The sequence below is a fragment of the Anguilla anguilla genome, chromosome 3 (genome assembly GCF_013347855.1).
Source record: "Anguilla anguilla isolate fAngAng1 chromosome 3, fAngAng1.pri, whole genome shotgun sequence".
Lineage (NCBI taxonomy): Eukaryota > Metazoa > Chordata > Actinopteri > Anguilliformes > Anguillidae > Anguilla > Anguilla anguilla.
This window is the reverse complement of record NC_049203.1, coordinates 12,072,221-12,144,110: the sequence shown is the minus strand read 5'-3', so window position 1 is coordinate 12,144,110 and position 71,890 is coordinate 12,072,221. Positions and strand designations below refer to the sequence as shown.

The 71,890-nt window shown below is 42.3% G+C and overlaps 4 protein-coding genes and 1 long non-coding RNA gene across 8 annotated transcripts in view; 3 read left to right on the top strand and 2 right to left on the bottom strand.

Annotated features, from left to right (window-relative positions):
* Window positions 1-3,465, top strand: part of ch25hl1.1 (cholesterol 25-hydroxylase like 1, tandem duplicate 1) — a 5,072-nt gene extending 1,607 nt beyond the window's left edge. The window contains exon 2 of the mRNA XM_035408734.1: window positions 1,817-3,465. Within this exon, the coding sequence (XP_035264625.1) occupies window positions 1,872-2,795 (924 nt within the window). The 5' untranslated portion in view covers window positions 1,817-1,871 and the 3' untranslated portion in view covers window positions 2,796-3,465. The remainder of the gene's footprint in view (window positions 1-1,816) is intronic.
* Window positions 3,466-15,000: 11,535 nt separating this feature from the next.
* Window positions 15,001-24,643, top strand: LOC118222750 (pinopsin-like). Its single transcript, XM_035408547.1, has 4 exons — window positions 15,001-15,379; window positions 18,459-18,787; window positions 22,198-22,431; window positions 24,194-24,643. Exons 1-4 carry the CDS (start codon window positions 15,001-15,003, stop codon window positions 24,431-24,433), a joined length of 1,182 nt encoding a protein of 393 aa, XP_035264438.1. The 3' UTR covers window positions 24,434-24,643.
* Window positions 24,644-27,262: 2,619 nt separating this feature from the next.
* LOC118224260 lies at window positions 27,263-34,976 on the bottom strand. Its single transcript, XR_004764610.1, has 2 exons — window positions 34,118-34,976; window positions 27,263-31,764 (listed from the first exon to the last, which is right to left on the bottom strand). It is a non-coding gene; the product is annotated as an uncharacterized LOC118224260 (long non-coding RNA).
* Window positions 31,585-37,241, top strand: LOC118224259 (CD40 ligand-like). Its single transcript, XM_035411588.1, has 5 exons — window positions 31,585-31,785; window positions 33,210-33,353; window positions 33,639-33,666; window positions 34,266-34,346; window positions 35,625-37,241. Exons 1-5 carry the CDS (start codon window positions 31,609-31,611, stop codon window positions 35,993-35,995), a joined length of 801 nt encoding a protein of 266 aa, XP_035267479.1. The 5' UTR covers window positions 31,585-31,608; the 3' UTR covers window positions 35,996-37,241.
* A 5,110-nt stretch (window positions 37,242-42,351) lies between these two features.
* LOC118223187 (rho guanine nucleotide exchange factor 6-like) lies at window positions 42,352-71,615 on the bottom strand. 4 transcript variants are annotated; one of them, XM_035409427.1, is made up of 21 exons: window positions 70,867-71,615; window positions 66,520-66,604; window positions 63,227-63,348; window positions 62,623-62,830; window positions 61,975-62,045; window positions 60,738-60,832; window positions 59,904-59,999; window positions 59,003-59,125; window positions 57,093-57,231; window positions 56,745-56,804; window positions 53,131-53,277; window positions 51,722-51,808; window positions 51,408-51,489; window positions 50,630-50,745; window positions 49,623-49,796; window positions 48,177-48,197; window positions 46,228-46,321; window positions 45,197-45,283; window positions 43,069-43,168; window positions 42,721-42,775; window positions 42,352-42,588 (listed from the first exon to the last, which is right to left on the bottom strand). In XM_035409427.1, exons 3-21 carry the CDS (start codon window positions 63,275-63,277, stop codon window positions 42,466-42,468), a joined length of 1,929 nt encoding a protein of 642 aa, XP_035265318.1. In that variant the 5' UTR covers window positions 63,278-63,348; window positions 66,520-66,604; window positions 70,867-71,615; the 3' UTR covers window positions 42,352-42,465. The 4 variants fall into 4 exon arrangements, with proteins under 4 accessions (XP_035265318.1, XP_035265321.1, XP_035265319.1 ...); XM_035409430.1 differs by lacking the exon at window positions 48,177-48,197; XM_035409428.1 differs by lacking the exon at window positions 66,520-66,604.
* Between the last annotated feature and the right edge of the window lie 275 nt (window positions 71,616-71,890).

Sequence of the window (71,890 nt, the reverse complement as noted above, 5' to 3'; positions counted from 1 at the left end):
TGGAGTAAAATTTTGGCTTAAAATAAAAAAGATATCAATATCACAGTGGACATTTATACACTTCAACATAGGTTTCCAAGATTGAATTCTGAGCTGATGTACTTTTACGGACCAAAATTTTGAACGTAATATTCAAAACACAATATTAATAAACGATGCAAGATATTTAACACCTAAATTGTATGGTGTGCTTAAATTTTAAGTTAAGTAAGCGTTAGAAGTCTAAAAATGTGACTACTTGTATTTTTTTCCACATGAAATGTAAATAGACGTTCAGCTTGTGACCCATTCTGGAATGTGAGTGCCTGAAATGTTCTGGAAACCGCTATAAGTAAGACGGAATGTTTTAAATATAAGGAATGGTCGCGATTTCCTGAAAACAGAGTGTGGCATTCAGCCAGTAATTCTGAAGCATTCTTCATCTTCATTTAGTAAGAGGATAAACTAGGGTCAGGGATATAAAACGGACTTAGCCTGGCTTAGACTAACGACCTTTCCTGTTTCCATTAAGTACTAATTTATGGAAGTTTCCCAAAAGCGTATATTGAGCACAGATTGCAACTTGAAATTATTGTTCTCAGTCCCAATGCATCCTTGTCATATTCCAGGAAAGAAGCCACATTAAAAAAAAAAAAAATTAAGTGCCTTATGTGGCCCTCTAATTAAATTCAGTTTTCTTTGCCCACAAATATGTCAGACATATGCTTTGGGAATCCCATTGCGTAGTTCTCTTGCCAGACTTTTTAGGTCACCCCTTGACTGATGGTAGGACAGGGAGTTAAATAAGGGTCCCAACCTTTTTTGTTCTCAGAACATTCTGGAAAACTTTGAAAGGCATTCACTCAACATGCAGAGTTGCCCCGTTTCCTGGATGTCCCTTTAAAGCAGTTTTTAATGCCAAAAGAACATTGGAGGAACAGTCTAGGAACATTATTAATATTTTTGTTATTCAAGTTCATCAGTGCATGCTAGTTTTTGCTCTTATACAGACCCTGTTGTGCAGTATAGCAGAGGATCTGGCCAAAATTGAGGTATGATCCCTTGTTTGGTCATGCCCAAGAGGGACACTTGCAAGCAGCATAAACAGTGCCCCCTGCTGTCATAACATGTAAATGCACCTGGATCGGACCATGTACATCCCTGGCAGTCTGTACAGGATCCACGCATGTCATTGCAAAAGTGATTCACTTTTCAAAAAAGTGATCTCTTTTCAAACTGCCTTGATGATTTTTTTTTTTTTTTAAAGGTTCTGCCCCCAAACATTTTTTTTATTTTTTATAAATGAGGTTACCACAAATCCAAACTATCCATTACATAATAGTACATCAGGACATAATGTGATGCAATAATGCAACATTAAAAAAATAATTTACATTGTGATTGTTTAGAAAATTGCAGTAGGGACTACTGAATAAATGTAAGAATCAAATTGATCTGGTTCATTTTCAATTCCAGCTGAATTTTTGGGGGTTCATACAGTTTTCTAACATTTTCAGCAGTTAAATAAATTCCCTGGTTAATAAGGATTTGCTCAGACAAATGCAGTTATTGTCTAAAAAGGATGCACAAGATCCTCTCATATATGAATGTCTAATTATTTCCAAGTGCAGCTGAAAAGCCTTTTTTTGCAAAATGTGAAAAGTAATTTTGCTAAAGTTAATACAATTAACAAATGCAGAATTTCATTGCACACCTACCACAATTCTTGCAAACTATCTCAATGAAATTGAAGATATAAAAATCACAGGAATCCATAACCATGACCTGAAAACTGGAATATGCAGTACCTGTCTTGAGTCCCCGTTTCTGGATTTAGGTACTGTTGGGAGGAGGAATGGAATGAGACTTCAGATTTTATAGCTCCAGGTCACATGCACTGCTTCATAAGAGCTGCCCGACCTCCTAGCACAGCAGTGGCTAGCCAGGCTGCGCAAGGGGAAGCAAGGATGTGGAACTCCACCTCAAGCTTACTGCCCCCTCCGGAGTCCCGGGACCTGTTCCTGCAGCCCCTCTGGGACCACATCCTCCTCCACCACCGTGCCCTGGTGTCTTCCCCCTTCCTGCCCGTCTTGCTGGCCTTCTCCAGCTACGTCCTCTTCAGTCTGCCCTTTGCAGTGCTGGACCTCCTGGGCGAGAGGGCGCCCGTGTTCCACCGCCACAAGATCCAGAAGGGGCGGCGGCCCACACCGCGGATGATGGCGGCCAGTTTCGGCCGGGCGGCCTACAACCACCTGGTGTTCGTGGTGCCCGCCGCCCTCGTCGGCGGCCTCGTGGTGCCTCCGCCCACCCTGCCTGACTCCGCCCCCACAGTCAGGGAGCTGCTTGCCGGTCTGCTCGCGACCCTGTTGGTCTTCGACACCCAGTATTACATCTGGCACGTGGTGCACCACAGGAACCGTCACCTGTACAGGTGGGTGCACGCCCTCCACCACGACTACGTCGCGCCTTTCTCCTGGGCCGCCGAGCACCTGAGCGCGGTGGAGCTCATGACTCTGGGATTCTGGGGCAACCTGGACCCCATCCTGCTCCACTGCCACCCCTTGACCATCTGGGTGACCACCGTCGTCAGCATCTGGCTGTCCGTGGAGGACCACATTGGCTATGACCTGCCATGGACCCTCAACCGGCTGGTGCCCCTGGGCCTGTTTGGGGGTGCACCAGCCCACGACATGCACCACCAGAAGCCCAACAGCAACTTTGCACCCTTCTTTTGCCACTGGGACAGGATCTTTGGTACGGCTGCCAGCTTAGAGACAGAGACTGACAAAATCCTCTGCAGAAAAGAAAACTTCTAACCACCAACACAAATCAGATTCACCGTTTTCATCTTTTTTCTCTTTTTGATGGGTTTCAGGGTTTAAGAAGCTTTAAATACGAATATTTGATTTATTATGCTTTTCATTAAATGTATTATCTTGTTTTGCTGCTTGTTCCTAAGATATGTTTTTGATATGTATTAAAAGAAAGTTCCTCTGAATGTGGTACGTTGTTCGCCCAACTCAAGATCTTAAGGCAGCCAGGTTACTCGTTATTTTAAGTAGAGCCACCTTGAAATTATTTTACAGTGCTATCAGCCAAATGAACCCTTTCATCTTCGGGCAATGCTAGAGTCAACTGTGCCGTGCCCTGGGTGGCTTCAGGGCACAGTCAGCCCTGGCACGATCTGGAGTTGTTACCAGGCTGTGGGGTCCATCCATGCACTAGAACAGTGCCTGAACAGGAGGATCCACCCAGCAGTCCCCAGCGTTTATTTATTGGTCAGGCTTTGGGGTGTGCAGTAGGCCTTGGACAGAGTATAAGAGTTAATTGCTCTTGGCATATGGGGTCAGCAACTATGAATTAAATTCAGAGGCTGCACCATTTACCACCTTATATGACATTAACGTGTTGTGTTATATGTACTGCGGGGATTCTGACCTGTTGAAGTAGAACAGCCTCAAGTCCTATCACGGCAGTGATTCTGCATTAGTTATTCATGGTTTCGGTGGACTTGCCTAATATCAGGCAAAGGTCCACCGGTTTAACACGCCGAGGTGCTCCGGAGAACATGCACACTCAGCCTTTTCTCTGACACACAAAAGCTCCTTCAGCGCAGGAGGTTTGTGAGGTCTTAGTTTTCCACTTGGGTCCATTAATGAGCCTCCAGGGACTTAACTTCCCACACGCCGCACTGCACACCACGGCTCTCCCCGAAGTCCACTAAGTCACAAAAGCTGCCTTCACAGGACACCGGCTCCGTGTTACACTTGTACTTTTTCCAGCGCCATTGTGTGTGTGTGTGTGTGTGTGTGTACACTATTTTTGAAACAATTAATTGGAAACGCCTTTTAGCATTCATAGTTCTCATTTGGCTTAGCCGTTACTGCTTCATAAGTTAACCGAAATATTCAGAGAGCATCAGGATCAACCTGAATAGTGAATAATTATTTGTATGTTTGGAGACGTTTTTCCTACTTGTCTGGCTACTTAATCAGAGGTACTTTCACACTGCGAATATGAGTGTGTTTGTGTATGAACATGTGTGTGTATGTGTGCCTGTGTGCTTGTATCTGTGTCTCCACACCACCCAGCTTATGTTCAGGCACCTGAAATCAAACTCTCAAATGGAGCATTCTAGATAAACTTCATGAGAAGATATATCTGTGTGAGACTCATTCATTTAAGAGAACTAGGTTATGTAAAACTTACTGGGGTGAATTTATGATATGAAATATGAAAAAATAACAAGCGTTTGTCTTGTAGCAGAGTTGGGATCAATTCCATGCCAAATCAGTCAATACAAGAAGTGAATTTGTCATATTTATGAATGATGGAATTAATGACTGTAATTTTACTGAACTGAATGACCTTCACATTAAAATGGGCCCAGTTAGTAAAAACATACTTCAGAATAACATGGAAATGTGTGGGAGACACACCGAGAGCCGACTGCCCTTACTGATGGACAGATTTCACTGCAAGGACACAGTTGACCTAGCTGGTTTGCTCAAATAAAAGAAAAATGAAGATATCGTAACAGACCAACCAAAACAAAGGGAAACGTTTATATGAAAATTTATTGAAAATCAAAGTGGTCATATTTATGTGTCCAGACATACAATTAGGGCACCGCAGTAAAATATCAGTAGTTTCAGATCTCTCGTTGTTTTTCATATATTTGGCTGTGAATGCTGATGTTGTATCTTTTGCATTTTGTAATGAGCTGGGGTCCCGAAGGATCGGTTTTGGGCTAATAAATGGTGAAACTGAGGGGTAGTCCCAACAGACAAATTCCTACTACAAAATTAATTAGCAAATAAATCGGGAATAACACTGGAACTCCTTATTTAATTAGGTTTTAAACTCAGTTGTGGAATGTGAATACATTCTTAATAGAACTGTCACTATTTTGGCATCAAAACCTAATTTATTGCTGAAAAGCCTTAGAACGCAATGCTATGAATAGTCCATTAATTGAAATGCCAAGCTCATGAAATTATTTTAAGTTGAATGATTAATTGCACTTACTTGGCTGATAACTCTCAAAATTTAACCACTATTAAGAATGTTAAGAATTAAGAATTCAGTAACACTTATCAGCAGTTTCCCAAATATTGTCGAATGAAGGTGTGTTTGCGCAGTACTGACGCATGTTAGTGGAAATATGATAAATGTGTTCCTTTCCAGCTTGTGATTCAATGCAGACCTTGACCTAGCTGTGTTCTGAACCTTGAAAATACTTGATTTGCTTTGTTATATGAATAAGAACAGCAGCACAGCCAAGGACATTCTGCACATGCTGTAGTGTGGAGACGTCTCTTCACACTCCAACCACCAAGTTTCTCACTGAAGCAACCTTTAATAGTCACCCACGTAGTGTGAAACATCATCTCATTCTCGATGGAAAATGTTTTTTGAGAAATTGCTTGCAGGTCATGAGTGCTATTGCTCACGCTGCAGAAAAGTGTGCTTCACTAAGGCTTTTATCCGAGATGGAACAGGCCTGAATAAATGGTGGAAAGTCGTCTATTTTTCTTTTTTCTCGCCGTGACCATGACGGTGAATGAGTGTGGTTGCCAGCTAACGGTCCCCAGTTGCATTGTCAACTGCCCCATCTCTACAGTACTGTTGTGCACCTTCATAATAGCACCTATTGTACTGCTGAGCTGTGGAGAGAATGCCCTCATTCACAAGGGCATATCACATAATCAAATACAATGGTCTAATACAGCCACTTCTGACTTTGCCATCATAAATGCAGCATGCTGTCAGTCCTCTTTCTCAGTCAACAGTGAATATCTCAATCCTGTATGGCAGAAGCCAAGGATATCTGTGTTTGGTAAGCATTATGCAGAATTTTTTTTGAAAAGTTTTCTCTCTTATTGAAACTCATCTTCTATATTTGGTTGGTTGTGCAGATTATTATTGAAGACAATGAATGTAAGCCTACAGGATGTGGAAAAATATTTTGAGTTCAGGTTTTTGGCAAGCGCACCCTCTTCTGACTAATGAGGAAAATTAAACGTTCTTATAAAATAATTTACACAATATATTTATTGACCAGAAGTAACAACTGCCGTCATATTTAGCATGCTTAAAATGTTCATAAGATCAAAATTTCAGTGCTCATTAAAGTCAATGAAAAAAGTACAAGTTGAGGACAAATTAGGCTATAATAACTTATATTACAGTTGAAACTGATGCAATACAGTATTGGACATGCAGTCTCCAGTGGCCTCCAAAGCAGCCAAACAGCCTATGAAAAAGGATGTACCTGATGTTCATGCATCAGATAGCACGTTTTTACAGTACTTGTCAGCCCTGCAGAATCTGTTGATAACTTGGTGGGAGGAACATGAATGCTGTACTTTTCATTCCAATCAAAGACTGGTCAAATCACATTTGGGAACAAGATATTTCACTTGGTACCTCTCCCTCCTCATTCCCCTCTTGGAACACAGCTTTACATGTTCTCTTCAGACAATGTGAGGGACCCAAAAAACCTGTGTGCAACAGTTGGTGAACCATAAATCAATAAATCATTTATTCATAACTGTTCTGCCTGCCAATGTATTCATTTTTAAATTACATATTGCATTTAGAACCATGTGGCGCTAATGAACTTGCAATATGGCTCTCGGGCTGCTTGTGCAGAAATTCATCATAAATGATTAAATGCTCATTATCTTGCCTAAGCAGCACTGAATAAGCAGAGGGAGTGCAGTGTGACTCATCTTTTATATTTCGCTGGAATGAAGAGGTACCAGGCCAGTTTCACGTGATTAATCAAGTGAAGATATAAACCATGTGATGCAAGTACACAGTTGGCAGAGTAATTATTGCAGGACCTGTTGAATCCATTTGCCCGTGAGAAGCCCTATGAAATGTTGGCTCATAGCTCCTGCTGGGCACTTCATGTAGTGCAGGTAATGATGTCATTCTTTATCACTGTGTGAGTGGATCTTTGATTATGGCTATGCAGGACTGTACCCTTTACCCGAATGGCAGTGTTCAAAGTCACTGGGTTCATTGAGCCGCTGTGTTTCATAAACCTTTCATCACACCACATATATGTTTAAAATTTAAACATAATTTTGCTTCGGTTTAGTTTTGGATGACAGGCAAGCCTTCTGCCTACTCATATTGAGAGCTAGCATTCCTCAAAAAAGGGTCCTCAACCCCAGTCTTGTTGGGGATTTAAGATGAAAACTAATACCAGTAGTGGACATGAATGAGAATGCTGCATGACTGTTGCCCGGACAAAATATACGGTAACCCTATGAGCTAACTGGAGGGGTAATAATTAGTCATGAATTTGTAACCATACTCACGGTGAATGTAAATGCAAAAAGAGAGTCCCAGTCTTTCTTACGCTATAATTGGAAACATGCTACAAAATTGAACCAGTGAAAGGGAACAGGTGGGGTGGAGTGGGGGGTGGAGGGCTTGTATCTGTAACCATGCAGCAAACCCATGTAGCCTCTTTTTTCCTCCTTCATCTGCACCACTTGATTAACATCTTTTTTTTTTCTAATGAGGCCCACAGGTACGCGAGGGGAGAATACATCTTATGACACAGAACACAGAGAGCGAAGGATGGCAGTTAAGCTCTTTTTGAAGAGGTCTCCTGAAAACCCCTAGTCAAGAGGGTTAGTCTGATTAGATGTTTAGCTGTCCGCTGTCTTGTTGTGGAGGTTGGGCGGTCACAGACGGCTATGATGTGGAGTGTGGATTTTTAAAAACACAATTTTTTTTTACCCCCCAAGCTCACGCACCTCATGAAATGAAAATGACATGGCTGGAGAATTGTTGTTGGGAGTGTTTACGCATGCCAGGCACACCTCAGTAATGCCCTTGAACCCTTGAAATGAACTCATTGAGACTCATCACTGAAGGGAGGATGAACCTGACATGCCACAACGGCATGGCTAAACGTGTTCCCGCAAAGCAGGTGTTAATGAATCTGGAAGTGAGAAGAAAAAAGCACAGGGGACAAAAAAAAAAAAAAAAAAAAATATATATATATATATATATTCATCAACAATGCAAGCTGACAGAGCAGGGTCAATGCTGAATGCATTATCCCTTCATGGGCGGGGCATTTGTTCCTGTGGCAACAGTCTACGGCATGTATACGAACCCAGTGGAATTGATGCACAAACGATCATATTTGTGACAATATAACCCCTCGACAAATGTATTTGAACCGCTTTGAAAACGTTTGAAAGAAACGGTAAATGATTCATGAAACCCTGTGAAAAGAGAAAGTAATTCCACCTTTGTATGATAAGAACGGTTCATGAATATCAAAGTAATTTGTCACTTTGTGAGTGAAAATGTCAAGCAAATACATACAATTTCAGGAATTGTGAGGCAGTGACCATTGTTTGCGTCTCCTTTACTGTGAATGCAAAAAATCTTTAATAAATCACATTTCTGTATTTTTCTGTGCACTCTCTTTGTATGGTCAGTAAAGAGCAATTTGATTAACACTGGCGGAAACCAATGCTACGGAAAGGTTATATATGTACATGATACAGATTGCCTTATGAAACTGATAAAAATTCCCTTTCATTAATAAAGTGAAGAGACAAGACCTTGACAGGGTAATTTGAATGTAGATTAGTGATTCATAGAAGCAGTGTGGGCACTCAGGAACAAATCAATGGCATCCCCTACATCTGTATTGGCTACATGCAGTTGATTCCCTTTGGGGGGTGAACGGTCAGGGGCCAGTTTGCATATTATTTTATCAGTGAGAGAGTGAAAGAGAAAGAGAGTGAGAGAGAGAAAGTGATGCATTGTATGTGACAACCTGTCATCAGTACAGAAGGGCAATGACTGTCGTAACCTGCAGGTAATTACATACTGTGTAGCACAAATATGGCAGTATGTTAATTTTGCTGTTTATATCATATGTGCATATAATATGTGTGTATTAGTTTACAGGTTGTAGAGTTGATTTTTATTTTATATTATTATTATTATTATTATTATTGTTTTTTAAATTAAATTAATTAATCTATTTTTGTTATTAATGTTGTGTGTGTGTGTGTGTGTGTGTGTGAGAGAGAGAGAGAGAGAGAGAGAGAGAGAGGAAAACAACATTCTGCACTGCTATAAAATCCAAAGGGCTTGTATGTTTGTATGTATGTATGCCTGTGGAGGCATTGTCTTGGATAGGTGCTGCCTCCTCTGGTCCTGATCACATTTGAGGGTCTCAGCTGCTTCTAATCTCAGGCTACAGATGGATAAAACTGCCTCCTCGAAATGTTTGTGTGTGGACTCTCAGAGCTTGCATCATCATTTCAGGATCCCACATAATCTGCTTCTCCTGGAGCCTCTTTTCAAACCAAACAGAACCAGGCAAACCCAGGCAAGCCATGCCCGCCTCATTTCTCTGCACACTCACACACACACACACACACACACACACATGCGTAAACATGCACCCATGCATGCACGCATGCACGCACACACATATTTTTAACATCTTGTAAAAAGGATAAATTGATCTGAAAACACAGAGGGTCTCCTATTTGCTTTGTTTTTTTCAATGGTTGTCTTATGGGAATAAACCCCACCCAGTGTTTTCTTCCCCTGAAGGAGAAATATAATGGAACCCACCCATTCTTCTTTCAGCATTTAGGCAGCTTGACTGATGCCGGACCCCAGGCTTTTGTCTCCAGGAGCCCATTCCATTAACCCTGAGGGCCTCCGGTTCCTTTGTTTACTCACACTGCATCTTCATTCCAAGAATCCCGTCGATATAACACTGGAGTCACAACGCCCCAAACTAATTTAACAAAAGCCCACGCTAAACTGAGTTATTTTAGCCACTGTAAGTCTGATCGATGATCTATAATCTATAGGAATCTTTCTCTATATCGCTAACCTTTCCAATCTCCTGAACCAGAGACATGCCCCTGACTTGTGCCATCCCCACCTCATTACTCTCCTCCTTTGTTCATTAGCTGCCTCAGCTTCAGTCCTGCTGCAGTATTGCTGTTGGCCGCTAAAGCAAGACTGCCTGTTCACACATGGCATGTCTGTGCCAGACCTACCGTATATTTTTCATACCTCGGTCAAGCTACTGTAGGCCTATTACAATTTTAAAATATAGCAAAGGGGCTGGGGGGTGGGTGGACAGTTTCAAACTTGGCAGACTGCCTTCAAGGACCGGATTCAATCAACATTTGTCACATAACGCAAGACTACATGCTAAAAGTTCAATTGCCCAAAAGAACTCTCAATTGTGTTTGTTGATACAGAATAACACTTGTAGGCTTTTTGTTCAGGAAAAGGTGTAGAGATGTCGAAAGTAATTTTTTGGGGGTACCTGAATTGAAATGAGAAAAACTCACCGTTTCTTTTGTGGCCATCCGTCCCTTGTCCACTGTTCGAAAGGGACCCTGGAAGATCATTGGAGGGAGGGCAGAAGAGTGCATCTGGACTGGGAGTGTCAGACCTAGCGGAGAGGATTCCATAGGCCTGACTCAGTTGATGATCTGCAGAGAGTGGCAGCCCCCAGACATTACCAGCACCGGTCATGTCTGTACTGAACCTTTCTCTGTATTCTGGCTGTTAACGTCAAAATTGGGCAGGTACACGTTTCGTTTGTGCCAGCTGAGAATGACAGAGCTGAGCACAAAACAATCAAACCTTTCTGTCAAAATTTGTTCACACTCTCAAGTAATTAAACATAGTACAGTTGAAGAGATAAAACTAAGTTTTATGACACTTTAATTGGATGACATGTCATAAAGTCTACACAACGCTTCCTTATGATTGACAAAACAGCAGTCAAGATAACATATTACACCTTGTGTGAAATTTATTCTGACATTAATTATCCAGATATATTCGCACTTTCCCTTAAAATCATAATGTGAACTGTCCAACATCCAAAGGGTGAAAGGCATTTTTTACTATGTGTAGGTGCAGTGCAGGTACGCTACACATACAGTACTTATGAAGTTACCGTGTACTTACAGTGCATTCGAGCTCTTATTAGGGTCATTAATGTGCAAGGGGGCACTCAGAACAATAACTCTCAATCACTGCTCACTCTGCCCAGGTAGACCATCTTATTTATATCAATATTTTCTACCTACTAAAGGCATTTTGCATATGTGGCAGAGCTTAAAATGCACAGTTCAAAAAAATCCTGTTCAGTGCATTAAATATCTGCATCGGATGTAGGGAAATTGATGAACCTTCTGTGAAATTGTGTGATTCTTGTTTAAAAGATTCTCTCAGTGTATCTTCAAGGTCTATACCTGTGTCTCCATCTTGCTTTTGCCTGGATTTCCGCCAGCAATTTAGAAGCGGAGAAATTCACGCTAAAATGGTCCCTCGTTAATTGCCTGAACTTTAGTGAGTTCAACGGAATACATAATCAGCCACACTTATGGCATGTCCTCTCATTATTTGCACCCTTAAATGCATGTATTCATATTCATTAAAGAGAGAAAGCACCTTGCGATGACTCACGTAGATGACACGCATACTGAGCTTCCAGCACCGTGTGCCTGTTTGATGCATATGACGCATGTTTCTATGGCAGAATGCATCGTATCTGTGTCTGAAACTGGTCGCAAATGTTTAGTAAATCTGGCCCAAAGTATGCCACAGTATGTACATTCCTCAATGTGATCATCACATAAGGCAAAAGTCTAGACCTTGAAGAAGAACAGTGAGAAATGTGTCAATTCACCTGCACCGAAGTTTCTTAACTTCTTTTTCATGAAGATTATTTAAAAAAAGAATGACAAATTATGCAGATTTTACACAAGCTATTTCTAAAACAAAGCATGAATAAGTTATATGTATAAATGTGTATAAACAACATCAAGGCATTTTTGGAACATTCATAGTTATTAATCATTATTCTGTCACTGGTGAGCATTTCATGGACACTGTGCAGATGCAGATCTTGACATTGTCAAAAGTTTTACATATTTTGAAAATACATTTTATCTGGCATGTTTTCTCGGCGTTCAAAGGGCCAAGAGTGATTCCTTGGAGGGCCGCGCTAGCCCTGAGTGGCCAGTCGAACTGCCCTGCTCAGCTACAAATCTGCAGGGCTGATGGGGCACTGTGGGAGCCTTAGTTATGACAGGCTTTTCTGGACTTGAGCAGATCTGTTCGCTCATCCATCTTTAAAACAGAGGTCACTTCGCCTGGGACTCTGGAAGCAATGATCCTTCTGCTCTTTTGCTGTCACCTGAAAAAGTGTAATGGTACACACAGAAATGCGGAGCACTTGCAGTTTTAGTACTGCACAATAAGCTCTACAGCTTGGACTTGGACACGCATTGAGACAGTGGAGATTTGCATGTCTTGCACTGTTTCAGATCTGGTGTGAAGACACAAGAGACAAATACCTCCAATAACGCATTTAGCTCTAGTAATCATGTGCTGTCCTGTTTAACATGGTACTGTACCTTACACCCCGGTCAATGAATGTGAAACTGGCAGCATAAACCAGACCTTTAAAAATAAGATTTGTCGTAATGGACTACCAGATTTCCACTGAAGAGTGCTTGCTGCCAAACAGTAGTGTACGATGCTGCCACACCAACTGGGCAAAACAGCCGTCTTTTTTTGCAACCTTTTACATACTGTAGCCTAGACAAGTGGCATTTCCTTCATGTCCATCATACTTCCTGGCAGCTAAATTATAACATAAATCAGGCATTATCAACCCCGGTCCATAGAGAGAGCGGCATAGTTGATTGGTTTCTATTATTATGCAGAACATAATTGATCAATTAAAGTGGCTTTAATTGATCAATTACATATTTAACTCGCCTCACCTGGTTTCTTGTTTCGGAACTGAGCTGTGGGCTTTGAGGTGAAAACAATAAACCAGCACACCCGATTGGCCGGCTAGGGGTTGAGGACCCCTTGGCAACAATCATGAAACGGGTGATAAATCATCGCTCCTCCTTTGGAGACAGCCTCGGCTGTGCCCAAGAATCCTGGAGAGATTTCAGGAAGCGATGGTCGGACAGAGAAATGCACGGCCAGCCATCTGGAGTGGCACAGAAGGGACATTCGGGAATGTTTATGGGACTGGGAATACTGAACTGGGAAAGGGAATGCATTCTTTCATTTCCAATCCAGATCATTTAGATGACTTGGCCTTTTGGAAAAGGGGGGGGCGGGGCGGTCATTAATAAATATGGCAGATTTGGGAATGCTCTGTACAGAAGGGGGGTCTGCGTCTGATGGATTGACTGTAGTGGTGGAGATAGCATGCTGTGTAAGTGAAACTCCTTCATTGAGTAGGAGTGGTGGAGAAAGCATGCTGTGTAAGTGAAACTCCGTCATTGAGTAGGAATGGTGGAGAAAGCATGCTGTATAAGTGAAACTTCATTGAGTAGGACATACTTTTAAGTTATCCCCACACCTTAGCTGTAACCCCATTGGAGCAGGTTTCTGGCATGGCTGTCTAAAGCCTGTATAATACCTGTGCAGTTGAATGGTAATTACATTGATTTTCTGGTGCTGCTCATTCACAAAATTTTCATTGATTACAAAGGCTGTGTTCACTTATAATAAATAGCTCCACTAGATGAAAGACTTCTCCTGAGCTGCAATATCTAGCCAGTGGTAAATCTGCATGGAGAAACATTTGAACATCAAAAAGGTTAACACTGATTTTACAATCAGGCATGGTTTTGTAAAGAGGAAAATTGGTTGGTTGACAAGAGAGTGTTCTTGTGCTTTGTCAGGAAATGTAGAATTTGCATCAAACAATTTAGTAAATGCTCTTGAGGAATGCTTCTTACAAACAATTCAATCTAGAAGCACAGTACTAAACATATAAAATTAACTAAGCGACAGAAAACTGTACAAACAAGTGCAAGATCATGTTTTTTAAAATTAATTACTATATGAACATAAAATCTGTTTATTTCTGCTCATGGTGATACTGTTCAAGGTTTTTAGTGGAGTACGATTCTTTCTTTTGAATTTATTTTGAAGAAAATTTTTTTACAAAACAAAGGACAAAGTGAATTCAAATCCAGTGTCAATATACTTGCTCTGACCCCTGACCCTCACTTTTTTTCTGAAAATATGAAAATTTGCCAAATGAAGGGTACATAAAGGGATTCAATTTTGATAAGAGTATAGGGGTCTAATATTTTCCTCAAATACCACCGTACATGAAGAAAACAACTTTTTCTGGTGGATTCTGAAAACTCTGCTGTCAGATTCAAGCTTCTATGAATCAAGTCTACTGAAAACACCTTGTCAAAACGCCACAACGATTCGGGGTAGCCTGCTTCAAGTGTCAACGTAACGAAACATTTATGGCAGTTAAATTGTAAAAAGGTATTCAGTTCTTAAAGACGAGAGAAATAACTGACAGAACATAAAAAGCGAAATACAACTACATGACTTCGTGAATCATGCTAGAATAAATTAGATGGAAATGTCATATCTATAATCATAGACTTGAATGTGTACGTATTGCCGCTGGTCTTAGCTTTTTAAGTTCCACTTATTTCACCTGGTAATCGAAGAGAGAGAGAGAGAGAGAGAGAGAGAGAGAGAGAGAGAGAGAGAGAGAGCTTTTCTCTGGTATCTGTAATGTACGAGCATTAAGGCTAAAACTGCTCAGAAATCAGCCGCAAGGCTAAACAAAATCACAGCAGCTGTCATATATTATGTACTTGAGGCTCGCTTCCCCTTTCAGGAGCCCATCCCCCGTTAAGGGATTAATAAAATCAAGGAGTTTTAAAAAACCAGAAGTAAGGCAGTGGGCCGCGATCGGAGATCGATCGGCTCCTTTGTCCTCCCTGGGGGTTCAAACGTAGTAGCCTAGCCTACGTCCTATTCTCCGAAAAAGGAAGAAGAAAAACTCTTAAGACATGGCCATAAATTGAAGGAGAACGGAAATGCAGACAAGTGAATGACTGAGCTGTACAGCACGCTCGTTTTACTTTTACTGAGTTGGAGCCTTCTGCATTTCGAGTGTAGGTCCTAGCTACTCGTGGTCCAGGGGTTGTCATGGTTATCCACCGCTGGAATGTGAATTTCAGCACTAGTGACAGCTCCCTTTTAAACTTGAGCACAAATATGAGCTTCCTAGAACCCGTGGTGCCACAGCACCCATCCGGTTTGAGTAGGGCTGGCCACACGGTGGTGGCAGTATTCCTTGGACTCATCTTCATTCTCGGAGTCCTGAACAATTTCCTCGTTCTCCTAATTTTCGCGAAGTTTCAGTCGCTCAGGACGCCCATCAACCTGATTCTGTTGAACATCAGCGTGAGCGATATGCTCGTGTGCATATTTGGCACTCCGTTCAGCTTCGCCGCGAGCCTCCACGGACGATGGCTCATAGGACATCAAGGGTGCATGTGGTACGGCTTCGCCAACTCACTTTTCGGTAAGTTTTCCGAAATCGAAAGTTTCTCATGTCGTTATTTAATAAAATACTATTATTATATACTAAAATATATAGTGATCAACCATTGAGTGCACGATAAAATAAATATTATATTTATATTTTTGATTATATTTATGTGCTTTTCGCATTTTGGTGCCATTTCTGTTTTAAGAATTAAATAGTTAATTATGGTAACATAAGCAACACTCACGGACAACGACCGTTTGTCTACGTTGTGCATGGTAGGTATAATTCTTCCATTGTGGAAACTTCTGGAGTACGAATGTTGTTACACTGTTCACCGATTGCACAGAATATTATATGCAGCTTCCAGTTTCGTCCCTCTGGAAGCAGTAGCTTAATACGTATTTAGTGAGCGTGAATTTCCGGGAAACAGCACTCTGTGCGATTTATTCAGAAGCATTCTGAACACATCCTCAAAGGAAAAAGTCTGTTTACCTGGTTAATTGATTTCAAAAAGTTGTAGAATCTATTTGGAATGAAGGACTATATCGCAAACATCTTCCAAGAGGTCCAAAGGGTTAGGCTAAGGCATATAATTTAATTAACTCGGGCGGGATTTGATGATGTTGATTGATGTTTTAAAATGGAATAATAATGTAGTTTAAAGAAGCAGTCAGGTTGCCAGTTATTTAGCAGGACATACCGCAGTCTCTTCAATGAAAACATTTGTGTGTGTGTGTGTGTGTGTGTGTGTGTGATGATTACATCTGAATAAATCAATCAATAAATAAAATGTTATTTAATCTTTGAGAAAAATGCACATTTACATATATTAATTTTGCAGAAACTTTTCCTGGGAAATGCAATGCATATGACTGGACCATATAAACAGGGGTAGCCTACTGTAAGATCACACAAATCATGTAAAATAATGTAAAATAAAATAAAATATTAATATTAACAAATTAAAATAATATAAAACAATAACACAAGAAAATGTGTGATTATACACAAGTCATGTTGTGTGTGTGTGTGTGTGTGTGGGGTGGGGGGGGAGTCAATGGTTTTTTGTTATTATTGTTAAAGGCATACTATGCAGGATTGTTGCCTTGGAAATATTGCAAAATACAAATTACAAATCCACCTTCAGTCATATCTGTTATGCACTAGCAATCTGTCCTTGCGTGCATTCACCAAATCTACGGTCCTCTGTCTGTATTTCTTCTTCTAAAATGTGTTCGGGACATTTCTGGACATGATGCTATTTTCTGTGTGGCAATAAGGTGTGACTACAGAGCTTATGTGGGATCAGGTTTCAGCAGAGCATTTGTAGTCAGCTACTGCAATTGCAGAGTTGGAGAAGCACAAGTACTGTACAGTGAAGTGAAATGAAAAACCAAAAGAGTTTGTTCAAAAACCAGAGTCAACCTTTTTCTTAATGACAGCTGAAGTTCACGAATGGTATGAAAAGTGTAGCAAAGTTGGCATGTTTTCTGTGGGAGCTGTAAGTAACATTATTTCTCGCTATCCAGTTAGCTATGTTAGGTAGTCGGGTAGCCAAAGTCTGGTACTCTGGAGTGAGTGGGCAGGTTTGAAGATGAAGGAGGATATTTATTTCATTGTAAACACATGAATACAGCATGGATAAAAGAAAAACTTCATAGTATGCCTTTATACAGTGGTTTGAAAGGCACCAGGGTATTCTGAAATGTATGGTTCGCTGGTTCAGCCACTGGGGGTCCAAGAATCAAGTAGAGGTGTGACTGAGATTGTCCTTCACAAGTATAAGAGAGGAGCAGAGGTCTTATAAAAGGTCAAGTAAGAGGGGGAAACTTTGTATTCGAACTATGAATGCCTGAGAGTTTTGAATCTAGTGCTAACCATTGGAGGGAGATGAGCAGAGGTGGATTTCTGCGACACTGTATCTATATGCATTCGGAGATGCATGGGGAGGCTAATTTAGGAACTTTTCCATGTCTTAGTGCATCTGTGAATGCATATAGATACAGTGTAGCACAAATTCACCTCTGATATTATATATATATATATATACATACATATTTACATATATTGAGCTTTTCTGCAGAACTACAGTATACTTATGTTATGCTGTGGTATGTGGCAGTCTATATATATCATTAAGGAAATATAATTTGTACAAGCTGCTGTTACTATGAAATGTGATGTTTTATATAAACACAAATGATAACTTGTGGAAACGATGGCTGGAAAGATGTTCTAAAGCTCAGTTTGAGTGGATTGGGGTGGATGTATCTTCTGCAGAAGAAAGGATCATTCCCTGAGGCGTTCCCATTGACAGATGAAAAAGATTGCCATGGCAATGCTCCAGTGGGTTTCATGAGTTAATATTCCTGAAAATGCACTTAGAGCCAGAGCTGTATGGGTTATATCATTCAACATGCTCGCCAATTGTCGGATATTGATAGAATCTAAAGTGCATTCATTACAGATATGTGGGCTTGTCTTTTGTGAATATAGTTAGCTAAATTAAATTCCTTTGAGCTTTGCACCTGTTTTTAACTTAAAGGGCTGGAAGAGGGGTATAATTTTTTTCCACTTTATTCCATTCAACCCACTGATGAGTTAATTTTGTGCTTCAACCAAACGTCCCAATTGCAATATGGCCTTCACAGTTGTAATTTTTATTCCCTTCATGAGAAATGATGTGGAAATTTGCAGGGGAAGGAGAAGATGCTAAATATAAATCTTGTTACCTGTTTGTTGTGGGGGGAGGTGCACACTAGCGCATATGTACTCCAAAATGCCTACATCCAGCCACTGCTACTTTAAATGGTTAACATCACCAAAAAATGTAAATTTTATATTTTATTAATCTTTTATTCAAAATCAATAGACAATACTTTGGCTGTACAATTTACCTCATAAGGACTACATTTCCTAAAACACTGACAAAGACTGATCTGCTGTTTTCATTACTCAGCCATATATATTTTTATTGTTATAATATAATATAATATAATATGCTACATTTCAGCTATGGATTTGGCTGTGAAACGTCTTCTTTAAACTCAACACAGCTGGGGGCACCCTAACCCCTGGGCCCTTCCTCCTCCCCCTCCCTGGTCTCCCTCAGGCATCGTGTCCCTGGTGTCCCTGTCCGTGCTCTCCTACGAGCGCTACACCACGGTGCTGCGCTGCGCCAAGGCGGACGTCTCCGACTACAGGAAGGCCTGGCTGTGCGTGGCGGGGTCCTGGCTCTACGCCCTCCTGTGGACGGTCCCGCCCTTCCTGGGCTGGAGCAGCTACGGGCCCGAGGGCGCGGGCACTTCCTGCTCGGTGCAGTGGCACCGGCGCTCGGCCGGCAGCGTCTCCTACGTGGTCTGCCTGTTCGTCTTCTGCCTGCTGCTCCCCCTGCTGCTCATGGTCTTGTGCTACGGGAGGATCCTCGTCGCTGTTCGGGGGGTAAGTACCTAGCCTCTCTGCGCTGCCCGACCTTCTCCCACCGAGGAAATGGAAGCACCGCTATGTATTTCCAATACATAATAATTTGAGCCCAGTCTGCTGGAGAGGCCAAAGGTGATTATGAACGTTCGATGTCATTTAAAGGAGTACCATGGTGATTTTCACACTTTCTCGGTTTTATGTGCTATTTGCACAAGAGGCATTGAAGAAACACAATGAGCAAAGTATTAAATATGTCCATTCTGTATTTTTTGAGAAATATGCGTTTTAAATTCATCGTCCTATTTTCAACCGGTTGAGAAAGTTGTCATTTTGCTACGTCACGAATACAGTAACCACTCCCATTTCCACGCCCCGTAAAGAAATCTGACAGGACACACCGTCCTGCTGTTCAGACAATGCAAATATTTGACTAACGTTAGGTTCACTTATATTAGAGTGCCTTTAGATTATTTCTGGTTATATTCATTTAGCTAGCTAGCTAACGTTAGCTAGCTAGTAGGTTTGCTTTCATAAGGCAATGTTATCGATAACGTTAGCTTGCTAGTTTGCTTTTATGAGCACGTTATAGTTGTGCTTTTATCTTAACTTGGCTAGCTAGATAGCAAAAAATATAATTGGATATAAGTCAACGTCCTTACCTTAGCTATCTATCGATACCTGATATACTACTAAGCTAGCTAGCTTGTGAAAATTCAGTCTCCCAAAGAGAGAGCGTATCATGGGGGTAGCTATGGTAACGGGGCACGGTCTGTCAATCATAGCTAACTGACGGTTCTCATTACCACGCCCAGACGGTTTGGGTGAATTTTTATAGTGGGAAATTTAGGCTTAGAAAAATACGTTTTAAAGTACATTGAAATGACTGAAGAATAAAAAAATTATGCACATTTGTTTTGTTGTTGCCTGAACACAACTGGGAAGTGTCACGTTCAACCACCATGGTACTCCTTTAAACTCTGCTAATTACTGAACAAATATTGTGAAGTGAACCACAACATGGCTAACACATGACTGGTCCCAACACTCCACCTGTCTCCCTTTCTACCGCACCTTTTCAGAGACATCAAGATGAAATAACAATGTAGGGCATCAGTCACACAAACAAGTGCTTTAAATTAGTGTCTGGGGGGGTCTCATTTCAATATTGGCTCCTCCGTCAACCTCAAATACCCTTTACGTTCTAAAAGTCGATAGTCAGTAAGCTGCCGTGCTAGAGTAATGAAAAAAGCACGGTAAATCCATCGCCATTGAGTGGATTGTTGAATTGTTTGTTTTCTTCACAAATCTGTGAAAAAACCTAAATAGTATTTCAACAACAACAACGAAAAAAAAACACTCAATACCTCATGTCTCAAGCGATCGTTATATTATAACAAAGGGTGCCTGCGGAAGATCCCCCCCCCCCCCCCCCAGGCTGTGTCCTGCGGAACAAGAACAGTGCGATAATGAGGTCCATGCTCCATTTTCCTCTTACAATTTTGCGGCCCATTTTCTCCTTTAGCCCACGATATAATGGCCCCCCACTAATGACCGGGAGCCGGCTCCAGTGGCTGGAGACAGATATCACAGTGCGAGCCCATTTAAAGTTAGCCGCGCTATTTTTATTTATATTTAAAGGCTTTCAGAGTGCCGTTTTCTATTGATTTGTCTTCAGAAAAAACCCCACGAAGACGGTGCAGTGGGGAGTCGGGTTAACTGTCGCACAGGGGTCACTGGCCCACTCGGGTCTGTGAGTCATCCTCGCTGAAGAGGAATTACGTAAGGTGCCATCCGAGCGAGGGAACATGTAATTACCCCCACAACCGGTGGTAAAGCGACTGCATTTGCCAGCCCCCGGTTTTACGAAGGAGCACTTGTTGGTATTTTTAGAATCTTGGGGCTTGTCTGTTACTATTGGCAACCACCTGTTGTGCAACTCAGTTCCTTTCTTCTAGGATTTCTCTGTACATCTGTGAGACTGGGGATTTGTGTTCAATTAAGGCAATGAGTGGCCTCTTTCTGGCCAGGGGCTTTTCGTGGAAAGTGATTACCAACCTGTTTAAAAGCCAACTGAAGTGTCTATAAACACACCAGCCCATGGCATCCTTGTGAATGTAAATGATACAATGGGAATCAGTCAATGCAGTACTTTATAGATCCATGGTCTTGTATGGATTTTGTGCCATCTTTTTTACGGCAACAACTGTCTTGGAATAATATTTTACAGGCCGGTTGTTTAAAACAATCCTCTAACAGCCCTACTTCACAACAAGCCTCCAGCCACAAAGTCAATCAGGCCAAGTATTTCAAATCAATGACCAGTATGATGAATATACTGCAGGGTATGATGCCAAATAAGCGTTGGTACGTCTATTTCACAGACATACTGCTCTCTTCATCATTTGATAATACTAAGGGCAATTATACAATGGCAGGTGAAATTCTGAGAAGAAATGATTTAGAAATTCTATAAATGAGTTATTTTGAAGGCATGTCTTCAATCAGCCACATCCAAATATTCAAAGAATGTTGTTAGAAAATGTTAAGAACATAGCAATACTAAGCAATGTATTTTGGCCTGAATTGCGTTATTGATTTTATAGAACATCAGATATACTCCAGAGTCCTGACATCAGCTGTGCAGCGTTAATACTGTGTAACTTATTCTTTCACCAATTCAAACCACCCTTCTACCACCAAGTGCCTCAATATATCGACCGGCCTGGCTGGCCAATCCACAGCGATTCTGGTCTCCTTCACTTTTCTTCCTCAGCCATGAGTTTAAACATACATGTGATGTGGGGTAAGATAGCAGGAAATTGCACTTGTTACTCCATTGGCAGTGTGCTAGCTCGAGAGGTTGGAAGCGTGGAACGGAGATCACGAGTCAGCCATTATATTATCTATTATTATTATCTATTCAAAAAATCAACTTAATCTTTTAAGAGACATGAGCATCTGCAAAGCAGGCATAATGTTGCCGTGTTGTACTTTTGTAAGGCAGACAGAGGTGGAAAGTCCAGGGGTCAGAAAGTAAAAGACCTGCCACGTTTGTCTTCCACCCGTGAACTCAGACAGCTGACTTCACTAATTAGTTTTACCTGGCTGAAGAATTGTGCAATTTCACAAATCCAGGTGCTGGGAACAGAATACTGAAGAGGACATGTACTTTCTGAACCTGCAGTAGGTACTTGTGTAGCCACAGTGTATACCTTAAGAAATATACAACAACAAAAACAAGTAAAAGGTTTCTTTCAAAAATGCGTCAAAGAATTTATGGCATGTGGGATTTGTACTATGATTGGACCACAACAAGCAATATTATACATATTTATTATAGATTTATTATCCTATATTTATCCTACGTGTGATAGTATGTTTGGCCCGGGACGACTGAGAAGAAGCATGACTCAGAGCACCCCCCACAGGTGACAAAGATCAACCTGACGTCTGCGCAGAGGCGGGAGAACCACATCCTGGTGATGGTGGTGTCCATGGTAACCTGCTACCTGCTGTGCTGGATGCCGTACGGGGTGGTGGCGCTGTTGGCCACCTTCGGAAGGATGGGCCTGATCGACCCCGTCGCCAGCATTGTGCCCTCCATCTTGGCCAAGAGCAGCACGGTGTTCAACCCCATCATTTACGTGCTCCTGAACAACCAGGTGAGCCACTAGGGCAGGCGTGCACAACCCCGGTCCTGGAGAGCCGATCTGTGTGCTGGTTTTTGTTCCAACCGATTGCCGTTTCTTACAGCTCTGTAAACTATGCTGCTTCACTCCTGTACTTGAGCACGGTGAAATCTCGGATAAACCGGCAGACTGTGACTCTAGTTGTTGCTTGTACACGTCAGATCAAGATATGATTGGGCCAATTCAATAAATGTTGGGAAATGTTGGCACAAAATCCTGAAATGGATTGGCCCTTGTTGTGCACCCCTGCACTAGAGGAAGTGATATTGTGATTATTATTGAATTTGTGCGGTGAGCATCGAGCCCCTGCCTCTTGGGCCCTCGGCTTATGGATTTCACTGCAGTGGAGTTCGTGCTCTTTGTCATGTCATTTCTGAGAACACCCTGAGTGCCAGTGTAAGAAAAGCCCCAAATTTAAATAAAATTCTGATTATTATCATTATGATTTTGGTCATGGTTACACAGCATGCAAGATTTTGTTTTCAAAATGTCACACAAGCCAGGGCGTGAAACATAACTTTAGATTAAATATGGACAACAACTAAGAGTACCCAGCATCTGTGCCAGATTGCATAAATCCTTTTTTGTCTAAAATGTGTCAAAGTCATTGCTAAATGGTTTACAACAAAAAAATGAACCTTGGCAAGATGAAGTATGATTTGTATTGTTCAAACAGCCCATTGCTGTGGGGTTAGGGGACTGGGATCGTAATGAGCAGTCAAACTCAAGCACCTGGTTGGACCCAGCTGTGATGTACCATTAGGTGCTCAAACATGTAATTAGTTCAGTGAAATATCCAGCTGTATAAACTGGCAGTTTATAAAAAGCAGGCTTTGTCCAAGATAGTTGTTATCTACAAGGGAGACGTGGATAGCATTGCAAATACAGGGGGCAAGAGAACGTTGTACCATTCAGACAAGGTTTGTAACAGGCTATCATTGCCGAAGGAGGGGTTTGATAAATTTTTTTCAGCTGAATAATATGTCACCATCAGCCAAATAAGCTACCAGCTACTTTAAGCTTTCACAAAAAAAGCAAGGACTTGCATCTGTTGTACTGCTCCTGATTGTATAACAAGGTTTTCTTAAGATGAAGGAGTACTTGATCAGTGTTATCAGTGTTCTAGTTTTATTATAAACCATAAATATATTCAGACATCCTACCTGCCGTAATATAGCTTTACATACATATGTTTAATGGGGCTGTTCCAGATTATTCAGTTTATAAGAGGATTTTTGCAAGGCTGATATGAAATGAATATCTACTGTGAAGTTGTAGAATTACGGTTAATGTTCTGTATGCAATATGGCAGGATCTGTAGGTCAAGGCTATACTTGATTCATCACCCCAATTAATCTACCAATTGCTACATTACATTAAGCTAGTATGTCACTACACGGAGAACTTAAACTTCATCTGGGCATACCCCCTAAGAGCCCCTGCCCCTGTCTTATTACAATGTCTGTTTATTATTAAGCTATGCTACGCATGACAAAAACTACACACAGCACTCCGTTCAGCCAACTGCTCCTAGCTGCTTGCACTCATCCTGGTACGTCATAAAAGTGTTCCGGCCTATTTGATCTTCTTCAGGCACTAATGTAATGACTGTATGCTTTTACTTTGATGTGTGGCTGTGTGTAAGCAAGCAACTAAGTAAGTAAGTAAGTAAGTAAGTAAATGCGGACATTGACAAAGGAAAGTGAATCTCTTTTTTTTTTTTGCGGGCTGCCAGTTTTACAGGTGCTTTGTGGCCTTCGTGAGGTGCCAGGCGGACCCCCTGTCCAGCCACACCTTCCACACTCAGCAGAGCAGCAGAGTGGAGGACCATCCGCCCGCTAACAGCCACCATCTCCACCCCCCGAAGGCTGGGCCCCTCCCTGGCAGGCAGGCTTCCTGCCCGGGGGGCCCAGCACGCTCTCAGACACAGCAGGGGGACAGCACCCTGATCCTGGTGGTGCATTACATGCCCTGAGTTCCAGGGAGCGCCCAGGACAGAGACGGGAAGCCCCCACTCAACCCCACTGCACGCCCCCTTGGGGGTGGCCACGTGACTCTGAATCACTACATCAAAAGACATGAGGAAGATTCCTGGCTTCAAAATCTGGTCACTTTGTGGGCCGTCTGGGGTATGGGTATGAGTCCTGATCGTTGCATTAGCGACTCCTACTGGTTGGTCGGGGCGCCTGTTCAGCAGGGAGGGGATCTGGGGGAGATAGCGTGAACCTCCGTGCACGTCACGCTCTCCCAGTGAAACTCCTTGCTGTTAGGTGAAAAGAAGCGGCTGGCGAATCCACATGTATTGGAGGCTGGCATGTGGTAGTCTACACCCTCCCCAGCCCGACAGAGGATAGCGCATCGACCAGGACTGTGATAAACACGGTGAATTGGTATAGCGACTAAATTGGGGAGAAAATGGCAAAAAAAATAATCATCTGGTCACTTTGTGCACACTTGTGCAATAACTGAAGTTTGTGCTCCAGCCCCCCCTACATTGATCAGATGTTTACATGTTTGTTTGTTTTTTGCCAGCCTGATAGTGTGACAGTTCCATCATATATTGGTCTTCCACTCCCCTAAACTGATCCACCCTTGCCACTGTATCCATTCTTCATAATATTTGAGGACAATGTCTGTCTTATAAAATAATAATAATAATAATAATAATAATAATAATAATAATAATAATAATAATAATAATAATAATAATAACAACAATAATAATAACTTTATGTACATGGCACATTTATATAAATTATATATAAATAATATATTGGCACATAAATAATAATAAATAATACATATTAATAAAAATAATAAAATAAACAATGGCAATAAAGCAAGATAAAACAAGAGAACAACAACAAGTTGAACAAAGCTAAACCATATGTATACGCATTTCCCTGTATATATGAGCATCAAGTAGCTGGCACAAATGTAAGATAAATACAGGATGTTATCCCGTTCCAAGCTAATGATGAACACACAAACACACACACACACACGCACAGACAAACACATGCGCACACGCACACACACACACACACACACACACACCTGCATTTTTGAATAACTGTGGAAGGGCCAATGAGAAACCTCTGGAGTCCACAGCAAGTAATTGCATAATAAGAGGCCAAATAGTGTGTGGCTGTGGAAGCTATATATACCCTGTTTAATTTGAATCTAAATTAGATTTGTGTTCCTTATTTATTTTAGACATTGCTTGATAATCTGAGCTTTAATTAAATTGTTAGCAGGTATTTATAAAGAGCTGCATCCTAATCCCCCATCCCATGGTGTTGGTGACTCAGACGTCACTCTTGACATTCTTATTACTGCCAGCAGGGGGAGCTGCTGGTTATTACATTACATTGCATTACATTACATTACATTGTCGTACATTAGTCAACAGTTTTTTCATTACTAGGCCAATATTAATTTCTCTAAACATCTAACGAAAATCAAGTATGAAGTATGGATATGTGCTCCGATTTTTAATAGATGCGTTGTAATAAAGGATATTATGATACTTCTGAATATGACCTTAGAAACCATTTTAGAAATTGTAGTTTCCAATAGGACAAAATACCATCAGCTCTGGGGCTGTAGTCACGTACCAGCCATAGACTGTGGTACCAGCTTAGAGCTGCTTATCTCCTTCCCATTGCAGCGGAGTCTCTGAATCACACGCGCAGATGGCACAGTCTCGCGCTCGACAGTCCTGTGCCTCCACGGAAAATCCACGGTTCACTCGTGAGGTGGCGCGGAAACGACAACTACTATTCCAGTTGCGGTCCATGCATTTCAGATGTGCTTCGCTGTTGAAGTTCATATGCGATGTATACAAGTCAGTAAATGGGAGGTTTGTCCAGAAAGTCACCCACAAAACAAAACAACACAAATAAACAAGTCACAAGAAAATTATTTGGCTTTCAGCGTTTGGGTTTTCCTGCCTCATGTTTTTATTTTATTTAACCTTTATTTAAACAGGGTATCCTACTGAGACCAGGGGTCTCTTTTGCAGAGGAGGCCTTGCAAACCATTAGATTTCGGAAAAGCCCTGTATAAAGACCCGTTCTGGTGGTGGTGTATATACTTAAAAATCAGTTCTTCCTAATTCAGTTGTGAATCTTGTGTTTAGCAACTGCCATCGTCTGTTCATCAAAGACTCCCGGTCAGCTCAGTAAACAAAGTCTGTTTTCCTTTGGGGTTCTAAACCCCCTTACAACTGTGTAGGTATCCAATTTTGGCTTTTAGTTTTTTAATTTTTTAATTTTTAATTTGTAATATGCAATTTAAAAGAGAATGTTTCCTCTAGCCAAATATATTCATAGTATTCAAGTATTCATAATGAGAGATTCACTCAATTTTATCACCATTTAAAGTGTGTCTTTACTGATATTTTGTTCAGTGCTTTAGAGAAAAGTGTATGTTTGGTTTTCCCAGCATTTAAAAGCAGTTTAAGTTTTTCCAGTGCATTCTGTATGCCATGCTTAGGACAGCCAGACTGATTGAGGGGGCAGAGGCGCATACGTATAGAAATTCACATTACAATTACTCAATCTGCTATTGATATACTGTAAATTGCAAATAGCAAATAGCAACGGTCCAAGAATGGAGCCCTGTGGTACACCTTTGTTTATTTCTAGAAAGTTGGACTGTATTCCACCGGCCACTGTGGCTTGTTTTCTGCCTGATAAGTAAAATTATAAAACCAATTTTAACCAACCTACATTGTCAAAGGTTTCCAATCTATTTACTAAGATTTGGTGGTGTACTGTGTCCAGTGCTTTAGATAAATAAATAAACAAGGCTATGCAATACTGTTTTGGGTCTGGAATGGAAGCCACGCAGCTAATTCCACTTAAAATAAATCATGAATGAATGCTTGTTCTGAGAAATGTTTGTAATTCCTTTTGCAGATAAAACGCAAGCGAGCCTTTATAGCTGTCATATCATATGCAAGAGATGGGGCAGTATCCAAAGCAAAGATTATGTGGTCTGCTGGTTAGAATCACATCTACGATAGACATTTCAGGATTTTTAAAATTAAATTGTGTAGCTTTGGGAAGTTACTGTGTAAGATTCAGCTCATTACAGGACACTAGTGCATCCGAGGAGCTGTAAGAACTTAATATATTCTCATAGGTGGGAAAAGCTTTGTTGCATATGTTTTGGCTGAATATGGCCATATCTGATCCATACATCTGCTGGATTTTCATTTGACTTGAATTTGTATGTTGTCTAAAGAGAAGAGTAGTCACTTATTCAAGGAGATTCACACTGCAGAATGATTAATATGTATATATATGTATTCTTTCAGTTAACCAGTTCTAGAGAACAATGATTTGTGGCCCGTTCAGTAAAATAAAATATAGACTAGTTGGACACATAGTTAATTACACTTTGTTGCCCTTTATCTCTCATATTGAATTCCAAAAGGCAATTTACCAAAATAGAAAAACAAGACAAAATGAGTTGATAAATTGATAAAATCAATCACTTTCTGTGCTCTTCTATGAGTCATCATATGAGACCCTTTGAACAGTTGGAGACCACTTTTATAGCACATTGAACCACGTGTTGAATGTGTGACTTCTCTAGTTGCTGCATTAGGTAAAGTATAGAGGGTTATTTTTTTCATTTTTAAAAAAGTTTTTGGGAAAGGTTTTTAGGATGGGGAAATCTGGTTTTCACATCCTAAATTAAAAATTCCTATTTTGTCCTATGGATTCTGATCCTCATATGAGTTTTGCAGCAGCGATGCATTCTGAGATTTAAAGAAAAGAACTGTTCCTATAGCTGAATACAAAGTTTTACCACCACCAAGATCACTGTGTTTGCCAACAGTGAGTAATGGTTGGTTCTAAATTAAAAGTTTTGACTAAGAGAAATTCAATCTAAAACAGGTAACTGTGTAACGTATCCACTTTTTCAAGCTTTTAACATACTTTAGGTGAATTTAAATTTTTTCAAGCCAGAGCATTTGATGAAGATGAGACTCTCACAGTAACAAAACGGCAACTGGTGGTTAACACTTCTTTTGACCTTTAAATACCATTACAGGCCAAAAAGGCATTCTATCAAACTGCATCGATGGCAAACTATGGGCCTCTGTGTAGTTTCCTGAAAGGAAACACCACTATAGCTTTAGTAGTGCAAAGAGTGGTCAAACCACAACTGCTAAATGGAACTCAGTATGGGTGATACATTTGTCCTGCTTACACAGTAATTAATGCAGTGCTTCAGTACTGCTGCTACCACCAGACACTGCATTGTGATAAAACACACACTTGTTGCTGGCCAAGAAGGCCCATCCAACGTGTGATGCTTCTTTCAAATTCTTTGGAAGGCCAGTGATTCACTGCCTGTCTCATTATGCCGATTATAGCATTAGCCAGAAACTCAGTGTTATCAAAATCACAAAGAACTGCGTTGTGGTATTATGTGAGAGACAGTGAATTTACATCTGCGTTGTTGTGCACATGCACTGACAGAAAGAAAGTATCTGGGGTTTCACATATGAAGGTTAATCAGCAATTAGGCATCCGCATTGATGAGACATGTTGAGACGTATAAGACGAAAGCACTTAGTAGCTGTAATTTATCTCACCCGCAGCACAGCAACGAAAGTGTACTGTGTTCCACATTTTTAAGTGTCTTTCTCACAGAAACTTCTTTAAGTTTGACTTTTTAACATAATGCTTTTGTAAAAATTTTAAGAAATGTTTCCTTTGAATCCAGATAAAATCAGAACAGTAAATAAAGTGTCACTAAGTACAAATGGTCTTATTAAAAAAAAAAAACATATAAAATACACACAAATACACATATATACTTTTTTTAAATAAAGGTCAACGGGAAGTGCAATGAATCATTTTTACACCCAGATGTGGGCCAATTGTTCTCGTCTCACTTGTCTCACTCTTAACTACAGTCTCCTTGCTGCCTCCACACCTCAAATTACACTTACAAAATGAAACCCACCTCTGACTCAAAACAGAAACGATATTGTTATCTTGGGGCAGGCCATAATGCTGCGGAGTAGGCTACTGTGACTTCCCCGTGCAAAGTACTGTACGGCGAAGTTTTAAGAGTCTCACAAATGCATTTTAGTTTCGCAACGCATTCTGACTGAAAAATGTAGGGACACGGTAAGTAACGGTAAGTAACACGGGTAACAGCTAGAATTCTGATGAATTTTTACCTGTCATCAGTGGGGGTGGGCGTGTACTGTGGGGAAGCTGAATGTGTAGGTGTGTTTCGTTCTTCCCGTGTGCTCGCCAGTTATGTCCAGGGCATTTGCGTGTTTATTACATTACAAATTTAAATGAGTGTTAAAATACACATCTGTCATCAATTCGAATGAATGATCGCGTAAGGTGGTATCCACTACTCATCCACTAAATATTTATTTAAATAAATGTTAATAACTATAATAGCATACATTTCAAAATTTCAAATCAAACATAAGAACTGCATTGGAAAAACCTCAGGATTGTATGGGCATGGTCAGGGCGAGCCAGAGTAGCCATAGGTTCAAAAAAAAAAAAAAAAACATTTAAAGCCACCCATTTCTTCCGAATGAATTCTTAGGAAGCTGAAAAAAACACACATAACGTTATCCTCGACGTCATGCTCTAAGTTTGTACATCCAGGGAAGTAACAGACGGGGGAAATTCGTCATGCAATTCGTCATGCAAAGCAGACGGAGGCTTCATTTAAAAATAAACTAAACGAAAAAACGATAGCGAAATGTAATCCATAGCTCCATAGCTAGCTCTAGGGGTAATACAAGTAGCCTAGCTAGCCAGCCAGCTAGTTAGCACCACCACAAAGGGATGGAGAAAATGACACAAAGAGCGGGTTGGAGAAGGAGGGAGACTGTTTTGCTCAGACTATTTTAGCTTACAGTATGGTAGATATGCAATGAGACTAAAACACTTATTGGCCATTACGTCACGAAGGACCTGGACCCAATAGATCTGTGCCCATGCCCAATAACTCCACACATTTAATCCCCACATAGGAACAGACGGAAATGATACAAGTTAGACTGATATAAGTTCATATTGCAATGCTTAATACATACCATAATAACCCCAAACAATTTGTCTGCAACCACTAGCACTTTATATGTTTATTAAACAAAAAAGACCAACATTTAAACTTAAAAACCTGAATAAAATATATATATTCTCTTTATGTTTGTGAATAGACACTTCATAAAATGAAATAGCAAACTAATGGTATCAACAGCATTCACTCTTAAAGAATCTAAACATAATAAATGAGCACTATTCTGTAACTTCTGTTTCTCACTCTTGCAGTTTCAAGAGAATGTGGAATGTGAAGATTTTCATGGCATCTATTTTATGTTGCCATTATTGGATCAGAAAAAGAACATCTAGTACAAACAATAATATAATTTTTTTTTACCAACAAAGAGCTTTTAAATATTCAACACACAATCATACAATTGAATTCTTTGTAAATTAGTGTTACAGAAATTGTACTCATGGCAGATCTCATGGGTAGTTATGGGCACCCTATGATGTCTCATGATAGCTCCATGAGTATACATGGGATTCTCATAGTGACCCATGAACTCCCATTGATATCCAATGACGTCCAGTTGGAATCCCATGGCACTTTTCCATACGGGTGAACTAGCAGATCAACAGACTGTCAGATGGACCCTGGGTTCTAGATCATGGATTTGTCTCTGGGTTGTAGATTCTGGATTTTGTATCACTAGGCTCCTGTATTATTTGCTTGATCAGATGGAGCCCCCTTTCTCTGGCAATCTACCCCCCCCCCCTCCCCTCGACAGGGCCCGACTTCAGCATCAGCAACCTGAGGCGCCCCAGACCCTGCATTTGGAGAAGGTGGCGCCGTCAGGAATCCCGTGACGAGCTACGGAAAGTCTCTGAGACAGGCACGGGGACACGTGACGGCCTAAGCTGACGCTAAAGTGGAGAAGGAACGGAGGGCCCACACACCTGAGAACTTACCCCTCCCTCTGCAATCGCTGCTGCTCGTGTGAGTGAGCGAGCGAAGCTCTTCAGAAGTGCGCGACGTGCTCAGGAAGCCACTGCTCCCCGCTATCTCGACTATCTCTTTCGCTCTCTTGCTCTCGCTCTTGCCACCATGATTAACACCTACCACACCAGCCTGCCTCCACCGCCGGTCCCACCCCGGACGGGCATGCACCATGCGGCGTCGGGCCGCACCAGCCCGCCTGTCTGGTTCTTTTCAGCCGTCTTGGTGGTCCAGATGGTGCTGACCATGGGAGGGTTCGTCTACCTGTTCAGGAAGAACAGCATGGTAAGGTCCACTGCTCACCTTCACAAGCTTCCATTAGGTGATACAGGCTTAGCTTAGGCCAGGCAGGAGTGCAGGGGGAATGGCTCCACAGAAAACTAGTGATATTCTGTCTTGCCCTTGGAGCCAATCTTTTAAAACTCCAAGAAACCAGGTGGTGAGTACATTCATTTGCTTTAATTAATAAAGTGCTTCATAAAAATAAAGACTTGCATCCCCAGCAGCTATTTAAGGGCAAACAAATGGGGGAATTTTTAGTATTTTTGTTGTTGGTCTATGATGCTTTGGGGAAGTTAGTGCTCAAGTGACAAAATTGAGGTTCTCGCTTAGAATGGTACTGCATGTGGGTAAAAATGAAAGTGTGGCCCTTACTTGTAAGAAAATACAGACTTACTTTATGATTAAATGCACAATGTTTTGGCTAACCTGGCCCTGAGATGGGTAGGTAGAAATTGCGGACTTAAAAGAGTGCATTCTGTAGAATGTGTTCTTGACATTTTGAAATACACAAATCTCATATTTTTCAGTGGTGTTGTGGATTTTAATACGAGCATAGATTTTCAATGAACTGATGCACAAGAGCACATAAGAATAAAAATAATTTTTTTAAAAATTATTATTATTATTATTATTATTATTGCATAATGTGTAGAATGTGCTGTCACATATGTGATGTATGAAATGAAATGTGGAATGTGCCTTTAAAACTATTATGTCCAAGTACATAATTTCCCGTGTTTGTATTCATAAAACACCTTTCATATAATTTAAAAACTGCCATAGCAATGTGCTTTGTTCGAGGAAAGTTTGTGAATGAGACGTTTAGAAGTGAAGTCTATAAGGGCTTTCAGTTTTCACAAACTTCGCGCTTTCTTACAGCTGAAAACGCGGTCCTTTTTCAGATAGAAAATATCTGTATATTAACAATTGATACCCAGCCGTGTGATTAAGCAGGCTGAAGCTCGCTGTTCACACGGATGTTGATGGCTCCTTATCTCTTTTACTATGCTGTTGTAAAACTCATCAGCATCTTAAACCGGCAGGGAAAAAAAAGCTCTTTCAACTTTAGAACAATGCCTGTGTGACTCAAACTCTATGATTGTCTGCGTCTTGGGTTCTGCGGTTTTCTGAGAAAGTGTACTCTTTCAGCAGAAAAAAAGATTGCAAAAACCTCTCATATTGCAGAGTCTAAATTAACACATAATGTCGTTTGCTCAAGAGGGTGAATGCATTCAGATTTAATGAAATGTTTGCAAGCCAGCAGGGATGAATTCTATGTCGGGGAAATGATTATTTATGATGTGCAGGCCCAGACTAAATAGCAAGTATATGCATTGATACATACAGTATAGAAACTCCAATGAAAACATGCATACATTGAAGCATCTTTTCCTCAAATTTTTATCTTTGGCTTTCTCCCTGTGAAGATGCAAAATGAGTTCTTGGGCAGGAACTATGACGACTTCATAGTTCTCAAAAGACTACAGGAGTGTGACGATGGAAGTCTGGACTCTAACTCGTTGTTGGACTGCAGGAAGATCTTGGACAAATTCATGGCTGTGATATCAAAGGTGCTGGGTTCTACCATTAATACCATTAATTAATCTCCTCTAATCTCCTTTTTCAGATCTGTGTAACTAGACATGTTGAGGAGTACAAGAACATGTTTTACATGTGCAGTATTAAAAGTACAACAGGCCAACATTCCAAACTGAAATTATCTTATGTGTTCACACCTTTTCAGTTCATGACTTACAGCTGATTCATTTGGAAGTGCAAATAAAACAAGTCACAACTGGTAATGCAGGTACAGGATAGCATTAATATTGTTTTTCCCCTCTGTTTCTATTTTGTAGATATCACAAGCTGGAGCTGTAGGAAAAGGTATACCAAAGTTTTTCTGCATATTTTCTTGCATAGTTTAAATAAATTTACCCGCATCTGCTGCTGAAGCTGTAGTACTGCAATGTACTGACACTGTCACCTTGCCTGGCTATTTCAAATAAGAAACAGTTATAGTCAATGCTTTAGTCAAACTTTGGCAATATTGTTTAGCTCTCTGTCTAATTACTCATTTAGAGTGCATTATTTCTTATCATAGGATAAGCATGCACTTGGATTACATTCTATTTTGGCAGTTTGTTGCTGGTGTGTATGTGTGCGTACTTTGTTGAAATTGTGAATTAATTTAATTTCATAAAACCGACTTATATTCAAGATGCTGAGAGGGTGGGACGGTAATGGTGAATTGCACTTATATAGCACCTCTCATCTCTCACTTGCTATGTTCGGCAGCAAAAAATATCATAATGACCCATGACACCCTCGTACATACCTGAGCTCTCTGGATTTGTGTTTATAGACCCAGAACTCCAGAGCTATATCCCAGTGGCACGGTTAATAACCTGCATGGGAGCAGTTTACTCTGCTGTCTCGCTCCTTCTGAACAGCAGGCTAATGAGGCTGCCTTTTCTCCGTTTCAGGTGCGCTGCTCTCGGGTTCGATGCCCTTCCGTGTCTCTTCACCTGTGGCCCACATGGTGCCAGAACGCCAGCCTCCCACGTGTGAGTGCTGTTCTCTTCCTGTGTCTGCAACACCAAACCCTGCTCTTTCAAAACTGTTACTCATTTGCAGGAATTGTCCCAGTATCCAAAGGGGGCAAGTATTTCAAATAATTGCAATGCAAAAAATGTAATGCTAAAACCCAGCAGACAGCAATAAATAACTAAATATACTGCAAACAATTCAAAACGTACATCTCGCAACACAATTTAAATTAAAAAATGTATTACAACAATATACAACGTCTAATCTAAAGACCTTAAACAGCGGATATTACAGGCATGGACAGGTTCTGTTACAGAAGAAATGAATGAAGGAAAAAACCAAACCACAGTCTGTTTCTCCCTAAATATTCCCCAGTAAACAAAGATCAAGGTTAAAAAAACCAAGACAGTGGAATATTCCAAAAAGCCAGGGATTAAAATGTAAAAATACTATATGAGCTGCAAGACAAAAACGTTAGACTGCACCAAACACCAAGCACACCAAACACCAAGAAAAAAAAATGGCCCAGATGCAAGGTATAGATTCCATAGATGGTAATAGCAGATATCAACCCCTGAATGTCCACTGCAACAGATGCTAACTGGCTGAAGCAGCAAAAAAGACCCACAAAGTAAATACAGTTTATGCTGTTGCAAGAGGAGGGGGGGGGGGGGGGGTGGATGGGAGAGGAAGTGGTTGAGAGAGAGGGGGTTTTATCTGAAGGCTAGAAAATGTATGTATTAAAGTGGCCTTATGTTTTTCAAAGTACAGTTAATCACTATGATATTATTATCAAAAGATTCCTTGTCTTATAGTCTTTATAATGAGACCAAACATGAATATGCTAGGGGGTAATCCAGCTAAGTTATGAAATACCTATAAAACTGAAACCACTCTGAAAAATTTAGATTTCAGTTATCAGGCCTCAACAACCATCATCTATATAGATGTTAATATTTTCAATCAATGATTTGATGATCTGGCAACATCATCAAACCATGAATGCCATAGATGAATGGATGCACAAATAAAACGATTTCATACAATACTGTACAAAGATCATACATTATTCATATCATTATGGGCAATGCAGGTTGTGAGTACTCATTCAGCTCTTGCCTAACATAAACTGACATTTATATAAATAGTTCTCCAAGTGAAAACGCATTTTTAATTTTGGCAATCGCTTGTCTTACAAAATCATGTTGCACTGGCCTTTAATTGCCAGGGGAAAGCTAAAGGCCAACACTGACGGCACTTTCACATCTAACATGAACATCCCCTCCTCTCCTCAGCCAAAATTGTGATGTGGAACAGAGATCACTCTCTGCTGGCAAAGGTGACCTACCTCTCTGGGCCGGGTGCACTGAAGATTCTCCAACCTGGGAATTACTACGTCTACTCCCAGGTCACCTTCACCAACACGAGCGCAACACATCCGCTCGCCCACAGCATAGTGCGCACGCGGACCTCTGGGGAAAAAACAGATATCTTACTCAGGGCCTACGCCAGCGTGAAGAGCAAAGACCAGCCGCCAGTAGCAACATCCTTCCAGGGAGGGGTCTTCAAGCTGGAGAAGGACGAGCAGCTCTTCCTCAACGTGACGGACGTCAAATCGCTAACCTTAGACGAGACTAGCACGACTTTTGGATTATTCATGCTGTGAATACAGTCGCCAAAAAAAACCAAAAAAACAATCCCACTGTTAGAATGTTGTTGTCTCCTGACGTAGAGGAAGACCTATCAGACAGACGCACGGACACTGTTTATGACAAAAATGCAGTGAATTTCCCCCACTGCAATAAGGATAATGGGCAAAGAGTCAAGCCCAAGATCAGCCTGGGGTTGGAGATACAGACTTGCTGTGTGCTGATTGGCTACGTGGGGCGTGGGAAACTTTACAAACATGGACTCCTATTGACTAAGGTATCCTAATAAGACCTAATTATCCTATCCTAATTATAATTTTGTTCTGTTTCAATGTCATATCTCTCTTTTTAATTACACTACAATCCAGCTTCATGCTGCACAGTCCAAATTGTGGAAAAAGAAGTATGCATTTGTTTATAGGTGCTGTGTTTCAGTTTAAACTGGGGAAAACCATGGGTCATTAGCACAAACTCCAATCTCCATTTTGATGGATATTCACTGATGCAATTCAGGTTAAGTACCTTGCTTTAGGGGAAAATGACAATTTAACCTGCATCCTGCATGCACTGATTCAAGCCTAGTTTCAAAACAGTAAATTGAAGATGCATATTTCACATTATTTCATCAATTGTTCAAAATTCAACAGTAATAATTGCAGGACTTAAGTATTGTATTCCCAGGCAAGATGCTATTGGTCCTCCATAAAATGAATGTAATGATAATGTGCACATGGGGTGGAGCCACAAATACTTTTCAGCCACCCCCTTCCAATTTCTTGTATCTACTTGTATTTATATATATTACTATATTTTAAAAACAAACAAAAATGTATTTAAAATGCAAGGCTAAAGTCCAAAATCAGTCCAATAGCTATTTTTCTTGAGAGACAATAGTTGTTTTCCCAGAATATCTGTGGTAAGGAATTTTAAATGAAGTATTTTATATATTCATATATTCAATAATTTGTATTTTTTGTTGCTTGAATAATTTATTCTTAGATGTATTATAACAGATTGCTGTTGTAACTGAACATCTTTTATTTAAAATTTTTTCATATAATAATGTGTGTATATGTCTGTTGTGTTCATTTACCAGTCTATACTGGAAAATCAAGTCAAAACAAGACTTCATATTCACATTATGTGCTTTGGTATTTTGTGTAACATGCACTAAATAGATAGCAATAACATTTTACCCATTAGTAACCGCTTCCATTTAGGAAAAATAATAAAGGTTTCAGGTAATTGGGACTGCCACAATGCCCCCACAGTCTGGGTTGTACGGAGAATACTTACGCCAATCTGCCAACTGAATCTAGCAGGTTTTGTGCACTACCTCAAAGTCTTCTCAGTGGGTGTACTACAGCTCTGCTTTCCTCCCTCTCTGCGGGAAATTACAAAATACATAAGGAAGGTGTACATATGATTGCATATGATTGATTGATGATTTTGTTGATGACATGTTTTGTTGAAAACCCTCAAGGATCTGCAGCATGTAAAATAACGGAAGCTTTTGAGCAAAGTCTGGTCCAGACACCCCCTCCGAGTTGTTATAATTGTCATAAAGGCAAGAGAAGCAGGGCCCTTTTCCCGCTGTACCAGGAAACAATATTATGGTTTCCTGCCACTGACCTAGATTAACTGACCAGATTATTGCCTAGTTCATCAGTATGTTCAGCAGTATGCGCAAAGCTGGCAAGTTGGCCGGATTTATAGATTTATTGACTCATCATCATGCTTCTGGTAAATGGATATACGACAACACAAAAGCCTCGCTTGCAGCCTCGATTGCCCCCAATTTTAAATGTTTGTATTGGTTTCAGTCTAGAAAACAAAATGTGGTGCGGTTACCCATCGATAGACCTATGAGCCACCAAAGTCTACTCTCCAGCACCACAATAAAAGCAGACCACCACCACATCAATAACAGCATGGGGGGGGGGATAGAAATCCAGTAAATTAAAACGGTGGAGCTGATTGCTTTCATGAAATCAATGACTGCACAGCCATTGATTTCATGTCAGAAGGCTATTTGCAGCACGAAAGTATGGAAAGTGCTTTTTCTCTCCAGAAATGTATTGGGTTGCTGCCAGAAAAGTTTTTGCTTAATTCAGAAAAGCTTTAAAATGACCAAATGTGTAAAATATATTCTGCAAAATAACTGTATGTTCAAAGGATCTGAAAGGGACATGGTTGCCTGAGGAAACCAATCCCAGCATTCTGAGGAAAAGATAAAAGATGAACCAGAACATGCATTCCGAAGTTGGAGTGCTGATCATCTAGCATCAGTTTTTTTTTCCCATAATGGACGGTTAGGACAGTCCTACTCTGTGAGGCTTTATGAATGAAAGTCCCAGGCTTGTAAAATGAGTAAACCTTCGTGTTACTGGCAGGAACTTCAGAGTGCTTCAGAGTGAAACACTCTTGACTTATTCGCTGAAGCAAGAGCCAATCAGACCCTCATCAAATAGAATCCACCTTAACCTCCAGGGTTACCATGGACACTAATCGCTAATTGCTGGAATACTTATTAAGTTAGTTAAAATATATATATTTTCAAAAATCCCATAGAACTATCAGTAAATCGGATTTGTAAGATTAATTTAGGCTGGAAAAAAAAGCTTACATCTCATGTGATACAAAATGGAAGAAAAAAAAGGTATCTCTATGTTTTCCTATGAAATGTAATCACATTGCATTTTTTTTTTTTTGGGAGGGGGGGCACTTGGTTGCGCAGCGTTTCAAACTCCCACACGGAAAGTGTGACAGCGGCGCTCAGCGAGGCCATTTCTGAGACACACATCCACTGTCGGCTCGCAGGATGTTTACCGGTTGCACATAGTTTCCTGTCAAACCCTTTTCACTCCTCCCTCCCTCCCTCCCCCTCCCCCTCCCCACCCCCTCCGACCCACAGCAAACAAACACAAACTCTGCTTGCTGCCGCAAAGTGAGACCGAACTCACAAGTGTGAATTCTCTGCAACTGCACCGACATGGTGCAAATATCTTTGCCCAATTTAACAAGCCATTTATTAACGACAACAAAATCAAAGTTACACTAAAAAACACTGCAGCTGATCGGTTAGATATAGACCTACTCTGTGCGTGTGCATTTCCAAGAATGTGCACTGGCATCTCGTTTAGTATCAATGGTCTCATGCTTTTATTTTGTCTTCTGGAAAGTACGAAAAAAGTACTGTACACAATATTTGTGACCAACGGATGACACCCACAGCCCCTCACCAAGTCCTTGACATCCCTTTGGTTTCATATATCTTCAAATTCAAATGCCAATATTAGCATGACAATAACTACCCACCACTAAATGTTTTACACATATATTCTGTTTTTATTAAAAGAATGTTCTCACAGACAGTAAACAAATTATATATAGTATGCAAGTGCTAGAAAAAAATATTTATAATTGTAATTTGGTTGCATAGAATAAATTCAGAATTTACCAATATGGAATGGGCCGTAGACATGAACCATTTCCTACAAGAAAAAATCATGATCTACAGTAATGTACAATTTAACCCCCCCTCTTCCACCTGACCTACCTCTCAGACAAATGACAAAAGTCTCCTTACTAACAAAACAGCTTTTAAATTTGAACATTTGCATGACAACTAAGACTCGCCATTGGAACAAAACGACCATTTAAAATGAAAATAAATGAAAAAGCAGAGTGTAAGACAATAATTTTATGAAAATATCACGACTCGTTAACACAACCCATTTGAAATGCTAGTTCTAAGGCTATAAGACACAATCATTCAGCTGACAGCATGCAGACATGATCGAAAGAAATTAATTCAAAGAACCCAACAGCACAGAATGTGAACAGTGTTAATATTCAGTGAAACATAGATGACCATATGATACATTAAAATGGCTGCCTTTATTCATTATTTATATTATTTTACAAAGCCAGTTTAATTGAACAGTTTAAGCCAAAGTCCACTAAAAGGGGAATATTAGGAGAATCAGGGACAAATTATTGCATGCTTTACTAAGTGGATGACGTTTGTTTAAACCTGTCTCCATAGCAATGCACTATGCAGGCAGTTCCTCAACCATTTACTCTAAATGTGGACCTCCACCTCCACCTCCACCTTTCCCTGGTCACCCAATACTGTGCAATGAAATTTCAAAGCCCCATATGGAAAAATCAAATGGATGGAAAAAAAGGAAGAAAAAAAACAATAAACCAAAATGGCCCCCCTGTATATAACTGCTTACTCAGAATCTCTGAGGCAGAATGAAAATGGTTCTTAACAGTCAAGGCACATATTTTTTTGAAGGGGTGGGGCCTCTGTGAACTGTCTTTCCCAACATTTTAAAAATAAATTTATTGTCAGATAAACTTCCAAGCCACCCTGGAAAAAAGCATCCCCTAACTGTCCAGATTCAATACAATGGAGTTGTGTGGTCACCCTATTTGGCAGGGATATGGCATTTGTTTTTTTTCTGTGCTTTACGAGGTGGGGTGGGGGGCGGGGTAGAGAGAGATCTTGTGCACCTTGGAATCTTTCTGCCACAGGAAAGCGCTCACAGATCCAGTCTTAATCCTGTGCTCGTCACAGTGATGGACCGGGCCAAATGGACTGGGCAGGGACTGGTGCGCTTTATGAGCCCATCCAGATGACATCTGTCACAGCAAACCATGGCTTTAGCAACAGTCTCCGTACAGGGGGCTAAAGCACTGCCATGATGCAGAATCCAGCCTCGTGTCAACAGACAATGAGGTAAAACAATCAAAGCTTTCACCAGTCAGCTGCCAGTACCAAAGATACAGTATTGCCTGCATACTTTAATATCTTTCTGTCAAACAAAAATAAATAAGCTATATAATATTTTGCCCAAAGGATAAAGCTATAAGATTTTTGTTGCTTAACAAGTATTTATTAGACAGTATTTTTCTATACGTATGCATATATGATATACATACGTACATATTGACGTGCTTGTATGTTATTAGAATAATATCCCTGAAAGCTTTGGACTTTAATAAGGCCAACAGCTAAAGGAAATTGTCAAAATTGTATAATAGGATTTGTTTCCATTTTCTCATAAGCTCTTAAAAGCATTTTTCTTAAGCTTATAAAATGAAATGCGGAGCAGACATGCAGACTGGAAGATATACTGTTTGAGAAAACCATATAAGCACATCGTTTGTGATGCTAAAATCATACCAAAAGGCTGTATGGTAACTTTTTAAATCAACATTTTTCTCTAAAGTTAAATTCAGTCAAACCACAATGCCCTTTGGCCCTTAACTCTGAAAAACAAATGCGCAAGTACAAAATTGTCTTCCCTTTTCAAAGTCATAGACAGTGCTTCGCAGTTGAATTTGGCCCTAAATAACTCAGATCTGTCCCATGTCAACAGTGTACATTTCTCTGTTTGTGTGTAGAAGGAAGACCAGTAAAAAAAATAAACCTGCTAAAACTGAACAGACTGAATGAACAGAATGCGGATCCGACACTGAATCTGCTTCTGTGTCCTAAACCTAAAGCACAGGCATGCAGACGTAGATGTTTTACCCACCTATCAGAAGGTTTTTATGCCATTCCTTTAAAATCTGTGCAGTAGTCCATATATTCACCCTGAGCTGATTCACAGGCCACTGTTCAAAATCTTTTCTGTTGTTTTCCTCTTAAAGATCAGAACAATCTGTAATGGAGGCAACAGCTCACAGTGAGTACCGTAAGTCAGCTGACTGAATATCTTCATCCATTTTCCATGTCTTCTCTGTCCTGGTTTTCACTCCTCTTTGGAAAGGGTTTCAATGTGTCCTGACCATCCACGCGCTGGAGTCAAGTAAGGGCCACATAAAGCGTGGCTCCCATTGCCCCAAAAATGTTCCCATCATATCCTAAAAAGAATCTTCAGCCCTCTGTCTGGTACTAATTTGTTTTTGGAATAAGTTTTTGTAGAAACTGACAAAACACAAACTTTCAACAAGTAATTTTGGTATTTCTATGCATCAAAGCCAGCTTCCCACACCAACAGCCGGGCCCCCAACCCAGGCTCATAAAGTCCAAAATCTGCCAGAGCCATTCTAAAAGTCTGCTCCCCAACTGATCTGAGAAACGAAGCGCTTATCTCCTTTCTCTTGGAGGAAAGGGGACTCCTGCTCTATGGGAATGCGCACGCAATTAACAATGTTCAGGCCTATAGCAGGCAGACACACACTCTCACACTCTCACACTCTCACACACACACACACACAGTCAAACAAACACACACACATACACACTCACACACTCACACACTCACTCACACTCACACACACACACACACACACACACACACACACACACACACACACACACTCACACACTCACACACTCACACACTCACACACTCACACACTCACACACTCACACACACACAGTCAAACAAACACACACACACACACACACAGACAAACAAACACACACACATACACACACTCACACACACACACACACACACACACAGTTTCAGTGGCCGCCATCTTCCCAGGCGCAGTCGTTCTTCTGTTTGGCCAGCCTCCTGACCACTCGCTCCAGCTCCTTCCGGGACTTCTGCTCCTCCTCCAGACACTGCCTCATCCGTTTATTCTCCTGAAGAACAGAGAGAAGACCAACTGTCACCGACCGCCCTCCTTCAATTCTTTCGACCGCTATTCAAAAAATTAATTCAACTGAATTTCTATTCCATTTCACTCATCCAGGAAAATGTGGGGACGACATTACCTTCTTCAGCTCATGGACTTCATCCTTTAAAGCATACACAGCATCCACGAGGCTTCTGCAGCAGACAGATTTGTTTAAATATAGAGGAAAATGCACTTAAACAACCTCCATGTAACATCCTCTTACACAATGGAATATACTAGAACATTGTAAATATGTGGGCTAGAACTACAGGTGTAATAAATATATATTTTTAGATGTGCATAAACAATACAATTTAAATGTAAATTAAAACAACCACAACATAATAAAAATAATAATAGATTACATGTATATATTGGGAGCAAAGGGCTTAATTTCCTACAGTAGAAGGGCTATGTGTAATTATGTGAATCCAATCCTTCATACTTTTCCTCGATGACTGTCTGCCCATTACTCTTCATTTCTTCCATGATGATCTTCTCCTCCTCGGGTAGAAGGACCTGTGGCGTTCCCTCCTTCCGTGCCACTGCAAACACACCAGTCTAGTCAAGCGCACTGCTGCTGCAATTCATAGTTTCACGCACATCAGCTATCCGGCTGAAAACCACCTCACATCCCTCTCACATACTGTATGCCTCACATCCATCAGACATCCTGCTCACATCCATCAGCCATCCTGCTGAAAACCACCTCACACCCCTCTCACATACTGTTTGCCTCACACCCGACAGCCATCCTGCAGAAAACCACCTCACATCCCTCTCACATACTGTATGACTCACATCCATCAGACGTCCTGCTCACATTCATCAGCCATCCTGCTGAAAACCACCTCACACCCCTCTCACATACTGTTTACCTCACACCCGACAGCCATCCTGCAGAAAACCACCTCACATCCCTCTCACATACTGTATGACTCACATCCATCAGACGTCCTGCTCACATTCATCAGCCATCCTGCTGAAAACCACCTCACACCCCTCTCACATACTGTCCGCCTGACACCTGACGGCCATCCCGCAGAAAACCACCTCACATCCCTTTCACATACTGTATGCCTCATATCCATCAACCAATCTGCTCACATCTATCAGACATCCTGCTCACATCAATCAGTCATCCAATTTGTGTCCAGCTAACACACCACTTACATCCACCTCACCACCTCATTATTATTGCATCTATTTTGCACCCAACCTCCATCCATCACACGACTATAAACCACATTATAATATCACACATTTATCTGAAATGCAACCCTATATTCATCACATCACTGTCCGTCCACTGTCCAGTATTTTGTCTGAAAGTGGAGATTACATGCGGCTGGATTTAACAATTATTTGTCTACAAATATCCCCTCTGTTGTCAAAAGCAGAAATAAACACCTATGATTTTTAGAGGTATTCAGTAGCTTAAATGAACACTTTAATTAATAATTACACAGTCTGCTTTTAGATAGGCCTTGATTTAAAAGAGCCTAAATTAGTTAAGTTCTTCTTTTTTTAAATTATAAATCCTCGATGTGTGCTCAAATGACCATTGTGTAACTGATGAAGTCATGCATGCTGTAATGGGGAAAGTTTTGGCGCTCCATGCATTTGCAACTGAAGCCACAGAGAGGCGGTGAGGACGGCTTCGACCTGCCCACGGCCTACAGTAGGACCACAGTGAGGAGGCTTGTGCTCCTGCACGCTGTTCCCCACCCACAACATTCAAACACGGGGCGTGTTTTCCTACGGCACTGGTTTCTTCTGCTAAAGTCTAACGCTTCGCTGCCAGTTGTGAAACTGTGAAGAAGGCCATACTGTATATAATTTACATTTTACATCCAGAACATCCATTTGCTACTTCAGTGTTTCTTAAACTATGGGTTGGAACACAAAACGGGTTTCGGAAGTGTACAAGGTGGGTTCCGGAATGAGTTTGTAGTCCACTAGGCTATGCTAGTATGTGTATTCAATAGGGCCCTGAAAGGTACTAAATCTCTCATTTTGGTCGTGATACTAAAAAGGTATTTCTAATTTGGGTCCCGATATTAAAAAGATTAAGAAAAGGTGTTTGGATCAGTTTCCACAGAGTCCTTTGTGTGCTTTTCCATTTCATGTGACACACAGTAAACCATCAGCGGTGGCTAACAGCCGGCTACACTATCTCTGGCTGGAATCCCCCCAGCCAGGGGAGTGAGGTGGATGTGTTCCACTCGTCAAACTTGTGATAAATTACCAAGAAAACCACAACTGCACCAGGCAGACAAGCAGAGAAGAGAAGGACATGAACTGGAACACCCTGCCTGTGCTGAAATGATGCTGTGCGGGCAGGATGACGCAAAAGATTCCTCGTCCACCAAGCACGCATGCATACACTGCCCCAAACGCATGCACCATGGGAAGACTAAGGTAAGAATATAGCTCAGGGAACCGTTTTGGTTGGAAAAACAAGCATTTATATTTGTGTGTGTGCGCATGTGTGAGCCATGTACACACACACACACGTACACCTACATTCACGCACACACATACACACATATACACACACACACATTCCTCACCTGTGCTGGCCTGTTGAAAGCTGGCCCCTGTGCAGTAGGCTTCAATGACCTTCAGAATCTGGGCATCCTCCTCCAGGGCTGCTGTGCCTGCCAATCACAAGAATTCATACTGGAGGTGGGTGGAGCCAGGGGCGGAGTCAGATACAGGACAAAGGGTGCCTGATGACTAGTATGGACACTGTTTTAATGTCAGATTTACCTCTTAGAACAGCTGATGACTGTGGTTCTTGCTGAAATTCTGTGTGCGAGTGGTGAAATCATACTTTGGCACTAAGGTGTGTGTCAGCTGCTTATGCGTGATATGCGTGTAATTGCTCTTGTGAGTGCACTACAAGCTCCGAGCCCATTTCTTAGCAGGGCTGAAATTCTTCTCGATTTTAAATTAGAAAAGGCGTGACACCCTGAAAATACTCGCTGATGTGGGAGCAGGAGACTCGGAAACTACTGAGCAACAAAATATGAACATGAATTATTACAACATTATGATTACTACTTGGCCTATCTGATCGCTCCTCTGACACCTACAGAAACATATTTGTGTCACAAGAGCTCGCAAGGAGCCATCAATAGCTTTTCATGTCATATCATGACAGTTAAATTCAGAAATGATCTGTGAATCATTCTTTAATTTTGAATGTTCCAGAGTTATATTCAGCTACTTATAACTGTGTGGGGCAGCATGACAAACCAGTGGGTGGAGCCAATATGGCTTGGAAATTATTGCCAAGTATCAAAGTTCTGACAGACACCACACCTCCACTCCCAACATCAAAATTTGTGGACCCATAATCCCTGCAACCAGCATCATTCCGCACCTTATGAAGGGTAAGTGGGAGTACAGCCCCTAGTAGGGTTTCGTGACAATCCCATATTCTCATGGATGTCCTGTATTTTGGCCCAAAAAAATTTGTACTCTATGGGATTCCCTTTGACCTTCCTAAATTTATAGTCATCTTCTTTGACTATGAAAGGCGATAGAAGTTGAGCCTCTTCCTTTATCACTATTTATCTGCATCACATTTTAGGCTTACTTTTCCTCAGGAGGACGTCATCGTCTGACGGCTTTCTTTCCGTTTTTCGTTTTGGAAGAAATTTCTTAATTGGCCTGGGGCTTTTACTGGAGTCCTGTAGAAGTGAACCAGTCAAATGCAAGGGACAGAGGGAGGGAGGGAGGGAGAGAGGGATAGACGGAGAGAGAAAATGGACAGTAAGAATAGCATCTGAAGCGATCTCGCTGACACTAAAAGAAAAATTTTGATCCGACTATCAGTACATTGAGAATGCAAGCGTACAACAAAAAACCCAGAGTCAATGACATTGCGTCATTGTCATTTTCTTTTGAATTCTACTTCTCCTTCAAGAGGTAAAATTCAGTGCTTCGTTTACCTGGAGACCTCCGTTCATTTGTCAGCGATATTTAAGATCTGTAAGTGGGTGCAATTTCCTTTGATCTCAGCCAGACAGCGGGGTTTCCCCACAGGTAGAATACCTAATTTAACACTTCTAAAGGATGCCATTTTACATAATGGAAACTGAGCCCGGAGATGAAAATGTCATTTTTATGTCATATTTGGAAAAAGGAACCCTGAGTTTTAAAGCAGTGCAGTATGACACATGCTTAGTGCCCCAGAACCTTACAGTCATGAAACCCAAAACCTCAGGCCAAGGCTCCATTCATGACCAGATACATTAGTTACCCAGGCACATGTTCATATAGGGAACTAAATGTTTTTCAAAGTATCAAAAATAACTTCATGTGCACTGTTACCAATTCAGTGCATGCAACAGCTGCAGTGCTTCATGTAACTGTCATGTCAGTGCAAAATGTACTATATACAGAAAGTTATTTTTTTCATGCATCATCTTGCAACAATAACAACAACAACAACAAAAACAAAATTATTTTTATCCACTAATTCTGTATCCCCCCAGTCAGCACACTGAAGTACAGATAGCAGAGCAGCAGGAAAGCAGTACACACATACATACAGATGCATACCTGCACACACAGACACACAAGGACGGTTTGGCTCCTCAAACCTACATGGTTAGCCAACAGTCTTAAAAAAGGACTTCCATTCTCACTCACTATCAATCAGCCACTGGTTGCAGCCAATTTACACACCCAGAACTGTCTACCCCCACAGTTAAAGGAGTTAAACTTAACAGCATGCAGATGTGGAAGGATCCTGTAGCCAGAATTAAGGCTCTCATCTTGTACCATTTTAACTACAGCAGTGTGAGGCAGTGTGTGGCAATTTCACAGGGGGATGGGCGAATGTGAAGTATGCCAGGTATTTGCATGTGTGCCAGTTGAAAAATCAATCTCGTGATAAAAATATATATTCTCCAAAACAAGAGACTTCCTTTTAAAGAAAAGGACCCCTATATCGTGAAAGGTTAAAAACCGCAAACCCAGGAGATGATGAGCTAGCAACATATCAGCCTGGGGCTTTTACGTGTTTTTCAAAATGGACACAAGGACAAAAGGGAAAGCACAGCCAATCCGAATTCATTGCATATGATAGTGCTCAGATATCGGACACAGGGTCCAGCAGAAAAGCCTTGCTGTAAATGAAAGGGTTTAAAAGCGAAAGTATTGTCCAAACGCCCTCCTGTCATCGGAGGGAAGGAATGCCTGGGACAGGAAATGTCAGAGCAGACCGCGCTGCGCTGCGTGACTTTATTTAGCGCACGGCAAAGCGCGAACAAGACTCTGACAGGAAGTGGCTTTCATCAGACAAAGGTGTGTGTGTGTGTGTGTGTGTGTGTGCGTGTGCGCATGTACGAGTGTGCGTTTGTGTGTGTGTGCGTGTGTGTGCGCGTGTGTTTGTGTGTGTGTGTGTATGTGAGTGAGAGAGAGGGAGAAAGAAAGTGAGAGAGAGAGAGAGAGAGAGAGAGAGAAAAGAAGCACAGTCCACAGTTATGGGATGCCATTAATGCACAAGCAGGCCAGCACACAAGCAGGACTAAACCTTACCTTCAGGATATAAGACATCCTCTACAGAGGCCAGTGTGGAGGGAAAGAGAAGACATGCATGAGAAAAACAGGTAAATGTGATCAGGTGAAAAAGACTTAGTGGCAATATGTAACAGTCATAACATCACTGCGGTCCCCATTGCTTTGTCCCTGGCTCACTGAAACCAAGGCCTGGGCTCAATCAATATGGACTCACGAAGGAAGCAGGAAGCAGTGTTTTTTTCCCCCCCAGAAACACAGTTTGATCATTTCACTGATTAACAAAACAAACTTGCCAAACTGAATTTGTGACGAAAAATAAATAAAGAGAGATCAAATCTATAGCCGTTGTCATGGCAACATTTCCGTTTAAAACTAAGGGCCAACGTGGAGGCTTACTTTACAGCATAAGGTCTCCACATAGAGTGAGAAGTGTGCAAGCATCCATCTTAACCACTTCTGGAAGCTCGGTGACTGAAATGCGGCTAATTGGACATTCATGGCCCCTATAGCGTCTCATTGTGCGGATCATGGGACGTCAATCTAGCTTGGAGAGTTCTGGAGTGCTGCTGGTACTTGCGTTATGGTGAATGTGTACAGTAATTCGTAGACAGGTGCCCATGAAAAGCTTGCATACTAGAGTCACGGAACCTGCAGAGGGGAATTTGTTTGCCCAGCAGATTTGTCCGACGTTCCACTGCCTTCTCCCATTCCCACATCACTTCAAATTATCTTATTTGTCAGTCTAATGGCAACCTGTCATTAGAGGCAGTAGTAAAGGGTTTCTTTTTGTGTTGGATTTTATTTCTGTTTGGAAGGAAAGAGTAAGATGTCTTGCGGCAACAGCGTCTTGGAACCAGTCCAACAGAGGCCTCACACTCTGTGGTGAAGTCACATAAATGTACGTTGTTAACTGCACATACCAGAACTACACTTCACCACTGTTTAGCATTTTAGAGCAGGGGTGTTCAATCTTATATGAAGAGCCCACCTCTTTGCCACCACAAACAGTTCAGTTGAATTAGGTGTCATAGTGCTTTGCTAAAAAAAAGACAAAAAAAAAAGAAACCTGCACCCACACTGGCCCTTTGTGAGGTGAGATGAGACTGGACACCTCTGGCTTAGAGCACACTTGCGTTTCTGCAGCCAGCAGTGTAATTAAGATGCTACATGCAAAGAGCTACGCCACATCATTTGCTGGAATTTTTTTGCTGGAATTTTTTTGCATCATTTTGCATCCCCCCCCCCTCCCCGCCCCCGAGGCTCTACCGGTGGGCTGAGGACAGACCCTGGGCCCCTCGTACTTAGTCACAGCGATATCGCACTTCCTACACTGCCTGCTAAACAGGCCTCCCTATGCAGGCTGTGCTGCTGGGTTTTTTTCCATGCTCTCTTTTCTAAGAAACACGCCGACACACACACACACACACACACCAAAACAGAAATACGGGGGAGGGGGTCTCCTACCTCCTTGCAGCCCAGCGCGGCAGAGGGCTTGAGGGGCGGCGCGGGGCGCAGGCAGCTCAGGGACCAGGGCTTGCTGGTTTTCGGGGGCTCCAGGGGTCCCCGCGTTGTGGCGGGAGAGCCGTACCCCTGGTGGCTGGGGGTGCCGGCGGCGCTTCCGTGTCTGCTGTCAGCATTCTGAATTTAGGTAAAGAAAGCAAACATTCACAGAAGATGGAGTGGGATATAGTGTGGATCATGTGCTCAGCGCAGGCCAGAGGACAGCTCTGGAACCAGAATCAACACCAGACACCAACAAAAAAAACCAACATATGCTTTGCGATTTGGTTGACCACACCACACAAGTCTTCCACATAATAGGAAGTCCAGATATGTTACATATTTAGGTTGGTTACGATAGAATGAGAATGTGAAACAGAGCCTAACCAATAAGATAAGGAGCGTTAGTAAGTGATGATAAGGAGTTAGACAGAGGACCTCCGCCTTCGCTAACCTCAGCTACACAACCAGTCACAGGTTGTGTGTCCAGACTGACTCTCTTTATGTGACTGGCCCTCTTAGTTCGCCTGTGTTTAGACAGCCTCCCCATGCCAAAACTGACTCACTCAGTATACCTGGGCCCAGGCTTACTTTGCTGATTTGCCTTTGCTCAGATAGAATCTCTGTGGTCTGACTGAATCTCTGTTCTCTGACTGAATCTCTGTGGTCTGACTGAATCTCTGTCCTCTGACTGAATCTCTGTCCTCTGACTGAATCTCTGTGCTCTGACTGAATCTCTGTGCTCTGACTGAATCTCTGTCCTCTGACTGAATCTCTGTGCTCTGACTGAATCTCTGGTTCTCTGACTGAATCTCTGGTTCTCTGACTGAATCTCTATGTTCAGACTGAATCACTGGCTTTGACTGAATCTCACAGCTCAGGCTTTCTCTATTGATTTGCTTGTATTAAAACCGACTCTTTCGGTTCCCCTGTAGTCAGATCGGCTGTGGGAGCCTCCTCCATGGTGTTACCTTACTGATGGTGCCCCCAGGGCTGCCTCCTTTGGTGAGAGAGTGCAGGTGATCCAGCCACTCCTGAAGCTCTTGTTGGGCGCTGCAGAACACCATGATGCGATCGATCATGCTACCTGTACACACAAAACCCACACATCGACCAGATCAGACTCTTCAATGGTAGTGGCCATTCTCTGAAATGGCTCAGGTTGCGTGTAACACTTGATTCAGCACTGAAAGCACCACTTGTAGGCCTAGATTTAATCTACATTCATGCTTATGTTCCAGCTCACAATTAAATGGCAGAGTTTGCATTTTTCTTCACAAACATGATTTTGCTAGTTTAGCAATCAACGCTAGTAACTTGCCAAACTGTATGCATTGAAGGCAAACTTGAGGAAAAACAGAATACTGATTGAATCCTAGCCTTAGTGTATGCTTAGAACCTGCCAGACCAGCTAACCAGCCACTATCCCTGGCTTATATTTCCAGATTTTATTTAAAAATCGCTCTTTGTTAATGATTGTTGGTGATTGTTCATTTCTTACGCAGTATCTCAGAAGCAGCCAATGCAGCTGTTAGTATAACTCAAGGGGAGTCTGTTCTCCAGCTTAAAGGGAGAGGAAGCAAAGTAGATTCTGACTAACATCTGCAAATAGGCATCGGACCATGTGGAACAAGCTCTACGTTAAGCCACAGAGGAACCAATGATGAGTTCAGACCTCCAGGTCTCGGACACACGGAGAACAACATCTCAGAGGTGCCAGAGGTGTCCTGAGCATTTGGCAGCACACACCTGAGATCTCGAAGGCGAAGTGCGCACTGTCCACGTCCTCCACCTGTCTGCTCACTGTCATCCCCGTCAGAGGTAACCTTCCCTGGGAAGAGGTTAAAGAGGGACACCTGTTGTTCTAATTGCAGACGGCACAGGGCTGACTCGTTTATACAAGGAGTGGGATTCTGATGGGTATTGTGTGTGTGTGGATGAAGTGAATGCAAAACAAACATATAAAGAAATCTATCTGTCCTTCCATCCATCCATCCACCTATCCATCCATCCATCTATCCACTCATCCATCGTGAGTTACCTTTGCCTTCCATGTTTCTCACCTGGTAGATGAATCCACTCATGCGAGGACTGGCTGACAGCATGAGCAGAACACCGGGAAACAGCAAGAAGTAGCGCTCCTCCTTATCCTACACCACACACACAAACACACACATGCGTGCACACACACACACACACAAGAAAGCACACAAGCACATAAACACACACACATACACACACACACACGCACCCATGCACGCACACACACACATACATACACGCAGGCACACAAACACACATACGCGCACACACGTACACACATACACACACAAGCAAGCATGCAAGCGCATAAACACACACACATACAAACACACATACGCACACACACACACCCACATACACACAGACACACACACAAAGGAGAGCCACTATCAGCATCATATCAGCACTCTGACAATAGCAATAAAATGTTGCTACCAGTTCATTTGATGATGGCTTATGTGAAACGGCACACCTAAATTTAACCATGCCAAGTAATAATTATTCAGCTAACCCAAGAGGGAGAAGAGAGATGGAATATATCTGAAATGCCAGCAAATACTGAAGCAGATTTTGATTCAGTCAGAGCAAATGTAAATGACGATTTTCCTGCCTGTGGTAGCGCTAGCTGCCCACAGTAGCTCAGTTTCCCCTCATTACCCTTCACAGAAAAGGTATTCACAACCTGAAAGTGGGCCATCTTTTGCATGCTATATTTGGACCCCCTTCCATTTTTTTAGAGGGTGACAGATTGCAAATTCAATGAAGACATTATCATAAAACTTTGCAGGAAAATGAAGGTCAAAAGCCGCTGAAGCACAGACCTTCACTTTTTCCTGAACAGAAGATGGCACTGAAGGATACACAGCCAGTGAAGAGACACTGAAATATTTAGCAATGTCCCTGCTCAAGGGTGCTTGCTGAAGAACATTCACCTGGGGAGCTACGGTTTAGACAGAGAAGCCATTGGCCTACCGCCATTTCCTGACTGTCAAACAGAGCGAAAACAAAAAAAAAATAAGGGGGGGGGGGGGGCACTACCAACATGAGGGCAGCAGAATGGCCGCATGGCTGAGACATCTTCCCTTGTCATTAGGCAGCGGGCCCTAACACCCCCACCAACCCCCAAACTGCAAGAGAATTCCCCCGGAGCCCTCAACATAAATCACTTGAGAGGGTGCTCTTAACCGTCCCTTGCTTTCTTGCAAAAAATAAACAAAATCAAGCACTGAAATTTTACCATCTTTGAATCCAGTTTCACACCGTGCTACGCTGCTAACAGCTATTTTTAAAGCAAGGTTTGGGGTTTTGCTTGCAGCGATTGTGACACGTCGCACTCAGCGACGCGGCGAACTCCCAAGGTCGCTCTGGCTAAGCGCGTCAGCTGAACGGCTACTTTGCGAACGGTGAATTGCCTCTCGAACCCGCTCACCTCACTGGCCGCACTCTGCATGTGCACCTGGGACATGTAGATCACGTGACCCAGAGACCTGATGCTCTCTCCCTCCCAGCCTCGCACCGGCTCCGACACAATCTGCAGCTCCAGGTTCCTGCGCTTCCGCACGTCCTGGCACTGAGACTGCAGGGGAGGGAGAGAAGAGGGAGGGTAAGATGGAGGTGAGAGGGAGCGGCATACAGCAGGGAGAGAGAGGGAAAGGTGAGGGTGCAGAGTGGGTGAAGGACAGAAGAGGGGGATAAGATGGAGGTGAGAGGGAGCGGCATACAGCAGGGAGAGAGAGGGAAAGGAGAGGGTGCAGAGCGGGTGAAGGAGAGAAGAGGGGGATAAGAAAGAGAACAGAGGGAGCAACATACAGCAGGGAGAGAGAGGGAAAGGAGAGGGTGCAGAGCGGGTGAAGGAGAGAAGAGGGGGATAAGATGGAGGTGAGAGGGAGCGGCATACAGCAGGGAGAGAGAGGGAAAGGAGAGGGTGCAGAGCAGGTGAAGGAGAGAAGAGGGGGATAAGATGGAGGTGAGAGGGAGCGGCATACAGCAGGGAGAGAGAGGGAAAGGAGAGGGTGCAGAGCGGGTGAAGGAGAGAAGAGGGGGATAAGATGGAGGTGAGAGGGAGTGACATACAGCAGGGAGAGAGAGGGAAAGGAGAGGGTGCAGAGCGGGTGAAGCAGAGAAGAGGGGGATAAGATGGAGGTGAGAGGGAGTGACATACAGCAGGGAGAGAGAGGGAAAGGAGAGGGTGCAGAGCGGGTGAAGGAGAGAAGAGGGAGGGTAAGATGGAGGTGAGAGGGAGTGACATACAGCAGGGAGAGAGAGGGAAAGGAGAGGGTGCAGAGCGGGTGAAGGAGAGAAGAGGGGGATAAGATGGAGGTGAGAGGGAGCGGCATACAGCAGGGAGAGAGAGGGAAAGGGGAGGGTGCAGAGCGGGTGAAGGAGAGAAGAGGGGGATAAGAAAGAGAACAGAGGGAGCAACATACAGCAGGGAGAGAGAGGGAAAGGAGAGGGTGCAGAGCAGGTGAAGGAGAGAAGAGGGGGATAAGAAAGAGAACAGAGGGAGCAACATACAGCAGGGAGAGAGGGAAAGGAGAGGGTGCAGAGCAGGTGAAGGAGAGAAGAGGGGGATAAGAAAGAGAACAGAGGGAACAGCATACAGCAGGGAGAGAGAGGGAAAGGAGAGGGTGCAGAGCGGGTGAAGGACAGAAAAGGGAAGAAGCGGACGGAGAGGAAGAGGAAAGAATGAGGGAAGGGGAAGACGGTGGAAAGAGAGGAAGAGTTTCAGACAGAGAGCAACATGGAGAAGGAGAGAAGGAAAGGGTTCCATCATGTATGGATGAGCTGGCTGGCAGCACTGGGAACTTTTCTCAGACTGTACTGGTTCTGCATGAAAGGGGATGAAAAATGAAAAAGACATAATCCCCTGCAGTATGACCTTAGGGTCACAGACTGACTGGCCAACTGAACATGGCAATATGAAGCAGCACTCAATTGTGCCATATATGTATATGACACAATTATGAGTGCATCTGCATTTTGCATCAATGGTGATAAGGAGGCACATGCTAAATGGAAAGAAGTCAGACTTTCCTTTTAGAAAAAATGCATCGTACAGTAATGTAAAAATTAGACAAAGGGGTGTTTCTTAGGACTATAGCTGAATACAGAGAGGGGGGGAAAAGCCAAGTGTTTCACAAAAGAAAGGTCAGAACAAAAGTAAACAGTCAGAAAAAGAAGCCAGATATAGAATGCCACAGAAAAAGACATGCATTGTTCCAAACCAAAGCAATATGCCTCCTTAGTTTTTCATCATTACTATGACCAGAAAAAAACCCCAACATATTTTCTCATAATGAAACAAACTCTGGGCGCAAAAGGGAACGCTAGGAGGAGGAAGCGACACGTTGAATTTAAAACACAACACAAACACCGGTACCTCAAAGGGAAACGCGTAAAAACGTTGTCTAACACAACGATACTAGTCATGAGTAAAGCTACCAATACATTTTTCAACATGGCGGCGAGATGCTACACAGGCTGGTCTACAGAAATGCCATTGTCTATGGCAAAGATGTAACTAGCTTGTCATCACATTAGTCAAACCCATGAAGACAAAAATACACATCCACTTTTCTCCCTTTTAGAAGTGTCAAACCTACAGAAGAAAAAAATGCGTACTTCCCATGCCACCAACAGAAGGGAAAAAAAAGCGAACCAAAGGTTAGATAATGTTACCACAATGTTCCATCTCGGTGAGAGAGGGTGCATATGCACATGCGGGTGGCAGCCCAGCGGTGCGGTAACCTTAGGGAAACCTGCAGGAGGGGCTGCAGGAATACTGAGTCACAGCTCCCCGCCTCCCACGCCTCTAAAACTGCTTTCGTTCTGCGCCTCAAACATGCCGCTTCTCCTCCACGAGTAAGCACCGCTTTCGGTACACGTCTACCCACCACGTCTCAGTCCCATACTAAAAATATACGTAGGAACATATGGACCAAGGCATAAAACAAGAATGAAAAGTTTGTGAAAATGACAAGGATTCAATTAATTTGCTGTAGATGCAATTGACTCCTAAGGTAATTAGTGGTACAAATATATTTGGACAACCAATTTTGAAAATGGTCTATACCTCAGGAACCTCTAACATATTTCAGGAGGTTACAATGGCTAAAAAACAACAAATCAAGACCCAAATAATACTGGCTACATAAACTAGGTTAGAAGCAACTTCTCCTCCAGAACTCCCCGATTTGTTCAAACACGATTCCAAATTCAAGTACAGGCAGACATGGCAGTTACTCTGCGCATTCTGTTAATCTGCTATGCCACAGAAATTCATTTCAAAGACCACTATCACAGAGCCAATGGAGGAGTTCACAAATGGAGCACTCCTTTGCCCAAACCAACATAAAACGATTGCAAGAGTGAAAGTGGCTTTTAGTTTCCTAAAAATAGGTCCACCAACTCTTCAAAGTACAACAGGTTCTTAACAGCTTTAGTAGTGTGGTGGTAATGTGCAATAAAATGGTGATTATAACATTTTTTATCTACCAACCAAGTCAGACAGCTTATTAATTACTCAACAATTTAGTAAGCTAAATGAAAGCTTGTTATACCTATCAAATATCACTGGCATTGCATGTCTTGCCAACTAAATTAATTGGATAATAGTAAATAAAGCATTTGACTTATTAGCTGACTGCTAATATACATTATATGTATGTGTCAGTTTCCCACAGTTTTGTATCTCTCATTTTAATTTAATTGCTTGAACACCACTGGTCTTCTTCTGGCATCTAATGTTACTGCATAAGTAACGAACACCTATCACGTATTTCACCTTTATCTTAGTAGATGTACAAATACCACAACATAGCAGTTCTTACTTGATAAAGGTTATAATAGTATGTGCTTTTGCATTTTAATATTCATTTATGGTGGGCAGTTATCCGTGGTGCAGACATTACCATGGTATTGCAACCTTATGCCATGAAATAGCATCGGTGCAACAGAATGCCTCTGTAGTATATTGTGGCCACAGGCAGGAGACACCGAAGAGCGCACGGTCCCTGAGGTCCAGCGGCAGTTAGCGGAACTTACCGCCAAGTTCTTAAAGGCCGTTGTGGCTTTCAAAATGTCGCTATAGTCTGGGTGGGCTTCCTAGAAGAGGAGGAAAAAAGTTTTTCAATCATTAAAATAACAGTGATATTTTACATCTGTTCATCACTCATCTCACTTCCAACCTACAGGAGCTTATTTAGTAAACACAAGGGCAGTGGTGGCGTTTTCATCTATTGTAGTACCAAAACAAGGCAGCAGAGGGCAGCAGAGTGTGCCCAGAGATGGAGAGGGGGGCATGGCAGTGATGTAGTAAAGGAACAGTTGTAAGCTGTGGAGGCTTAAGGAGCAGCGGAGGTTAAATGTGATGACACGGCCAGGGAGGCTAACCTCCACGTGTCTTTCCAGCTCCTGGAGCAAGGTGGGGTATTTGTCCAGCCGCATGAAGGGCCTGCTGAGGCTGCTGGTCAGGGTCAGGACCCCGGGGCCGCTGGCCCCCTGGCTGTCCATGAACTTGTCCAGCTCCTCACTGGAACACAACAGTGCGCAAATGCACATACATATACACACACACACACACACACACACACGTGCACACACACGCGCACACACACACACACACATGCACACAAAAACACACACACGCGCAGGTGCGCACACACGTACACACACGTACACACACACACACACACAAACATCTATCAATGACAATGAGACAGCCTATGAGCTGAATTCAGGTACTTTCATTAAATGAATAAATGAAAATCATAAATCCTCTGCCAGGCATTCATCACTTTATTAACTTTTTTTATTGACTTCTAAATTCCAGTTTAAAACTCCAAAAACTGTTAATGGGATCCATATCAATATCTACAATATTTAAACAGATGTTCCACACATTTTGATGAGCAATTCTTTTTAAATTTGCTTATTTCCTGCATAAGCTGCCAGTGATGTTTAATTCAAATGAGTTATGCTTTGAAAAAGGAAAGCATATCTTTGAACGGTTGCTCTCTGTTTCTGTGTTAAACCGCAGCTACAGATATCCTGTTAGATTGGGAGCGATTTCCTGTTTCACTCTCCCTGCTCTCCTCATGTCTCTTTTGTTACCTGAACAAACACGACCAGCAGACAAAAATAAGATATTTACACTGACATTAAAGAGACCACATACCACAGTCAAAAATCTTTAAAAATAGCACCTTTCACAAAAAATACAATTGCCATGAAAGTTGCAGCTGTTCCTGTGTGTGAACAGTGAGCTCTGAAATCTATGTCAATGTCAATTCTGTTGTAAAATTATGGCAATTATGCTATAATTTGTTTGTACAAATCATTTACGGGAGCCTTCCATAAGGTCAATATTTTCATGCAATGCAACAGTTTACTGGGTTCACCACTTACAGAAACATAAAGGCTGCCACCTAGTGGAACTATGAGGGAAGTAGTAAATCCTACTATCTACACTCCACATCAGAGGTCCTCAAACCTGGTCCAGGAGAGCGACAGGGCCTGCCAGGTTTTGTTTTCACCTTAAAATTAGCAACCAGTTCAGACCCATTATACCAAGTGAACTGAGGTAACTGTTTAACCTCTTAAAATTCTCAATTAAATAGGGAGTAATAACAAGACCTCCCAGGTTGGTCACCTCCCTCACCTGGTCTAAACAGGGTCAAACAGCTGATAGGACAGAACTTAAACCATAGTAATATCCTTATAATGTTCTACCAGATTAAACACTATTTACTATTTTCTAAAATATCCTTTTTGGGGCTATCAAGACTTTTCCCAGCATGTATTTATTTAAAAACAACCAGAGGGCTAAACGTAAATTACATTATATAATTTATATTATGCCATTTAGCAGTCCCAAACCACTTACAGAGATTGCATTTTACATAAATTTACTTCATATATCTGCATATTTGACTGAAACAATTCAGTTTAAGTACTTTGCTCAGGGTACAACAGCAGCAGCCCAGCTAGGAATAAAACCCACGACCTTTAATTTGAGCCCAGGTGTAATACCATTATGCTACACTGAGACCATTTATACTGATCAGTCCCCTACACACAAGGCTGAAATGTCTCTGCTGTGAATCATCCATCTCCGTGACTCCTCCTCTGGCCAACATTGGGGCACAATCCGGCCTGTGTGCATCAGTCATAATTCAGCCACAGATCCTGCAGACCCACCAGACACTCAGCTCATACAAGCCCGAATGAAACAAGTGTAGGTGCTGAGTATCTGGTGACTGTGGTGAATCTTTTGGCTCAGTGCTGAAGTCCAGGGGACTCACCCGTGGTCAGTGAGCACACACACAGCAGAGGGATGGTTGGAACAGTACGACAGGTACAGCACCCTGATCTGACACAACAGGTTCAGGTAACAGCCACCCAGACGCTGCTGTCCCTCTGGCATTCTGGGGGAATGAGAGAAGAAGAGAGGGAGAGAGGGAGAGAGAGAGAAATATAAAGATATCCTCAACAGGGGGTGGGAGGGGCTACTGGCAAAGAGGTTTACATGAACTCATAACATATACAGTGTTCACAAAAACAAATGGATTAGGCTGTCAACTGTCTACTGCCAGTTTCCCTGTTTACCAACAGAGGGCGCTGCATGACCACAAAAGACTGAGAACACAAGCCACTTTTCCATGTGCTCACTGACAGCTGCAGGTCAGTTAAACCTGAGGACGCCCAGAGATATTTCAAGGTGATGCAAGCCAACCGCATGTTAGCTGGTGATATAATGAGGTTTATTTATTCAGCATCTCCAACCATACTGCTAGCCTTGTGCGCTAGATCTACATACAAGCAATTTCTTTTCCCAAATCCGTTTTGCCACTCTCTCTCTAAACTAGTTACCAAAAAGGCGGAAGCATAGCTTCATCCGTCACAGGCTGGCAAGTTAACTAAAATTTGTAATTAATTTGCAAATAAACCCAAGAGGCAGAAGAAACTATTCGTTACTGAAGCAACAGTTTGCTTCAACTGAAATGCTTGAAAAATTATATTAAAAACATTAAAACTTTGAAAATTTGAAAAATTCCTCAGTGCATAACATTCCCAAAGAGGAACATTGTCTGACATCACAGAAAAACCAGCCTCTTTTTTGATTAGACAAGAAACCCTCAAACACAGTAATCGGTACTCATAAATAAATAAAATAAAATAAAATGAGAAAAAAAAACCACTTACTTCGCACACTCTTCTAAGGCCACACAGAGGCCTTGCTGAAATGTCAGGACGTCTTCCAGGTTCCCCATCAGGCTTGTGCTGTCTGCACTGGATAGCCTGCTCAATTACAATTACCACACATTTCTAACAGGAAAGGATGGTCCAGTTGTTTCAATGCCCCATTCCATTTTTCAATTACATCCATTACAAACATGAAAAGGGGGGAAAAAATGTTGGAAAATGAGCTAAAGAATATCAATTACACACTGACATGAGGAAGTGCTTTTTTAAAAAAAATTGTGCTGTATGGAAAAGCTGGTTAGGTCATGTAATGTATGGAAGAGCCTGTTAGATCATGTGATAAAGGCAATAACATGGAGCATTCAAGTCCAGGCTTGGCACGATGCTGGGTAATTTTGAGTCTGTAGGTAACTTGTGTGCCAACATGGGCTGAATGGCCTGTCCTCACCATTCATGCATTCTCATGTCCGTAAACGGCACAGGGTGAATATTTGAAGACTAACAGACTTTAAAAAGCTAAAAACGTAAAGCTCATCTAACCCCTATCCATGTTTTCTCCTACAGTACGGAGGAAGCTCAGGAGCACAGCCAGCATGGAGTTACAGACAGTCTTTCATCCCAGTCACCTGACAGCTAATTTGGGCCATTCATTAGGGTCTTTAAATGACTGCGCTCTTGGTGTTTAGTAATTTATGAACATCTGTGAAAGCCTGTGGTGTTGTGGCTCTCCTGGGAGCAGGGTTTATTAGGTCAGCTGATAATTGTGTTTATTCACCATCCCACTTCTCCCTTCCACAAACCCCCCCGCGCCCGCCCCCGCCCCCGCCCCCTCACCTGTCGCTGGCCTGCAGGGGGCGCAGGTAGCAGCCCAGCAGGGCCTGCAGTTCCTTCACAAACTCTCGCTCAAACTCCAGAATGTCCTGGACCACCTGAGACATGGGAAACGCCAATCAGCGCATTAGACACGCCTCTCTATCTGAGCGGGGAGAATGCTCAGTGGAAGACTGTCAAAGCAACGCATAATGAGCCTTCCATGCGACGAGGAACAGGAGCCACCGTGTAATCTGACCTGGATTCTATACTTAAATCAGCAGGCTCCCTCCATTTTCTGTATTCTGAGTAAAATTAATATAACTAATCAAGGGAAAATAAGGCATGTGTTAATTTATCATCCTTTTATTTCATACTTTTCCAGATGAATAAGAAAATGAGAGTATCTGAATGGAGCACCAGCATTGATACTACTCTGATTGATACTAACTTTAAAGTGATTATAATAATTGAGGCAGGCTGAGGCACAGACAGCACCAAAACTAGAGCAGCAGGAAAGGAATTAATGACCCGACAGTCTGCATGCGACCTAGTGTGGCTATGATGAAATGCAAACGCAGACTCCAGTAGGGCTTTTAATGCCATCGTACAGGAGCAGGGAGCCAATGGAAGCTCAGTAAATAAAGAGAGGCTACTTTCAGCATGGCGCCTGGAGAAATAGCATCTGATCTTAGGGAGAGGCATCAGGAGAAAACATTTATGAATGACAAATGGGAGCGCTGCTTTCGCTCTGACCAAAAATTGAACATAATCAAAAGGGAGACGCTTGTTAAATATTAAAAACAAAAATAGAAGTTACACAGCTGGTAATCATTACAGAGTCAAATGACTGCTAAAGCATACATAGACCATTTTGGTTTAAAAAAATATATATATTTGTATGCAATCATTATATTTAAATGATAGCACATTTCTCTTTCTCTCTTGGTCTCTCTCATCCACACACACAAACACACACATGCACACACATTTCTCCAACACCTTATGTAAAATCTTATAACATACGCAATAGGTTTAAGCAATAAAATTGAAGGTGTTAAACCAACTTAAACCAACTAAAAGGATTCCACCTTCCTTGTTCTACATGAACAAGGGGAGGTTTATGTGAATTAGGACAATGATTCTGGGTTCAGAGGTGCTGTACGAAAGGAGAGTCTATGAAACACTGGTGTAAGAAGCTGAGAGTTCACACACAGTGGGGTACTGGTGGTTAAAAGAGGTGGGGGGGGGGGGCACTCACCACACTATAGTAGTTCTTAGTCAGCTGGGGCAACTCAAACCCTTTCAGACCTCTGGGAGACATGGGCTTCTCTGGAGAACACAAACACAGACGCACACAGTCAGTGACTGACAGGTGCCTCGCAAAACTACACCCTCATGCATGCACAGAGCTAGATGCCTTCAAAGCCTCCCGCCACCTGCTCTTCATCAATCACCACTTCAGAACCCCCCGACCGCAAACGGCAGGTCCACATCACAGTCTGGTGAAAAGTGTGTGCACACCTGGCACTCGCCCACAACAAGCAGCCACACACTGCTTTACCTTTTTTTTTTTTTACTTCATCATTATTATCTTTCGACTTGCCACACTGAAAATGTTTTGCTAATGTTCCAGCAGGTAGAGCAGAGCTCTGCTGGATTTTAGAAGTGGCAATAAAAACTTTCCAAGTTTGACGTGCAGTGCGACGAGCCGCCATGACAACCAAAACGGCACTCGAAATAAAGCTACCATAACGAATAAAGCTACAGTAATAAATCTGAAAACGGCGGTTACGCAGTTGGAATTCCCAATATGTGCGTTCACGCTCACCTCTGAGACTCTTTCGGGACCAGTAAAATAATGAAAAGCACTAAAGCATGCGAGTGAGTGAGTGTTGTTCCCACTGACCAGAGGGCTTGACCTCTCGGACGTAGTTGCTAGGGAACCAGCCGGTGCGGCCGCCGACGGTGCCTTCCCACCAGCCGCCGTCCTCTTGGCGGATGACGCAGATCAGGTCGCCCTTGCCGAAGGACAGCTCGTCCTCGTTGTTCTGCTTGAAGTTGAAGCGGGCCTTCACCAGCAGCTGCCCGCCGCCGCCACCGTTCTCCGACATCTCCTGGGGAGCGAGACACGAGACGGGTGGGGGCGGGGTTTATTGGTTTAAACAAACCAACCTGGCTGGCTGACACCCGCTCATACTTCTCATTGGGTGTGTATATATATAAGTACAGGTCCGAACACAAGCCCTTGAGGTACTCCCAATAAGTCCGGCAGAGTTTCAGCAATGGGGATAATGAGCTTCTCTAACATGTTTGGATTGCTTATGCAGTATGCATATGTTGTTGGAAAAGTAAGTGTGTGTGTGTGTGTGCATGTGTACACTTGTATGTGTGTGTGTGTGCATGTGTACGTTTGTGTGTGTATGTATGTGTGGGGGTATGTATACAGTATGTATGTGTGTGCATGTGCGCATGTGGGTCTGTGTGTGCATGTGCGTGGGTGGCAGCCTTACCACAGATTTAGACTGTCTGCACAGGGACCTGTTAGACTTGCACAAGGGCATAAAGCGTGCACAGGAAGCCAGGCAGGGTGCAGAAGCGCCGGGCCGGGGGCATGACTTCTCAGAGACACAGTCTGCAGGCAGGAGCACAGCGTGAACACCAACGCTTCATTTTAAAGCACAAAAAGAAGGGGCTCAGTCTATCATACTGTGGGCACACACGGGTTGGCTGTTTTTAATATCACACATTTCTGCGCAGGCATTGTCACTCTGGCCACATTTGGGGAAAGTGTGCAGGTGTACCACAGCACGTCCGTGTCACCTCATGTAGGACAAAGCTTGCACACAACAAAACTGATACCCAAGATGTCTTATTCACTCTCAGGGGAGAGCATGGTTTCAGTTCCGTCCTCAGTTCATAAACATAAAAATCTTATTGTAACAGCCAACAACAGGCACTCATATCGAGAGCGACCAACAAAAATACACACTAAAAGGCTTGCCAAAGAACAGAAATGGAAAACATCCCATTAATTAGTTAGAGGGGTCTACTGAAGGGATGTAGGCTATTATAAGAACGTATGTCACATGGTGACTTCCACACATATCAGGACTTAGGACAATCAAATTATCAGAACCCCTCTTTTGGATGGAGATATTCAAGCTGAGGTCCTGACTCCTTGTGGTCATTTAAGAGATTACTGTCATTATTGCAAGGACTGAGGGGGTTACTTGATGTCCGGGCAATATTCACAACCCGGCATTCTCAACCTGTCTGCCGAATTATCCTCCATTTTACTTATCTTATGACTTCCTCTCTCTCCACCTCAGCTGAAGTGTGGTGAGAGTTCTGGTGTAAAATGGCTGCCCTGTATAACCCAGTTGAGTGCTGCACACTGACAGCGGCTGACGTGAGTTTTGTCCTTTGCTACGAAGTGCTTTGTGATCACACGATGAAAGGCAATGTACAACAGCAAATTAATATTATTACTATCAAACAGGGGCTAAATTTAGAAATCACTTGATTGGGTTCAGTGCAAAACAGGAAATTAGCAGTTTCCACAAGCAAGGCCAATTTTCCTTTCAAGCAGTAGAGTCTGCAGACCACTTGTGAGAGCTGGCCGTGTGCCTTTTCATGGGAGGGGGTTGAGGAGGAGACCACAGTTATCACAGCAGGGTCAGAGCTGGCAATGCCAAAGCGTACAGCTGCATCTGTGCTGCCGGGTGGGGTGGGGGGGGACACACACACAGTGAACCCTGCGAGTGCGTTTGATTCCACCTTCCCTACTATTACTGCTGTTTTTAGAGCCGTAGCCCATCTGAATGAACAATGTGCCCTTCTGAACTCTCACTGTTACCCACAGTCTATTCCTTGCTCGGGGAGCAGTGGAGGGGGCAGGGCACTGCAAGGCAAATGTACCACATCACCGCTCCATCACAGCACAGCCGTCAACCCAAATTTTACACTGCGCTTCTTCAGGACGGCACGCGATTCCAGCAGCGAGCAAAGACACTGCTGCCCTCCCTCCGCCCTACTTTCCCCACAGGAGGCAGGATGGAGACTCCTGCCTGTAGGCAAGTGAAACCAAAATGAATCATATTTCATTTTATTCAATGTTCTACTGAGTCTGACAAGCAAATAACTAAAGCAAAATAATCAAATGGGGTCACATTCAATTTCTATGCAAGTTCACACATCTTTTTTTTTGCAATGACAGAGAGAAAAATAAAAAGGAGCCAGTCCTTTCTGTAAATTCAAATTTCTACTGTGCGGCTAATGATCTGCCAAGCTGAGATCATTGGTCACACCTTCCCATAATCTTCCCAGTCTCACCTACTGAGGAAGTAGGAGAACACCGGCCCTGTTGCATACACACGTTTGTGAGGACAATCCGGGTTACAGGATTAATTGCGTATCCTACTTATAACTATGAGACTGTGGGGGGGCAGAGGTAAGCAGATTGCAGCTGGTGGCTAATCCAGTGGGGGCCCAGTCATCATGGTTCCCCCCATCTTATCCTCTCATCGCAGATGAGGCCTGCTGGCAGCCTGGGTCAGGCAAGGCAACCAATCTGCCAGCTACAGGTGGTAAGGGTTTCAGAGCCAAGCGGCCCAGGGGACAGCCGTGAGCCACCAGTCGTGATGGCAGCCTCTGCCACCTGGAACCCGCAGGTGACCCAGATGGCAGGAAATGGCACAAGATCAACTGTCACCTTAGAAGCCACAGAGAGCTGGACTCTGATGGGGAGATGAAATGGTTAAGTGATATGGCCCTGCCATATCTGTATCAACAAATACAAGATCACTCAAAAAGCTGAACGTCACAGTTTGGTATGACTGAAACTTTTACTAAAACCTTGCTCAAAGATACACAGCAGCAGACCAGAAAATCAGACAGCAGAGGCCTTTAAAGTTTATTGCAGGCAAACAAGAAAGTGTGATCATAGGCAAAATAAGGTAATTGCCCATCTTGAAAGCAAATTTGTAAAATCTTTAAACCTATTTTTGAGATAAATAATGTACGGAAAAATATGAAAAATGTATGAAAAAAGTTCTTGCTCTCAAAGGATTTTATTAACAGCACCAAATACAAAAGTTGAACTAAAACTGTTGACAGTCAATTTGACAGAAAAAAAATAACCTGCGTGTCCCTGGAGACCACAACGCTCAACACAAGGGGAACACACTGATCTGTAGCAAAGCCTCACACTTCCCCACGCCAGGGGACTACTGCACTAGGGGACCACATGATATTTTAAACACTGCAGTGGCTCAAACCATCTGTGTGGCTCTGTTCAGCTCCATACAATTTCAACAGAAGCAGAAAATCATCGGCGAGAAGCAGCAACATTAAAAAGATTTACATTCAGAAACAGCGGCGGATCGAGTGGCCAGGCCCTCGTGTCCCTGCGATCTCAAACAGTGGGTCGCTGTAATGTGACCCTCCTTACATCAAAGATGCATGTGCCTCTGAATGCCTCACTCGACAGTTTCTTCACTGTTGACTTGCACCACAGAATCTACAGACATACTGCATACGTAAAGGAACTGAATTATTTGCTTAGTTTGCCCATATCCAAAGCGATTTCCACAGCTTACAATATTTTACAAAGTATCCAGTTAAAAAGCTGGGCATTCTCAATGAAACAATTCAGGTTAATGGAGGAGAACAGCAGTGATCCACCTGATAGGTTAACTTTCAATCTCTGAATTCCAAGAACAGTTTCTTACCCAGTATGCTATGCTGCCACCTGAAAAAAGGAATAAATCTGAATAAAATGATGAAGAAGGGGGATGAGGGTTACCTTGAGTAGTGATGTTTACAGCCAACAGGGTGCTCAGAATCTTGCCGAAGTTCTCACCCAAATAAAGGTTCCAAGGTTCAAAACCCTGCCGAAGACACAGGCACTTAACAGTAAACACAAAGTCACTAAAAAGGGGGCAAAACAAGTAGGTCAAAAAAAAAAAATCACACGAAAGCTTCTTTTCCCCTGATCACAAAGAAGTGAGCAGAGGATGGCTTTGCTGATTTGCGAGCACAAATCGCGGCAGCGTGCGCTAACGTGCTGTTAGCGAGGGACTGAATGAAACCCGACGTGGAGAGGAAAAAAATAAATAAGCCGTCAGGAAAGCAACCCGCATTTTACTGATCCAGAAACAAATCGCTCTTTCCCGTTCGCGATTGGATGCGCTGGCTCTCTGCGTTTTGTTTGGCTCTCTCCATTATCCTCTTCCCTTCAGAGGGTAAGGTTACACATGTTTAAATAAAACATCTTAAATATAGCGTTTGGGTGGCTTGGATTGTGCTTGTGGGTTTTCCTGCCTAAACCTCCCCATACTGCCGGACAGCAGCAGCTGTTCCACTCTGGACACAGCAGATGCCTGCTCTTTAGTGGAAGCCCGTCCAAATGCACTCAGTCATTCATCCAGTCAGTTTACCCCAGCACCACCTCAACATCCATTTTAATACATTTAATACATCATCTTCTGAAAGGGGGACAACACTCCATAATTCTACTGCACCAACGAAAGCATCGACTACTTGTGTTCTCCAGTCCTAATTATAGGCCCATGACATTTGCGTCTGTTGTCGTTTGTAACTATTAAACTTTATGAAGCTTCACACAGGCAGAATGAGCAGCCCATGGGGTCAGAAAAGAAAGCTGAGGTGCTATGCTCCCGTCTCCTCGGCCCTTCTCTCCCTCTGCAAAGAACAGAAAGCTCGACGGCCCCGTTGCCCGCTTGCACGTCTAACCGGGCCTGCGCGCGTATTTTGACGGCGGATAAAAATAGGTTCACATTAAACAGAGCTGACCAGAGCAGGGGCGAGGCCCCGCGCAAACGGAGGAGAAAATACTAATGACACCCTAGCAGGCAGAAGCGGTCGGCTGGCTTTCTTTCTCCCTCGCTGATGTCATCCGCGGCCTTGCCACAAAGGGTCTAATTATGGACACCAAAAATGGCTTCAGAGTCAAAAGGGGAAGATGTCTCATCTGCACTGCAGACCAAAAGCCCTTTCAGTTTAAACTGCATTCCAGGCCAGCTGAAGAAGCTGCTTCCTTCGGGAACTGTTCATTCTTTAGCAGGGGAGAGAATTGAGAGGATTGCTCCCGAGCTATGGAGAAATGGAGGGGACATGTCTTATTAAAAATCCAAAGCCTCAGCAGTCTCAAGTCTGCCCCCTGAACAGGTGCCCTCTATAATGCCTGGGACAGTAAAAGGAAGCACACTTAATTTTATGATGGGGAAATACACACCCTTCTTACCCATGACCATATCACAGACCATGGCCATAAAACCCAGCATTGTGCATTGTGTGTTTACATAACAATCACGCTAACTGTTGACTTATGTTTTTTGGCTTATCATAAATCAACTGCAATGTCTAAAGTGAATTATATGATTTTCCCTAAAGAGAAAAAACAACCTCCTGTCTCATTATGCACCCTCCACATGAAATAATAATGAAGTGGATGCACCCTGTGCAGGAAGACTGGGGAGAAATGAGAGTGATCGATAGCACACAGGGCGAAGGGCGGCATGCGGTTGACCGAGGTGTGTGTGTGTGTGTGTGTGTTTGTTTGTGTGTGTGCGAGAGTGTTTGTTTGTGTGTCTGTTTGGGTGTTTGTGGGCATGTGTGATTGCATGTGCACACACTTGTGAGCCCTCCACAGTGACTGCCTATTCAGGAACTGCAGTACGGAATAACCATACATATTGGAGGATTTCGCCCAACTCATTAAAACAAGAAGCAACAGTTAGCAGGAAAGGGGGGAGACTCATGTTTCCCTCCACAGGTTGTCAGGCAGGTCCTGTGTAAGCGAGCAGCCCCCTCAGCTGTGACCAGCGAGCAGCTCTGTCCCTCCGTCCCAGGTGACCATGCCTGACGGCTGTTTATCAGGGCAATAAACGGAGCCACAGGGGAACAGGTGGGAACAGCGTCTGCTCTGGCACTCTGGCAGTTTTCCTCCAGATCCCCCAGACAACACAGGCGTGGGGACACCAGAACTTAACCGAGCGATGTAGGCAAGATCTTCTTTAATTCAATCTTTGTATGTGGTCTTTGTACAAAAAAAGAATTTTTTTTTTTGCACGGATTTCTGAATTTCTGCCCATCTGGAAGAAGACAAAATGGAAACAAAGAAACCCTTGTTTCCGATTCCCTTAAAAAGGAAGAATGTGAAATGCAGTTGTGTTAGGAGTATTACTAAATTTCTCCATCTTAATATATGCATTTTAAAGTAATGAAATTAAATGGAACTTATGCATTCATTAACAATTAAGATTTGTCACTGGAGTTCACTCACTTACTTGACGTGAAGAGTACAGCAATCTATTAATAAGGTAATGCATTATCTAAACTACATAGCTTATTTTCCAACTCAATGAACCATGAATGTCTCATCAAATAGCAAAAAAGCTCTGTAGAGCTATATATATACATATGCATATACAGTGCCATCTAAAATTATGACAATGGCAGAGTGAAATTTGTCATTTTTGCTATATAACTAAGGCACTAGGAATTCAGATCAAAGGGTGAATGAGACAACAGTACAGACCATCAGCTGTTATTTCATGGCATTTACATGTGTATAAGTTTTACCATTTTACAGAAACAGTTGTTTTCGCGTTGAGTCCCCCCATTTTTAGCTGTGCAAAATTAAGTTAATAGATGACTGACTGGTGTTAACTGTTGCTCTTGCCTTTTGAACGGATTGTTCACACATGCGTGAGTGTCTAGTCTTGGTTTTAGGCTTTGTTTTCATCTGTGGAGATTGCATTTGGAGGCATACGCCATCAAGAAAATAAGAGAACTATGGCTGAAAAACAACTAATCTATAAACTGAGAGAACATAATTCATTAAGAAGGAACAGAAACTGGAATATTTTCTGCTGTACACAGAAAAGTACAGCAGGTTGGAAAGCGTTGAAAAGGAAATGACCCTTCGGCGGAAATAAACACCATACAGGTCGGCCGAGGAAGACAACTACAGTGAATGACAGATGAACCCAAAGAACTGTGAACAAAGTGGGCAGATGGCAGATGTGAGAATATTACAAGCCACTGTACGCAGAAGACATTGAGAGCAGAATTATAGAGGTGACACTTCAAGATGCAAACCCCTAATCAGCAGCGAGAATCAAAAGGCCAAGTTAGAATTTGCAATAAATATTAAAACACTAAGCCAGAGAGGTTCTAGAACAAAGTTGTATGAACATCAGTGAAACCAAAATAAACATCAACCAAAACGATGGAAACCAGAAAGAGTGGAGAAAGGAACGAGCATCCCATGATACAAAAACATACCACCCTATCGCTGACATAGGGAGGAAGGGGTTGCATACATCAATGGGAAAAAGAGTCAGTCATCTGATTTAATCCAATCGAGCATGCATTTTACTTGCAAGAGAGGATACTAAAGACAACACACCCCAAAACACTGCAGCTGCAGTGAAGGCCTGGAGAAGCATTTAAATACCATGAAATAAAAGCTGATTGCCAGCACTTTTGTCTCATCCATCTTTTGATCTCAAATTCAAATGCCTTAAGAATATAGAAAAAAAACTTCACTGTACTTCACTCTACCATCACCATACTTTTGGAGGGCACTTTGTGTGTGTGTGTGTGTGTACATATATTTGTTGGACTGAAAACGTCTTGAAACAGAATTCTGAAATCCTTCAAAAAATTGCTAAATGCAATGCCATGCACAATTTTTGAGAGCACAAATCACAATAATATTTCTTATTGCTAACATATACGCTAGGATTTCCTAGGCCTACCTGTTTAATGAGCGTGTCAAACGTATTACCAATTTGCACGTAACTAGCTGTATTGAACAGGAAATTAAAGGTTACATGATGTTAAACACACAGGACATTTTTACAGTCGTAGACAGCAGGTGCAGCCCATGCAACTTCATAAAGTTCTGCAGAATAGCAATTCTAAGATGAAACCTAATTAGGCAGGAGTATCTTACCTAGCTACCCCTTCAGTCTTTGTTCGATGACATTTCTGTTCACGTCAAGAATAGTGGCAACTAGCATATTACTGTAGGTGACGAACATGAATCTGGAGAGTGCGCAGGAAAAGACAAGAAGCGGTGCATAGAAGTAGCGTAATATGAAAAGTGACAAAGCACACTCACCTCAGTTTTCAGAGTTGTGCACCCGTTTTAGAGCTCTGTGTCTGAAATACATTCAGCTTCGTTTCTCGGATCCTGACAATACTAAATCATAAAACGAATGGGTAAATTATACATATAGATCACTATCTTTTAGATCTTGGAAACTAACACGCAATCTCCAACATCTGTGCAAGCACTGCAACATAGTACTCCATGGTCGCTATATACCCAAGTGTACTGTCTGACTCGTCCGCTTCAGTTTACAAACTGTGTACGCTACTTACTCCCTCTGTCGCCCTCCTTCATACATACAAACGCGCACTACAGGCGCTGTCACACTAGGGTGGGAGATAAAGCGGAAGTCCCGTTGAACGCCTTTTCCGGTATACTGCTACATGCTATGCTACCGTATTTCACCATATACGGAAACAGCGCAGCTTCATAAAAGCACCCGAAGCATAGAATCGTTCTGTAAACGTAAATTTTAAAATCTTAAAATCAACAACGAATGATCGATGTGCAGCTTTACGACTGGCGTGTCTCTTGGGACGTACCAAGACAGTCGCGACCAAGGGTTTTTTCCCTCCTCGAGCTTGACAACGACAGCAGGTATTCCTTCATAGGGGCTACTGATGACATATAGAATACCTCCGTGTGATTAAGTTTATTGCCCAGTTAAAATGTCTTGCTTTGTACCAGACTGCAGTCATCAAATCTCCAGATACAAATGCTCCTTCTGTCGGTTTCCAGTCTGTCTAGCTGTCCATGTAGCTTTAAAAACACGCACTGTATTTGTGATTGCAGAAGCTACAATGTATGATAAATAACACTTTTTTTCCATTGAATATCTTAATCACACCAACACTGAGATTGCTGTCATGACATAAAACGGACTCTGAGACCATTTGACCCAAGATCACATTGAATTTGAATACAAATGTGTTATGCATAAGTTGCATAATGAAAAAGAAATTACATACAATGTCCCTATGTTGAATTAATGTATTGTTTATGTGTGCAAAAATAGATACTTGGTTAAATTTCA

Excerpts from the sequence above, each read along its gene's own strand:
- LOC118223187 (XM_035409427.1), bottom strand. The coding sequence starts at position 63,277 with ATGCCCTTGTGCAAGTCTAACAGGTCCCTGTGCAGACAGTCTAAATCT. Across the intron at positions 50,746-51,407 it reads CTTCGCCTTCGAGATCTCAG|GTAGCATGATCGATCGCATC; the intron begins GTGTGTGCTGCC and ends TTGTGTGTACAG. Across the intron at positions 45,284-46,227 it reads TGACGTCCTCCTGAGGAAAA|GCACAGCAGCCCTGGAGGAG; the intron begins GTAAGCCTAAAA and ends TGTGATTGGCAG.
- LOC118224259 (XM_035411588.1), top strand. The coding sequence starts at position 31,609 with ATGATTAACACCTACCACACCAGCCTGCCTCCACCGCCGGTCCCACCC. Across the intron at positions 33,354-33,638 it reads TCATGGCTGTGATATCAAAG|ATATCACAAGCTGGAGCTGT; the intron begins GTGCTGGGTTCT and ends TCTATTTTGTAG. Across the intron at positions 33,667-34,265 it reads AGCTGGAGCTGTAGGAAAAG|GTGCGCTGCTCTCGGGTTCG; the intron begins GTATACCAAAGT and ends TCTCCGTTTCAG.
- LOC118222750 (XM_035408547.1), top strand. The coding sequence starts at position 15,001 with ATGGTTATCCACCGCTGGAATGTGAATTTCAGCACTAGTGACAGCTCC. Across the intron at positions 18,788-22,197 it reads TCCTCGTCGCTGTTCGGGGG|GTGACAAAGATCAACCTGAC; the intron begins GTAAGTACCTAG and ends CACCCCCCACAG. Across the intron at positions 22,432-24,193 it reads ACGTGCTCCTGAACAACCAG|TTTTACAGGTGCTTTGTGGC; the intron begins GTGAGCCACTAG and ends GCGGGCTGCCAG.